This window comes from Mangifera indica, chromosome 1 (assembly GCF_011075055.1).
Source record: "Mangifera indica cultivar Alphonso chromosome 1, CATAS_Mindica_2.1, whole genome shotgun sequence".
NCBI lineage: Eukaryota > Viridiplantae > Streptophyta > Magnoliopsida > Sapindales > Anacardiaceae > Mangifera > Mangifera indica.
The window spans coordinates 10,624,964-10,697,052 of record NC_058137.1 but is presented as its reverse complement, the minus strand read 5'-3'; the positions used below and the strand labels follow the sequence as shown (position 1 = coordinate 10,697,052).

The window sequence follows — 72,089 nt, the reverse complement described above, 5'->3', positions numbered from 1 at the left end:
GTTATTTATTCACAATCTAAAATGATAAGATAGTTGTTCAAAGAAGGCACAAAAGAGACTATAATTACCTAAGAAACCCTAACCCTACTTAAATTTTAATAAAGATTTCCTAATAAACATGATTGTTTCATAATGATCAATTTTAGTTGTTGGGCTAACTATAAACATTTCCATTATGTAATTTCTTTTCTTTTTTTAAAGGTTTCATAAGATTATGGAGTATCATTAAAACAATCTACATTAACTAGCTTTGTAGCATGACAATTATTTATTGATAATAAAAAATAAAAGAACACTTTCAACAATAGAAGATTTATTCACATACGATAAATACATGTGCATTCTAAAAAATCCAAATTTAACATGATTTTTTATTATCAAGAGTTAGTTATTATTAACTTGATTGCCATTAAAACAGTTGACTGTCCCAAAATAATCATCCTTGTTAATTAATTGTCTTGGTTACATAAGACAGTTTTGTTATGATTAAAGCAATCTAGATTTAAGTAACATTTATGTATAAAAGTTACTTATTAATAATCCAAAATAAAAAGTAGAAGTTAACCAGAAGAGGACTTGCAGACAAACGATAAAGACATGTGCCTAATAAAGATTTTAATAAAACTATATATATTTATTTTAGATATATAATATATATATACTTATGTGTGTCATCATATGATTGTATAATTTTGAACTTAAGATAAAATAACACTAAATCACATAATGATACAAATAAGTGTGTATACATTTATATACCTAAAATAGATATATATATATATATATATAGTATTATTTTAAAAATTTTGTGTCTAACTTGATTGCCACGGTAACTGTCAACTGTCTTAATGATAAAATTCTTTATATTATATTGGTTAGTGAGATCATTCTACTATCTAAACTAAGTAAGTCTCATAGACTTGCCATAACATGAGTTATTTAGATATTTATTGTTGTGAGTATGTAAAGTAGGTTTCCATTTTGAATTTTTTATTGTTGCTTCTTTATCTTTGTCCCCCCTTAAATGAGTTATCTTCTACATGATAGGGGGTGTGAGTTATATTCCACATGTTGAAGGTCAATACTACCCAAACATGAGTCATGTCGCACAAATTGTGAGGTGTATCCATTTGACTTGAGTTATCATCTATAAATCTTCAGTTGACACCTCACCTAATTGTTGTGATTATATTCTATAAGTCAAGAGTTGTCTATTTGAGGTGGGTTAATCTTTACACACCAAGAGTTGTCTACATGCAGAATGTCCATACCTTGAGGGGCAATATCAAGTCCATAAAGTGACGCATGCTAGGTAGGATTTGGTGTCTTATGCTTAAAAGCACCTTGTCGTTGTCCCCATTGTAGGACCCTTTAAAGGTAAATAATAGGTCCGTGGCATGATGCACAATAAAGACGGCTTTGTGTCCTTTGCTTGGAAACACCATGCAAGTTGTTGGCAAAGACAAGGAATGACTATGTGAAAGGTTTGAGACCTTATGACAACCAACAATTGAAAAGGGAATGAAGTCCTTAATGTTATTGTCAAGGCAGTGTTATATAATTTTTGGATCAACGTAATTATGGTGTTGGTTAGATCACCAATAGTATTCTTCAATTGCAATGTTGTGTCAGGTATTGATGATTGTACTTCAATTGCCAATGCATCTTGAGTTTCAATAGGAGGTTTATGTTGCTATTTGGGGAGAATGCTTTGATCATAGGCTTTGGTGATTCGACCTTTTGGGGTTATCTTTGATTTTCTTCCATGGAAATCTTAATAAGGTTGATTTGAGGGAGATTGATAGATGGACAAAAGACTTCTTTCTTCAATTTTACTTTTCTTTTGAGAAAGGACATCGAAGAATATTTTGTTCGAAAATTCAAGAAGAGCTTGCTAGACACCCTCCTTCTAGTTCCAAATTATTGATATGAAAATCTATATTAACAAGAAGTATGTAAATATCAAAAGTGTGATCTTATGCAAGAAGTAAAATTGAGTTAGATTGAAAATGTAATTTTGTAAGACATTATGAGAACACCAATATTTTAATGTGGTCTGGCCCTTTACTTAAAAGCTTATGTCCACAATTATACTATTTATGTCTACATGAATTGCAATAGAGTATTGATTATGACTACAAGAGAGTTGTCCTTAGAAGCCCCCATGTACCTATGTATAATCCTTTATTTAAATGACAATTAAGGTGGAGTTACTCTTCTATTATTACATTAAATGCATTAAATTTAAATTTAATTCCTATTCCACCTATTCCATTTCATAGGGAAATAAAATAATCATATGATCCAATATGGTTGGAAGTTATTGCTCTAGAAGAATAAACACATGATAAAGAAGGAATATTTCTTGGTAGGCCATTCTAAACTAGGGTTTTCTATCTGTTTGTTAGACTAATCCACGTGTTGATAATTTTTCTAATCGTTGTCTTTGTATTTTGCCATTTTATAATGGTTTATCAACTAATGAGTATAGATATATGAGTTTGATCAAGGAGTAATTTTATTAAGGCTAAATGACTGGATCTCACCCAAGGTATAGTTAAATCTGAAAGTGACCCTCTCTAACTTTTGAAAACCTAAACACCCATCTATGAACAAAATTTCATTAAAAAACTTATTAAAGTTAAAGGTAAAATCATTATTTAATAAAAAATTAAAAAAAATGAAATTCATTATATCTTCCCTCCTAAGTTTTAAAAACTAACAACTTCACCTTTGCCTAAAGTTTTTAAACTTTGAAAAATAGTATTCCCACACCCTAAAACTTAGGGTTTCTTCCTCCCAATTTCGGCCATCGGCGATGCTTTCAACCCTAGTCCTTAGAGAAAAGTTCTACCATCTCTTCCTAAGCCATGTTGCCTATAAATCCAGACGAAAATTGTTTGGAAATCTAGACAATTTTCATCTCTAAACGACGATGTTTGGACATCTTTAGAAGATTTTCATAAAAAATTTAACTTTCAGTGATCGGACAGTGAGAAGACTTCAATTGTAACTGTTTAGGGTAGATTCGATAGTCGTTAGAGCTAGAGGGGGCTTGGGGGGGGGGGGGGAGGAATGTGATTTTTAAAATTGAAAAATTTATGCAGAGGTGAAATGTTAGTTTTTAAAACTTAGAGGGAGAAATGAAATTAATTATATACTTTTTTTTAATAATATTATTAAAAAAAAGTTTTACCCTTAATTTTAACTGAGTTTTTAATGAAATTTTACTCATGAGTGGGTGTTTGAGTTTTTGAAAGTTAGAGGAGGTCACTTTGGAATTTCACTATACTTTATGTGGGAACAAGTTTTTTGGCCTTTTATTAAATATATCCTAGTATTGAAAATAATTAAACATGTCAAATCGAATTCTATAAATTATGGTAAATATAATTTAGTGTACCTAGCTTCAAATTTGTGATGAAGCCCATTCGAATATAACACAAGGTGTTGACATCAGTCATTTCCACAACCCCATTTGCCCCATGTACTGCATTCCTTTGAGAGACATAATCTTTCTGTTTTCTATGCCTTTGGGAGAAGAAGAGGAAATACTACTTTATTTGTGTTAATCAGTTGAGATGACAATTTTTTAGACATTTAAATAATAGCTTAAGTAATACCCCCAGGTACATTCCAAGGGCATTTATGTTTTTTAGCCCTGCTTTGATATATTTTTAGTCTTAAATATATATGTTCAAATATGTGTCTGTATATATACAAGCAGGACTTTTGGAGAGGGATGTTACAACCCAATTGCCATCCAATAACCTTTAACAATTGCCTTTTGGCAATTAAGTAAACTAGGTTGGATTGGCCCATCATAGATGAACCTAAATCCAATATCTCCCACTTATACATGATGGAAGACTCGAACCAAATACTTAGCCACATAATTTCATATGACAGTACTTTCATACTTGCAAATGTCATGTGACCTCGTGAGTAACCTGCACTTAGGAGCTAAATACTATGCATCTGTTAGTAATAACATAGTCACTTCAACCCGAATAAAACAAAATAAAACGTTAGGCTCGCAGCACTCTCGTTTTACTCGATAACACTAGCTCCCTTTAATTCTTCATTTGTCATTGTATTATTTTCCTATGTATCCATGATTAAGTCTATTCTCCTATATGAATGACATGATCGACTGACCAATCGAAATACATAATATATAAGTCTTCCTCTTATATTCGAAATTCTCAATTTAAATTTAGCTATTTTTCTATTCATGTTTTATAGACCAAATCGTGTGTGACCATAAGTGCCAAACTAAGAGTAAACATCAAACAATAGGAAAGAGTCAAAAAGTACTGACATGAGGTAATTGTCACAAAGTCTCATACAGTGAGGGAGCAGAGATTCATTCTCTCACTATTTTAACTGGTTGTCTTACTTATACACACATGGTATGAATCATATACTATAGTGTGTATTTTCTCAAATGTTATTCATAACATTGTACAGATCTTAGTTTAGTCATTACACCAATGTCTAACCTGAGTTTTTAATCATCTTTAAACTTTTAAGTATTTATCTATATTAAGAACTCATATCTGACATTCATAAGTTGTTTGGATGTAGGGATTCAAATCGATTATTTTCAAATGTATCTATCCATTGTCTCATTTTGATCAATCATTAAGGTGACATTTTAACTTCGATTAATTTTTTCTTGAGAAATTTGTCTCCTATTGGCATGCTTTCTCAACATAACTTTTTCGAAGAATAATGCCTTATCTTTGCACTCTTTTAGCATCAAAGGTGATTGCTTGTGTGAATGAGCCAACCTCTAATTTGTATAACATTATAATTTTGTTGAGTTAAAAACGATATGCATGCAGTGAAAACCTAAGAATTTCGAGATGCAAGTTCAAATATAACCTAAACTTGAATTCATGGTTTTCGTTGTTATGTCACCAATACAATAAATAAACTCAATAACTTATCAATTATAGTCTACACAATCCAAAAGATTTAACATGTGTAAAATATACTTTTCTTGAAGCAATCTCGCTCAAAGGATTAGTGATTATATAATGTGTAAAATTATATTGTACACTCATTTTCCTCTTGAAAATGAAGTCTTTTAAAACATTGTGTCTAGTGTCAATATATTTGGTTATCTTATAATACTTGGGATTATTTATTTCAATAGACAACTATTGTTCTGACAATATCATCTTGTTTACTCAAATTTACAAAGAATCTTCTTAATCAAACAGTTTCTTGCATAATCATTGAACAAACTCTAAACTCAATATACGTTATGGATAATACTATGTATATCTGTTTCTTACTGCTCTAAGATATGAACCCTTTTAGAGTAAAAAAACACAACAAGAATTTGATTTGCGTTGGTCTAAATTACTTTCCCAACTAGCATCTCAATAATTAATCAAACGCAAATTCGATCTTTAATCACATAACCAATAATCCATAGTGCCTTTTAAAAAATATATCAATATTCTATAGACAATGTTTTAGTGCTCTTTTTAGTATTGATTTATATCGACTAACTAGCTCAACAACAAAAACAAATGTCTGGGTATGTATGCATAATAACATATATAATACATCCGATGATATCTGAATAAGTAACTATTGACATTTCTTTACTTTTATCTTAAGTTTTGGGACATATCTTTTGGTTTAATAATTAATCATTTGACATAGGAATATCAATGAGTTCATAACTTAGCATATTAGATTGTTGTAAAAACTTTTGAATATTATGCTCTTGTGATAGAGTTAAAAGTTTTTTTAAATAATCTATTTGATTTTAATTCACAATATGTAATTTTCTTTCCTACATCCTGCAGGTTAAAAGTATGGGCAACTATTCTTTGATGATCATCACTTACTTTAAATAATTTTTAACTATCTACACATCATCATATGTATTAATAGAATTATAAATTTGTCATCTGACTTTGTCACATGGACATGGTGGTCTTGAGTAATCATTTTAAAGTCATAACATATTAACATTTATGAAATTTCAAGTACTAGCACCTGGATGACAGTTTTACGTCATTCAACGTTCTTGAAGTTTACACACTTTACACTTTAGACCTATAACAATGAGATCTATATCTTGTTTCACGCAATTTTCTTTGTCAAGTTCTCTATTAAGGAAAATTGTTTTGACATTCATCTAGTGTAATTCTAAATTCAAATGTGTTATTATAGCTAGAATTAAACATATTGAAATGATCATGTAAATGACGAAAACATTATTATTCACAATCTATACCTATTCATTGGGTATAGTTTTTCGCTATAAAACAATATTATATTTATTTATTAAGTCATCCACTTTACAATTTATTCAAGGAATCCATTTGTTCCTAATAGGTTTTTGACCTGATGGTGAGTCAACCAAAACCTAGAATTAGTTTGTTTTCTATGTATTGCATCTCTTCTTTCGATGCATCTTAACATTTTTGTTAGCAAAAGATGAGTTAACTTCCTTTATGATTTTAGGTTCTTCATCATCTTAGAGAGTGGATATGAAAATCTCGTTTTTAATTTAAAGCTTCACTAGAGTACTTTCGGACGTCCACTCCTATGTAGTTGAGGATTGACACTCCCACTATCTGAAATAGATTAAAGCTTAATCTCAATGGTCCCACTAGGTTGAGATGGATGAAATAAGCTATTAAGGATCATTGCTCCGACTATTCAAAATAGGATAGAGCTCAATTGCATTTGCTTGCATTGCCTAGAATAAGTATAAGTATTATCTCTTAGAACTCAAGTAATGGTCATTAAGATGTACCTATCTTTATTCTTCTCTCATCTCATTCAGATGAAAACTTTTATCAACATAATCTTTATTAAGAAAAATATCCTTTATGAATGTAGTATCTCTTAATATAATTTTAGTTAATCTTCCAACAGAATCCTCCCTAATGAACGCATACCCTTTGGGATGCTTAGCGTATCTGATAAAGATATATTTCTTTCTTCTCGGTCCCAGATTTTCAAACTCATAGAAAAAGCTATGGATAAACATTGTTAATCACTAAGATTGCAATTAATTAACTCAGGTTTCTATCTAACTATAACTTATAGGGAGTGAAAACAACTGATTTAATAGACACTTGGTTAAGTATATAAGCAGTAATTAACATCATATCATCAGAAAGTGATGTTGATGTTTTGCTTATGCCATCATTGACCTAACCGTTTCCAATAGACTTTAATTACTTTCTTCCGCTACACCAGTTTTTTGTCGAGTTCTTGGAATTACTAGTTGCCATACAATTTCTTTTTTATTACTCAGTCCCTCGAACTTTTTGGAAAAATAATCAAGACTTTGTTCAGTTATTAAAACTTTTATTCATTTTGTCTAATTGATTCTCAACCTTAATTATATATACAATGTCTAAAGCAGTTTACTGTTTTTGACTCATGAGAGATCAAGTAGACAAGACTAAATCAAACATTGCCATCAATACAAGTAATGAAATATGAGATACCTTCTTAAACTTTACATTCATAGGTAAACATATACCTAAGTATATAAATTTTGGCCGTCACCAATTGAATGCAATTTTGGTCGAATTTAATTCGCGCTCAAAACAAATTTTAATTAAAAATTTCAATCTAAAATAAAAAATTTAGGTTATAATTACACAAAATATATGATTTAATTCACAAAACACAAAACATATTCATAACCTACGCTCTGATTCCATCTTGGATGAGAATTTTACTAAATTTTACCAATTTCAGAATCTCTGTATTTAACATATAAAAAATATATGATACAACAAATGTATCATTTATAATGAATAGGACTATTTTATCAACCTGTATCATTCTAAGAGTCACTTTATCTATGATAAAGTCTCTATGAAACTTGCAGTGGGTCAAATATCTCGCATTTCGTTAATTTAATAATAACGTTAAAGCAGTGGATTTTCTCTCGTACATCACTAAGTATTGCTCTTTAGCAAGCTGTAATGTATCCGCTCAGTTCCAAAAGTTTTCTATTTTTTTCTCGAACAAAATCATTGATTATGGGGCTCATATTCATGCATAGATATTGTTAGACTATGTACTATATCTTTTCCAATTAAAAGAGTGCAACATATTATATATAGTCTTAACATGCACCATTAGATCATCATATAATTACATCATATACACAATATAATATGCCTTAGTCAATAAATTTATATGAATTAGAAACATATATTTCGAAATACTAATATATGTTTTTAGGAGTCGAAATAAAGGATTACATGTCTTTACACGCCGTAGGACCCATGTAACAGATTCCATATGCAAACACTTAGGAAAACATTGTTCATGCGCCATCATAAACCAAAATAAAGTCCTACGCACAAAGTTGACTTTGCACTTGCTTCCACGCGTCGAAATAGAGCCTACACGAGCGTTCACGCATTGAGATTGAGTTATACGTATTGGGAAAAGACTGTCATGTGCTCACACACGTTGATCAACTGACCCAAATGGGTGTTGATTGGTTCGGGCTAACCCGGTTGACTATATAGGTTGACCCATTGACCCACAAGTTTTGACCAATCCATTGACCAATGGGTTTGATAATTGGGTTTTCCCAACCCAATTGTGACCTAAATTTGCGTGAAAACCTTAAATATTTGGCTGTTAAATTGACTACCTTCCAACAACGTCACCATAAGGCTTTTGTAGCCCTCTAGTTGGTGGTCCTTCACGGAGAGAAGGTGGCCTCAAACATCGTTTGATTCCGATGATACGATTGCTTGAAGAACACATCATGTCTCATGATTTTCGGCTCAATTTTCATCGATTCTGTTATTAATTCAACTCGATTTTAATTTCAATGTATGCAATACAATTCCAATCAACCATACGACATGGTTCCTATCACCAATTTAATGCAATTTTGACCAAATTTAATTCATGCCCAAAACGAATTTCAAATAAAAATAAAAAATTTAGATTATAATTGCACAAAATATATGATTTAATTCATACAACACATGACATATTCATAATCTACACTCTAATTCTAATGTTGTAAATAATTAAACATGCTAAATCGAATTCCGTAAATTATAGTAATCATAATTTAGAGTACCAACTTTAATTTTGTGATGAAATCCATTCGAATGTGACGTGAGGTGTTGATATGAGTTTTTTCTATGAGCACATTTGCCCCACATACTGCATTCCTTTGGGGGACATCATCTCTCTGATTTCTATGCCTTTGGGAGAAGAAAAGGAGAGACTACTTTATCTGTGTTAATCTCTTGGGATGACAGTTTTTTGGATATTTAAATAATAGCTCAATTGCCATCTGGTAACTTTTAACAACTGCCCTTTTGTAGTTAAGTAAATTAGGTCAGGTCGACTCATCATATGTGACCCTAAACTCAATATCTAGTGTATAATATACTTTCTTGTGCAAAATTTGATATGCTAGCCATATATAATTGAAATAATATTGATGAATAAATCATGAATTTAATAATAAAAATAGATATTAACCAAAAATAAAAATCCAGTAGAAAATATATGATATTACAACTTTTTTCAAATTTACTGTTTCATTATGGTAATATGTGCTCAATATTATTAGATTTTGTTTTAAAAATATACAAGAAAAATTTGTAACCGAAGATTTTGTTTATAGGTGAGGGTAAAATGGTGATTCTTGAAGAATGTGTTCGGCCTCGATTTTTGAGTATGTTTTGTTGGACTTATCTACTATTAAGTGTCATAAATATTTTTAAAGTTATTTTAATAAATAAATTTGAGCCTTATTCTTTCCTTATTTTACATTTTCCTTAATCAAACAACTGACAATTTTTTCGTGAAAGATACATTTTTATAAACTCTAATCACCGGTCCGTATCAAATAGACACGTGCCTTTTAACATCATTATAAATGGCGGGAGTTTTGTCAATTTAAAAAAAGGATCTCGCTTTTCCGATTCTTTCATGTGTTTTCCATTTTAACGGTAACAAACATGCATTTTGCAAATTTTTAGGTAAAAAACGGCCAAGGGACTTCCCCCACACCCACAACACCATCAAGCCCTACACATTTTTTAAATTTTATTTATCTATTTATAAATAATTAAAATTAATTAAATTTATTAGTTATATTATTTCTTTTATTAAACTGTTAAAATTAATAATTTTCTTCTAACTCAAATTTTTAAAAATAGTATTTTTACCTTAAGGTTTTTAATTTTTTAGATTAATTTTTTTAGCAATGATCGACAACTCCAAACAACTTCTCTTCCTTTCTGGTACGTCCTTCTTCTAGTTGTGTTCTTTTTGACGTTGTGTGGAAACCCTTGAAAAAAAAATGCTATTTTTAAAAACTTAGATTAGAAAAAAATTATTAGTTTTTAAGATTTGAAAGAAAAATAAAATAAAATTTAAATTTATTTTTAATATTAAATATAAAATGATGATTTTATCTGTAAAATTAATAAATTTAATTATTTATAGATAAATTAATAAGATTTTTAAAATTAATTTAAAAAAAACTTGAAAAAACATTATACTATACTATAGGTGGGAATAATTCCTTTGGTCGGCTAAAAACTGAAAACCAATGCACCCTGGATTTTTTTTATTTAGAAAATAGCCTTTATCTGAGGGTAAAATTGTAATTCTAATCACCTTCCTTAATCAAATTTCACTCGACTGTTTATGTATAGTCTCCCTGTTTTTCAATGCTGTCTATCCGAGGCCTCCTTCTTAACCCTCGAATTAGACCTGGCCACGGGCCAGTTTGGCCCATGAATCGGACCGAAACCAACCCAGATAAAACCAGAACCGAAACCGGTAGACTCGGAATCGGACTGAACCAGAATCGAAATCGTGGTTCTACGGTTCGGTTCCAGTTCACATAAATTGGAATCGTAGAACCGCCGGTTCACACCGGTTTATGAACCGGCGGTTTACTGTGCTTAACTGAAAAAATTTGAATTTTTTTTGAATTTTTTTTAAAAAGCCAACGGTTCCTTGCAAGGCAAGGAACCGTTGGCTTTGAAGGAAAAAATGCAGAGGACCAACGATCCCCTGCAATTTTTAGAGCAGAGAAGTTGCAGGGGACCGTTGGTCCCCTGCAATTTTTAGAATTTCAATTCACCCCCCCATTTTTAATTTTTTTCAAAATTTTTTTTTCTATATATACCCCTTCAAATTCTATTCTCTCAAATCTCAATCTCTCTACTCTCTCACTCAATCCTTCAAACTCTCATTCTCATTCTTTAAACTCTTAATATTCTCTCAATCTTTCAATTCAATCAAATTTTCTTAAATTTAATTAAATTCTTTTTTAATTTTTTATTAATTTCAATTTCAATTTTTTTTATACAATTCATAATTAATTATAGAATTTATTTCTATAATTAATTTTATTTATTATTTATTATTATCTTTTATAATTAATCATATAATTTATTTATATAATTAATTTTATTTATTATCAAAAAATGACAAGTAGTGGAAATTCTTCCAGTAATAGAAGATTTGGTCAATATTCACATATATCAAATGTGAATGAAAATCAATTTATAGATGATTTTCATTCATAAGAAAATGAAAACCAATATGAAGAGGTAGAACAACAACAACAACAGATGGAGATGGAACAATAATCTCAAAAAATTCCTACATCCGATATTTTCAAAATTCATTTTAAGAAAATACAAAAAGAAGATGGTAATTTTGATGTTGTTTGCAATTATTGTAGGCAAATTTACAAATTCAAACAAAGAGGTGGATACGGGATATTCAAAAGGCACTTAGAGTCAAAACATCCAGAAAAAATGGGACAAAGCCGAGGCCAAACACAAATAACTAGGTATGGTTCTACACACAAATCTTTATTTATGTATAGTGATAATAAAAGTAAAGAAGAATTTATAAAAATGGTAGCAATAGATCATTTAACATTTAGTTTTGGTGAAAATTTAGGTTTTAATAATTATTGTAAAACTGCATTAAATCCTGCACATAAAACTATTCCAAGAAATACATTAAAAAGAACATTATTTAGTTTATATAAAAAACAAAAAAAAGAGTTAATTCAATTTTTTACAAATTTTAATGGACGTGTATCCTTATGTAGTGATATTTGGAGTGACCATTGACAAGTTCACTTTTATATGGGTATAACTTATCATTGGATAGATGGCGATTTTCTATTACAAAAAAGAATTTTATCATTTAGGGTGTTTGATGAACGACATACGACTCATAATATTTATAGAATAATTAAAAGAATATTAGAAGAATATAAATTACTTTATAAAATTTTTTCAATTTCATTTGATAATGCACATTCAAATACTGCCTCAATAAATGATTTAATTGATATTTGTAAACCTAATTTAAGTGGTAGATTTTTTCATATTAGATGTGCATGTCATGTATTAAATTTATGTGTACAAGATGATTTACATTATCTTAATAATTTTATTAGTCCAATAAAAATAGCAATTTCATATTTATGGACAAATCCCCAAATTATGAAAGAATGAGATAAATTTTGTAAACAACATAATAAAAGACCAAAAAGATTTTCTAAAGACATGCCGACTTGTTGGAATTTAACATATGAATTACTCAACGAGTCATTTGATTATAGAGATTTATTATGCTCATTTATTTCACAAAATGTGCCACAAGTTATATTATATCCCCAACATTAGAATATTTGTAAAAAAATTTTAAATGTATTAAGAAATTTTAATAATGCAACATATACTTTTAGTGGGGTTTATTATCCCACCTCTCATTTGTTTTTAAATGAAGCTGTTAATATTATTGGAGCTTTACAAGAAGCCGAATAAGATATTATTCTACAAGAAGCTATTTCTTTAATGAAAACAAAATGGTTAAATTACTATAAAATAATTTCAGAACTTTTTCTTATTGCATGTTTTTTTGATCCTAGATTTAAATTAGATGGTGTCACATATTATTTAACATTATATTATGAATGTTTGCAATTAGATGAAGTTAATATTCCATTAACTATAACTAATATTATAAATTTAATTAAAGAAATTTATGCTAAATATGCATTAATTTATGATGGTTCTTCTTCCTCTCTACCACCTATTGCCCCATCATCAACCCAAAATATGAGTTATGGTGATCGTATTATGATGTAAAGGGGCAAAAGACCAAGAGGAACATTAGGCGCCACCTCGAAGCTTGATATTTATTTAACTACTATTTTTGAGTTTGGTGACAGCAACATAGGTAAAGACTTTCCAGTTTTAGAATGGTGGAGTCGACACGTATAAACTTTTCCAATATTAGCAGCTATTGCTAAACAAGTTCTAGCAGCACCAGTATCAACTGTCGCAGTAGAACAAGCTTTTAGCCAAGGGGGTAATATATTGGATGAGAGACGATCAAGTTTGGCTCCCGAATCTATTGAAGCTCAAGTATGCATGGAAGATTGGACAAGAGCTGAATTACGCCAACAAGAAATGAAAGTGGACTTCAATGAAGAATCGCTTGATTTAACTACGGATAGTTCGATGACGACGAGAAATAATACTCAAGATAGTAGAGGTGAATGATAAGGTAAGAGGGTACTACCAGCTATTAGATATGCAATGGTAAGAGAACTACGTAGGTTTTGATTCTTCTAAACCCCAAGAAGATACGTAGGAAGCTTAATTGAAAAATTAAGTCCAAGCCTTTCTTTTTATTTTCAATTATTGTAATTAATAATTTAAAAATTAAATCAAGATCATGTATTCGAATTGACGGTTCAATATCGGTTTCGAACCGAAACCATCGGTTCCAAACCGAAACCGTGGACGAACCATCCTGTTACGGTTTCGATTCAGAGTCCTTATATTTTCGATCCGTAAACTGATAGTTTCGAATCGAAACCGACGGTTCATGAACCGTGGCCAGGTCTACCTTGAATTCATAACGCCATTTTATTTGTCTCCTCTCTCTTCTTTCGTGCGTAACCGCCATTGCTTTTTCTTTCATTTCCCCTTCTCTCCACGTGAATCTTTCCTCTTAACTGTTCATTTTCTTTCAATTCCCCCCTATATATTGCCTCACATCTATTGCACTTCTTCAACAAGCACCACTGTCATTTTCCCTTCTCTTTTATCCTCTACAATGGAGTCTTCACAGCATTACAATGCTCATAAAGCCTGGTGTCTCTTCAGTTTCTTCGCCACCGCTAATCTTTTCGATTCCCATGATTTCTTCTCTTTCTTTCTTGCATTTTTCTTTCTTGCTCTCCTCACGTGGGCATTTGCCCCCGCCGGCATCGCTTGGAAAAACGGAAGAAACTCTCGAGGTCGAATCCCCATTCCTGGGCTCAGAGGTCTTCCTTTTTTTGGAAGCTTATTCTTTTTAAGTCGCTGCTTGCCTCACCGTTATTTAGCTTCCATGGCGAAACAACGGGGTAACACCGAACTCATGGCTTTCAGTCTTGGAGAAACTCCTGTCGTTGTGTCGTCTCATCCAGTTATTTCGCGGGAGATTTTGACTTCTCCTCACTTTGCCGACCGCCCCGTGAAACAGTCTGCTCGCAGCCTCATGTTCAGCCGCGCCATCGGGTTCGCCCCTAACGGGACTTACTGGCGACTTCTTAGAAGAATTGCCTCTTCTCGTCTTTTCTCTCCTCGCCGCATTTCCACCCACGAGGCAGGCCGTCAAACCGACTGTGACGTCATGCTTCGAAACATCGCGCGCGAACAGAAGCAAAACGGCTACGTTTTGTTGCGCAAACACCTCCAGTTCGCTGCTTTGAACAATATCATGGGCAGCGTCTTCGGGAAAAGATACGATTTTGAACGTGACCAAGATGAGCTCGAAGAGCTTCGACAAATGGTGAGAGAAGGATTTGATCTCTTGGGCGCTTTCAACATGTGTGATTATTTGCCATGGATAAGTTTCTTTTATGACCCTTGTCGTATAGTTGAGCGTTGCTCAACACTCGTCCCCAGAGTTAAACAATTCGTTAAACGGATGATCGATCAACATAGACACAATGAGTCGAGGAAAACATGTGATAATGGTGATTTCGTTGACGTTTTGCTCTCTTTAGACGGTGACGAAAAACTACAAGAAGATGACATGATCGCTATCTTATGGGTACGTCATGTGAAATTTTTTTAATGAAGTGGCAGATAACTGGGCTGACACAGTGATTTAATTTTGGTTTTTTCATGCAGGAGATGATCTTTAGAGGAACTGACACTACCGCTCTGTTAACTGAGTGGGTTATGGCCGAGTTGGTTTTGAACTCGGAAATACAATCCAAGCTTCAAGCGGAGATGGAAAGAGTGGTGGGTGACAGGGCCATTACGGATGCTGACGTGGCAAGACTACCGTACTTACAGGCGGTGGTGAAGGAGGCTTTGAGGGTCCACCCACCGGGCCCACTTCTCTCATGGGCGAGACTGTCAACATCGGACGTCCAGCTCAGCAATGGCATGCTGGTCCCAGCCAACACGACTGCCATGGTGAACATGTGGGCCATCACGCACGATGCCAGCGTGTGGGAGGACGCAGAGGTGTTTAAACCAGAGAGATTCTTGGATGCTGATGTGGACATCCGAGGCAGCGATCTGAGGCTGGCCCCTTTCGGGGCTGGTCGTCGGGTGTGCCCTGGGAAGAACCTGGGGCTAGCCATGGTAACCCTTTGGGTGGCTAAATTGGTGAACCGGTTCAATTGGGTTCAAGACATGGCGAACCCAGTTGACCTAACGGAGGTTATGAAGCTCTCTTGTGAAATGAAGAAGCCGTTGTGTGCTGTTGTGGAGGAAAGGAAGAATTAAGGTTTTAAAATTAGGGTTTTCTTATTGTTAATTATGAGTTAAGGTTCTGATTTTATGGGTTGGTGGGTTTGTTATTATTGAGTTCAATAAAACTATGTGCACCCATTTTTGGTACATAATTTATGTACACAGATGAGGTATTATCATGTAATTGGATGTTTCTTTATCATATGATAATACATGTTTTAAAATCACCTAATTACATTATGACACATTACTATATACATGAATTGTATATAAAAAATAGATACACATAATATTACTCTATTGAGTTAACATAATATTTCGATTTGGGTGAACACTAAACGGCCTATAAGAAATCACGTTTTGTATATTCCATATATGAATCCTTATCATCTTCAATCACGCTTAATTTGTTACTGATTTTACCAAATACTTGTTCGTGAAATTTAAATGAATTACCATATAAAAAATTTCTATTAAGTTTATTATTATTAGCACTAATATTCTATAACAAGGATCAATCTTCTTCACCATTATTTTAAGAGAATTAAAGACGCAGATTAATCATGAATACTTTTTGTTTTAAAGAAGAATCCAAATCAGACTGGTTTGTTTGATGTGATTAATTCTCAAGTTTGGTTTAGTTATCGATTCTACAACTACATAAATCAAGAGTTTGATATTTAAATATAGTTAAAAGAGATTTAAATTCGAACTTGTTTACACAAATCAGAATCGAAATATATATTGAACATATAAAGATAGAGATCGAAGTACATATTACACAAATCTAATCAATTGATTTGTATTAAGATTCATTCTATCACTTATATTATTAAAAATCATTTTAGACTGTTAGACCAATCCATTTTTGGTATTAAACTTATAAATGTGAAGATCAAAACTCATATTATACAAAATTAATTGATTTATCTTAAAGTCTAATTTATATTTATATATCACTTACTTATATTATTTTGATTAGATGCGAGACTTTTAGTCTCCATCATAAAGCCTCTTGTTTGCCATTCAAACCATTCTTTGGGTTAATCATGAATGCTTATCCATTCACACGCAAATGTGTCAATAAAATATAAATACGTTAAAACATATGAAGCGCAGTTCCTGTATTGCAGCCAGTGCCATGCATGGCGATTGTGGAGAGGTGGCCAATCAAAGAGCAACAAAACCACGTGAAAATGGCAATAATTTGATGTAGCCTTATTAAATTAGGGTGAACAGTTACGTCTGTTCTCGGTTATTTTCCCACTAACCAAACAAAAAAATGCGTGCACGCACAGGCGAAGACAAAAAGATTTCAGAAACAGAGATTAAATTTAATAACTTTTGCATGGATGCAGTTTCTGTTTTCTGTCTGTTGTCTTTTCTGTCGCTACCTGTGCTTTGGCTGTTTGAATACATCTTGTGTTATCTGTGCTTTTTCGTCTTGCCTTTAACTGATCTTTAGCAGTTCAAAACATCTTACCCTGAATAATGAGAAATAAAATTCTGATATGAAATCGATACCACGACAAGTATTATATTTTTATCATCTGAACGTTCATACAAATTCATGATCATTGATTCATTGAAATCAAATGACTTAGAAATTTTCATTCGATGGATGAAAAGATGAAACGTACATCTACATATAACGCTTTTTGTATGCTTATTTATTCGATAGATATAGAGAGGATCATAATAATAAGAAGCTTAAGAAGAGAATAAAAGGGAAAATAAACAAATTTTTCTCCAAATCACAACACTTCCACTGGTGTGGAGGTCACATGCACGCAGCCACCATAAAGTCAGCTCATCAGATGGCATGTTTTACATGAAGTGTGTGCCAAAATAATTAAGCTTTGTTGAGTTGATGTGTTGGATTGGGCGAGGATGTTGGCAGGAATTGTTTTTTTCAGCGGCACGTCAAACTCTTGTCTCTTGGATAATCTTATACTCACCATACAAAACCGTCAACTCTATCATCTATACCTTTTTATTTTAAAAAAAAAAAATCACAAGCATTATTATTTATTATATTAAAAGATTAATATAGCCAAAAATAAAAAGCTAGCCCATAAGATTTGTTTTCGACTATCATCAATAAAACAATCTTCCGCCGTGAAATTATTGGTATTCATCCACATCGCACTTATTAAATGTATTTATAAACTTTATCTGTTAGTAATGTGAGGCGTTACAAACTCTTTATTTTATGAAACTAAATAACAACTCTGTCTTATGAACTTTCCTCGTGAGGTTATTTATTTATTTATTTTTATGACAAGAAATTCTTTTTAAATTGAATTATTCTTTCAAGATTAAATTAATTACATTGAATAGCTAAAACCGTGGATATAGTTAAGAGAGGATTTGAGCCTTTATGAGGTTAGACATATACTCATCTTTAAATTAGAAAAAATTGAGAAAATATTATTTAGGTTAAATCTTAAATTAAAAAAAAAATTAAACAATAAATAAACAATGACAGAGCTGTGGAGGTAAGGTTGGATGCAAACTAAGTTAGCTTGGTCTCTCCAACTAAAATATTTGATTTTTTTTTTAAACTGAACCAAATTCAAGCTAGAAAGTGTTTAATTCGATTAAGCTTGAATTTAATTTGAATTCATAACTCAAATTAGCGGTTCAAATTTGTGACTTGGTTTAATTCAAATTTATAACATGAATTGGTGGTTTAAATATATGGCTCGCTTTGACTTGAATATTTAGTTTTGTATATTGTTTAGTTAAAACGATATTGTTTTGTTAATGAAACATAAATTCAAATTACTGATTCAAGTAGAATCGAATCATGAATTCAAATTATAGAGTCAAACCATAAATTTGAATTGAATTGGCCTGAATTATTTTTTATTTGAGCGAACTTGAGCCATTATTAATATTGACTTAATGAACTTGAGTTAAACTATTTTTAATTTAAATCGAACTTAAATCAAAGAGTGTTTGGACTCGATTCGATTTGTATTGATCTCTACGTGGAGACCCTCTTAACAAAAATCTAAATTCGTCATTAGATAGAGTGATTAACTTCACAACCATTGCACCAAGTATCTCAAAAGTTTGTTTTTGATATAACATTGCTCAGTCTCAAACCCAAGTCTTCCTCTAAGAGATTTCACATGTTTTACCACTCAAGCTATCCATTAGGGGTTTTCTCATGAGGTTGTTGCATAAGCCTATTTCTTACTGCTATGGGATATTATAATTTCTTTAGTGAGATTGTCAATGAGCCAATTTGATACCAATTGTATAACCCTATCTATTTATGATAACCGTAGCCCATTAAATTAAAAGCCACAATGTATATGGGATGTAGCATGTGGTACAAAAAGAACACTGTTTTAAAATTGAAAAAATACCATGTTTTAACCGTTAAAGATAAATGACTTATATTGTTCATGTATGTTATCTTTAAGTGCTAACGTCTATTAAGTGATCCATTTTATTATTTTAGAACTCTTAGTTTATTTTTTTGAAATGGCCAAAAGACTATTTCCCACCCAAGGTATAGTGAAATTCTAAAGTGTCACCCTCTAACTTTTAAAAGCTCAAATATTTATTTATAAGTCAGTTTATGTTAAATATCTCAGTTAGAATTAGAGGTAAAATCGTTATTTAATAAAAATATATAAAAAACTAAAAATTTATCACATTTGCCCCTAGATATTAAAAACTAACAATTTTCCTCTCACCCAAAGTTTGAAAACTATCCTTTTCACCCATAGGGTTTTTTTTTTTCTCTTCTGATGACATCTTTGCTGTCGTCGTCGACAGCTTTGCACCATCTTCAAGGTCGATCAATCGTTTCTCTTCAGTAGCCGTTTTCAATCTTCGTCTCTTTGGCTTGACGAAGACGATTTGTCTTCGTCCGACATTAGATGAATCGTCTCATGGTTGGAGACTCATTATCTGGATGATGATCAAGGGTAGGAAAACACACAACTGGTGTTAATGATGGTTTAAAGTTGAAAGAGGACGTCGTTGGTGTTAGAGATGACGATCGTAGGTGAAGAAAACAAAACCTATGTTTTGGTGGGGGTGAATGTGATTTTTAAACATGGAAAAGTTGTTGGGAGAGGTGAATTTGTGAGTTTTTAAAACTGGGGAAAAGAAATTAATAAATTTTAATAATATTATTAAAATAACAATTTTACTCTTAATCCTAATTGAGATTTTTAATAGAATTTAGTTCATAGGTGGGTATTTGAATTTTTGAAAATTGGAAGATGATATTTTGGGATTTCAGTATATCTTAGGTGGAAACAAGTCTTTCGGCCTCTTGAAAATAATAGTTTTGTTGAATGTCTATTTTCATATATTTTATTATGAAAGTGCTATATTAATATCTTTGTTATATAAGGTGGATTTTCCACTATGTGAAAGAGACTTTGGCTAAAAGATAATGTGAAAATATTTAATAGCCTTGGAAATTTGCTTTGGGAAATGGCCATCTCTTTGAATGGAGGGGCAGCAAGAGTGTCTATAAATACACCATCATTTCTTCATTTGTAATATATACATCTAATAACAATTCTCCAAAGTTCTCCCTCCGTTCTCTTACTTTCATTTTCTTTTGCTTATATCTACTTTATTAATCTTCTTCCCTTGCATAAAGTTTACTTTAATTATAAATCTTTTACTTGTAATTCTTTATCATATTTATAATACATTATTAACACGATTAACTCAAATATATTATAATATTAGTTATCTTTTAATTATGTTATTATTTTATTTGTATATTAAAAATACATATATCCTAGTTATGATATCTCAGTTATTTTTTAATTTTTATTGCTCTTTTATTTAATTTTTCATTTATAATTGTATCTTATTTGTAATTTGAAGTTTGTAAAATTATAAATTTGGACCTGGAATCTTGAATATCATGAATCTCAGCCTAAAATCCTGAATATCATCTGTAACCCAAAGTTTACAAAATCATGAATCTAGATCTGAAGTCCTGAATATTATAAATCTAGACCTGAAGTCCTGAATATTATAAATCTAGACCCGAAGTCCTGAATATTATTTCAATATTTATTTTTATTATAATAATTTATCTGATTTGCAACCTGAAGTCTGTAAAATCATGAGAATATATATATATGTGTGTGTGTGTGTGTGTGTGTGTGCCCGAAGTCCCAAGTTTCATCAAAATATTTATTTTATGATAACTATATCACATTTACAACCTAAAGTTTGTATAAATTGTGAAAAATGTGGACTTAAAGTCCAAACTATAATCAAAATACATATTATAATATTTTGAATACTAATTACAAAACCAAAAGTTTTGTAAATATGAGATAATATATGAACTTGAAGTTTCCAAAAAAAATTAATCCCAATATTTCTTTTACAAAATAAGTTATTTTGTAAATATGGGATAATATTTGAACCGAAGTTTCAAATATTAATTTATATATATTGTCTACAAAACCAGAAGTTTTATAAATATGACAATATTTGAATCAGAAGTTCCTAAAATTGGATAGATAATATTAAATGGGCTTTATACACGACTCTCCACCTATAATTTATGAGCTTCGAAAAATTGATTAAATAAAATATCCCAAAAAGACAAATCTAAGATCACTATTTTATCCGCATCATATCTTCAAAGGATTGTCAGTTGAATATGTGGATATAATGATAAATCCACTAGATTTATGGAGAAATTTAGAAGATAAATTTAAACATTAGATTTGATAATACTCTCAATAGTTCTATAATTTAGTATAGCTCTATGATGTTTAGAATTTTTCCCTAATTGACATAATGTGGAAAAGAAAATATTTTTCACCTTTTATTTTTTTAATAACACGCTCATGTAGTAGCATTATCAGGAAAAGAAATTTTGAAATAATAGTTTCTCGTTAATTAAAAACTATTAAACTTGCCCCATAAGTATTGCATCGTTTCTTAAAGTGAACGCAACTGTCAGAAGTAGTTATCATAGGTGTGAACAAGATCATGGATGAAATAATTTTTGATCCGAAATGGTTATAATAGAAAATCTCAGTCATACCATTAGAAGTGGACTAAAACTGAAATGAAATAAATAATAATGCAAAGTAAACCATAAAACAATAGGTGTGGTTGTAAATGTTATTGGTTGTGTACCTGTAGTACACACAAATATTGGGTGGATCTATATTAAGTATCCATAAGAATTAAAATGATTTAGATCCTATCAATCTAATGAATCTTGATGTTTCAAAACTTCTTTCAAGAATAAAATATGAGTCACTTAAATAGTGACATAAATGCCCAAGATTTTTATAATTAAAATCCATCATATATAATTATATTAGAGTCATGAATATTATTTTGTGTTTTATTATCATGTTCTCCTTCCTTTCAATATTTTGTATACGTTATGACTAACTTAATTTTTAAATGAAAGAAAATAGACTCCAAAATTGAAGCGTTGACTTCAAAAGCTAATGATGAAGATATGTGTTTGGTGGATAGTGCAATAACACACACAATTCTCAAGGAAAAGATTTTTTTTTTTAACTTTAGTACCGATTGAAGTTAAAGTAAATATTATATCAGGATTAATAATTCTAAATGAAGGCTTCAAAAAAGTCACAATTTTATTGAAAAATGGTATCAAATTAAGTATTAATGATACATTATATTCAAGTAGATCTAGAAAAAATCTACTTAGTTTTAAAGACATAAGAAATAATGGTTATTACATTGAAACCATGAGTAAAAATCATCCAAAATTTATTTGTAGAACTGGTAATATCTTCGGAAGGAGGCTTATACTGTAAAAATTACCCATTTTATCATCTAAATTGTATTACACAATCATAAAATCAGTTGAAACTTATGCAGTATCAAACTATAAGTTCTTTATTCAAAAGTATTTATATTTTGGCATAACCATTTAGGTCACCTAGGATCTACAATGATGTGTAGGATTATTGAAAATTTACATAGACATGCATTAAAATAATCATAAGATTGTATTATCTAGTGAAAAATTTTGCACTGCCTATTCTCAAGGCAAATTAGTAATAAGACCATCTCACTCTAAAATTGGAGTTAAATCCTCATCATTCCTACAAAGGATTCAAGGGAACATATATGGGCCCATTCATCCACCAAGTGGGTTATTTCGTTATTTTGTCGTCTTAATTGATGCATCTGCACAATGATCCCATGTTTATTTATTGCTAATTCGAAATATTTCATTTTTTAAACTGTTAATACAAATTATCAAATTAAAGACATATTTTACAGATTATTCGATTAAGTCAATATGGCTAGATAGTACTCGTAAATTTGCATCCAAAACATTTGATGATTATTATATGTTTATAGGGATTGATATCGAACATCTAGTCCCGTATGTCCATACTCAGAATGGATTAGTCGAATCTCTTATTAAACGACTCCAAGTAATTGTACATACTTTATTACTAAGAACTTAATTGCCAACTTCTATATGGGGACATGCTATATTACATGTTGCAGTGTTAATTCATTTGTGACCTTCTTTTTATCATCAATATTCTCCCCTACAATTGATTCTTGGTCACCAACTTGATAGATCTCATTTGAGAATATTTGATTGTATTATATATGTCTCTATTGTGTTTTCTCAATGCAAAAAAATGAGACCCTAATGTTGTTTGAGAATTTATATTAGATATAATTTATCATCTATTATCATGTATCTGAAACCACTAATAGTTGATTTTTTTACTACACAATTTACAAATTGTCACTTTGATGAGACAACATTTCTACCTTTAAGGGAAAAAAAACTGTCTCCTAAAGTTAAACATAAACTTACTTAGTATGTACTTACCATGTCTCATCTAGATCCTCATATATCCTAAAGTGAAACTGAAGTATATAGGATATGCATTGATAAATTATTGTCAACCAAATGTTTGATACATTTGTAGATACAACAAAAGTGACAAAATCATATGTACCAGCTGCTAATGCACCAGTAAGAATTAATATGACTACTGAATAGTTTATTCGAGTCGTGATTGATCAATCTACTAGACATCAGAAACGTGGTAAACTTATTGGATCGAAAACACTGTTCCTAAAAAAGAAAGACAAATAATCAAACAGATATCAATCATGATGATCCTAAAATGAATGAAAAATCCATACTCTTTAATATTTCTCTAGAAGAGATTATAGTCCCTAAAGAGACTCAAGCCCTTGAAATAGCACAAATCCCTAAAGTGAAACAAAATCTTGAAGAATAGGAAAATAAGAATACTGAAATATTTTAAATTATGCTTATACATGAGAGATGTAGAACTGTGAAATAGTTACAATTGATGATATATTCTTATTTGTAGAAGCTACTGAAATTATGAATAATGATGATTTTGAACCATGTACTATGGTTGAGTGCAGACAAAGACATAATTGACCTAAATGAAAAGAAGCAGTTTGAGCAAAATTAACTTCTTTAGCAAAATGTCAAGTGTTTGGGCTTGTAGTTCCAACATCTAAGGACATACAACCCATTGGATATAAATAAGTATTTGTGAAAAAAAGAAATAAGAAAAATAAGATTGCTAGTTATAAAACCAAACTTGTAGCCCAAGGCTTTTCCCAAAGGCCAGATATAGATTTTGATGAAACATATACACCTGTGATAGATATAATCACATTCAAATATTTAATTAGTTTAATAGTCTTTGAATGACTGGATATGCATTTAATAGACGTAGTTACTACTTATTTGTATGGAAACTTGGATAGTAAAATTTATATGAAACTCTGTGAAAGATATAAATTGTCTGAAGCAAAAAGGGTCAACTAAGGAGGTATATACTCAACTAAATTACAAAGATCATTGTACAAATTAAAACAATCTGGACGAATATGCTAGAATCGCCTCAGTGAATATTAAAAAAAGAGGGCTATGTGAATAACTCTGTATGCCCATATATCTTTATTAAAAGGTCAAAATCAAGATTTGCTATTATAACAGTTTATGTTGATAACATAAATTTAATTGAGACTATTGAAAAGCTCTAAAAAACTGCTGAATATCTAAAACAAATTTGAGATGAAGGATTTCGAAAAAACAAAATATTATCTTGGCCTATAGGTGAAACACAATTCAAATGAAATACTTATCTATCAATTAGCGTATATTGAAAAATTATTAAAACGCTTTACTATGGATAAGACTCATTCTTTGAGCATCTCAATGGTTATTTGGTCTCTCGATAAAAAAAAGACCCATTTCATCCTAAAGAAGAAGATGAAAAGATATTCGGTCCTAAAGTACTGTTCCTTAATACCATTGGAGTCTTATTATATTTGACCCAATGTACTAGATTGGATATATCCTTTACAGTCAATTTATTGGCCCGATTTAGCTTTGCGCCAACCCATTTCCATTGGAATGAAATCAAACATATACTTCATTACCTATGTGGGACTAGAGATTTGAGATTATTCTATTCTATCAAATTCCCTAAAAATCTTAGTTTGGTTGGATATAAAGATGTTGGTTATCTTTTTGACCCCTATAAGACTTGTTCACAGACATGATATGTTTTTACTTATAATGACACAACAATATCCTGACATTCTACCAGACAGACTTTAGTTGTAACGTCTTCAAATGGTTTAGAGATTCTAGCTCTCCATGAAGCCAATCGAGAATGCATATGGTAATAGTCTGTCATCCATCATATCCAAAATACATGTAGTCTTTCTTCTACAATAGACAATCCTTCCATATTATATAAAAACAATACAACATATATTGCTCAAATTAGAGATGCATACATTAAGGGAGACAAAACCAAACATATATTATCAAAGTTTTTTTACACTCATGAGTTCCAACAAAGTAGAAAGATTGATATCAAGCAAATAAGATCTAGTGAGAATCTTATAGATTTATTCACCAAGATATTACCAACATCAACATTTAAAAAGTTAGTGTATAACATCGATATGCAGTAACTTAACAAACAACCAAATTAATCCCACTATAAAGAGGGGAAGTATTCGTTAGGAGGAGCATTTATCAAAGGGAGCAAATTTTTTAAGTTTATCATATTTTGGACAAAATGTGCACTACACTCTTTTTTCCCACTGGGTTTTCCAAATAAGGTTTTTAGTAAGACAATTTAAACATGTCCAACCCCCATTTACAAGACATTATATAATTATGTCCCTTTGCTTTAGTTTTTATCCCATTGGGTTTTTTCTTAGCAAAGTTAATATAATTATTTGTAAGTAGTGGAAATCCAAAAGAGAGTGTTGTATAAGATGGATTTTTCCACCATATGAAAGAGACTTTGGCCAAAAGATAATGTGAAAACATTTAAGAGCCTTAGAACTTTGCTTTGGAAAATGGCTATCTCTTTGATTGAGGAGCCAGCAAAAGTATCTATAAATACACCATCTTTTGTTCATTTGTAATATGTACATCTAATGACAATTCTCCCAAGTTCTCCCTCTATTCTTTTACTTTCATTTTCTTCTGCTTACATCTACTTTATTAATCTTCTTCCCTTGCATAAAGTTTACTTTAATTATGAATCTTTTACTTGTAATTCTTTATCATATTTATAACAACCGTGCTATTTTATATTTGTTGCATCGAATTTTAAGTTGAGCCTACCTGAATATCAGACACACGAATCTTCATCGAACTGATTAGATTGAACCTACATTTGTAAGTTTTTAATAAAAGTGAAGTTGAGATAGACGAGTTGGTCTAAAATGCAAGATTTTTGAAAAGGCGTCGGTTCAAATCCCATTGTTAGCACAATTAAATTATTTAATTTTATTTCAGTCTCTAGGTTTTATGTGAAGAATATCAGTCCCTTTAATGTTTATAAATACTTAGAAACTCCACTACAATTGTCATTTTCTGTCTCCACATAACCCAATATTTTCCATCTTATTAATAAATTACAGATTAACCCATAGCTTCTACAAAGTTACATACTCGTCTAATCATATAAAAATTATTTAAGTTTGAGATGGAAAATTTTCCCCCTTAAAATTTAATGGGAAATTAAAGTAATTGGCCAAAATAACAGGGGCCTAAGCAAAATTTTCCCAAAAGTTAAAAATTAAGCAAAAATGCCCTATTTAGCTACAATGACCAAAATACCCTTATATATAAACAAAAAATAATTCATATTCCTACCAAAATTTCCACGGAATCACTGTTGAAATTCAAAGATTTTCACAAGTCTCCCATGTCTCAACGTCTGTTCATCTTCTTCAAATTTTTGTTTACTTTTTTGTGTTTTCCAATGACAAAAAAAGACAAAGAAGGTTAGTACATCATTCCTACTCTTGTTTGAATTAATTTATTGTTAGGATTATTGCGATTTGATAAAGATTTTGAGTGTTGAATGTTAGGGTTTCGATTTTAAATAATATATAAAATATCTAGATTCTTGGTTGTTTTGGTTGAACGTTTTGAGGTTTATTGTGTTATAAGATAGGTAGATTTGATTTGTATTGAAATTTGAGGCTAAAATGAAGGTATTTTGTTAGAAAATATATTAGTTTGTCTGGAGATCCAACCTATGGGACCATTGAGGTGTATTAAATCTCCCTCAAGTTTGAATGATGACTTGTAGGATGGGGGAAATTTTACTTTTTGAAACAATTAGGACCTAGGGGAGGTGGGGGAAACCCCGGGGGGAGACGATAATTGTACAGTAACCCAGGGAGTGATCCGTGTAACATGAGGAATATAGGGGGTGGGGGAATTTACTCTTTTGAAACTATAGAACCTATGAGAGATTAGAAAATTGATAAGGGAGCAAAGGAAAACTATAAGACTTGTGTGAGGGTAGAATGAGGCAAATTGATATTTTTTACTCTTATGTTTTTCGATGTGTAGTTTTCAGATTTCATATCTATTTTTCCTATTTTAGGGTTTTTTTTCAATATGTAGTTTTTGAATTCAAGGCTTTTTTTCTTGATTTTTATGATTTTTTATGCCCATTTTATGATATAATTATTGAATTTCAAAATGATTTTTTGGTTTTTGTCATACAAAGCTATTTTAACATTTAGTTTTCGAATTTCACATCTGTTTTTCCTGTTTTAGGGTTCTTGTACATGTAGTTTTCAAATTTCAAGTTCGTTTTTTTATTTTTATGCTTTCTAGGCCCGTTTTCTTATGTAATTTTTGAATTTCAGATCGATATTTCGATTTTTTTCATTTATAAGCTATTTAAATCCTTTTTTTTTGTCATTTTAGGATATTTTGATTCGTACTTTTTGGATTTGCAAGTGATTTTTTAGTTTTTGATATTTTAGGATATTTCAACGTGTAATTTTCGAATTTTAGTTATGTTTTTTTCTATGTTTGTCATTTTAAGGTTTTTGAACATGTAGTTTTCAAATTTTAGTCCAATTTTTTTATTGCTGTCATTTTAGGGTATTTTCATATATACTTTTTGAATTTTAGATTGATTTTTTAGTTTTTTGTCATTCTGGGATATTTCAATGTTTAGTTTTCGAAATTCAGGGCCTTTTTTATTTTTTTTATTCTAGGGTATTTCGACTTGTAATTTTCCAATTTTTGAGTTATTTTTTGGTTTTTGACATTCTAGGATATTTTAACGTGTAGTTTTTGAATTTTAGTTTTGTTTTTCGATATTTTTTATTGTAAGTTTTTAGATGCGTAGTTTTCAAAATTTTGTCCAATTTTTCAATTGTTATTATTCTAAGATATTTCGACATGTACTTTTTGAATTTCAACTTGATTTTTGAATTTTTGTCATTGCAAGTTATTTCAATGTTTAGTTTTCGAAATTTAGCTCGGTTTTTTAATTTTTGTCATTCTAAGGTATTTTGATTTGTAATTTTTGAATTTTTGAGCGATTTTTTAGTTTTTGATATTTTAGGATATTTTAAAGTGTAGTTTTTGAATTTCAGTTTTATTTTTTAATATTTATCATTTTAAAGTTTTTGGATATGTAATTTTCAAATTTTAGTCCAGTTTTTTATTGTTATCATTCTAAGCTATTTGAACATGTACTTTTTGAAATTCATATTTATTTTTTGGTTTTTGTCATTTTAGAGTATTTTAATGTTTAGTTTTCAAAATTTAGGTTTAATTTTTTATTTTTGTCATTCTAGAGTAATTTGACTTGTAATTTTGGAATTTTCGAGTGATTTTTCAATTTTGGACATTTTAGGATATTTTAACATGTAGTTTTTGAATTTCAGTTTTATTTTTTGATATTCATCATTTTAAGGTTTTTGGACATGTAGTTTTCAAATTTTAATCTAGTTTTTCAATTATTGTTATTCTAGAGTATTTTGACATATACTTTTTAAATTTCAAATCAATTCTTTAGTTTTTATCATTTTAGGGTATTTCAATGTTTAGATTTTGAAATTCAGATCGGTTTTTTTATTTTTTTCATTCTATGATAATTCAACTTGTAATTTTCGAATTTTCGAGTGATTTTTTGATTTTAGACATTCTAAGGTATTTTACTGTATAGTTTTCAAATTTCAATTCTCTTTTCTAATATTTGTCATTTAAAAGTTTTTGGACGTGTAATTTTCACATTTAAGTATAGTTTTTTCTTTGTTTCAAATCTAGGATAACTTCACATGTAAATTTTGAACTTCCATTCAATTTTTCAGTTTTTGTCTTTCTAAGGTATTCTAACATATAGTTTTTGAATTTTAGGTCTTGTTTTTTTTGTATTTGTCATTTCCATCTCTGTTTTTATATCTTTTTTTTTTAATGAAATTCTTATAAATTTTAAATTTTTTTACAGGATATTTCTCATAAAAGAAAATGTGATGATGATGAATTAAGAATCCTGAATGAATCATGACACTTTTAAGTAGAGGTTATATGTCATGTCCAATGTATCGCCATATCGAATATTAGGTCTACACTGACATTGGAGCAGTTGTTATTGCTAGAATATGCTCTAAAAACCAATCGTTTTGTTGGTTTCAAAGAATGTATATCTTGCATAGACATTATTAATAAAAGAAGAGTTTTGTCAAACTTCACATGTTTTCTGTGTCACTTTTATATCTATGTTGTAGTTGTATATTATATCTATATTAGCTACATACATATGACATGTGAAATGTCCCGATGAGTTTTAATAAACGTCATCAAATTGTTCCCTACATAGACAATCTGTTTGGGCAATAGTATTGCATAGTAAGTGTGTGCTATATCACCACAATATATGAGTGGATGATATTAGACATGATGGATATACACATGGGTAAACAATAGAACCATTTGATGGTTAGAGAACTGATCAAAGGTTAGTATATTATATTGTTTATCGAACATGACCGCTGAACGATGATCACATGGGCATTAATATGTAGTCAATGATACATCGTAAATCACACTAGCGTATAGATCCTTTGACTTAAGATATCACGGTTGTGCTTCATTCTGGAATGTATGGTTCATATGGTGTATACCAAAAGACTAATCATGTCTCATTCAAAAGCCATTTTGGTCATATGTTACTTGAGTGAGGAGATAAGTGATAATTATACAAAGATTTGTTAGCTCGACTACTCCCGAGTTCCCATACGAATATTGAGAAACATGAAAATCTAAGACACTGGTCAGTGTAGATAAAAATCCACATGAAAAGAGTTTCGATGTGGCACATTATGAGATATGACTTGATATCCAAAAAGATTAAATATTAGATTTTGACATTCTATGAATCTAAGTTTAATCAGGATATAACGATGGAGGGATTTGACATTATGTGAAACTTGTATTTCATTGTGATGTAGGGGTCATAGGACATTACTAGATGACACCACATGATCAGTGGAAGCTTCGTTTTGTAGTGGAAAACAAAGTATATCGGTTAACGACAGTTTTGGGTTATATGCTGATATAATGAAACATATCGTCTAATATAAGGCCCACGACTACGTCATTATGAACCATGAAGGTCACACCTATATTTCAAGGAAGAAAATGGTGTTATGAAGCTGGAAATATTTATCCATGGTTAGCTAACACTTTCCGAGGATAAAAATAGTGCTTTCGAATAAGATTCAGAAAATAGGTGAAATTGTCATTTTATACTTTTTAAATTGTTTAGAAAGTTGAATGAATAATTTTGGGTACAAATTATTCAACATGTGTCAAATTATAATTTACTCTTAATTATCAACAAATGGGAAATAGACACATAATTTAACTTGATAAATATCAAGTTTAATTTTAATAAATGGGAGAAAAACATAGAAAATATATAGATTTTTCTTCTTCTTCTTTCTTTTGCAGAGAAAAGCTTCCATTTTTCTTCCTTGAAAGGTGCATGTCAAGAGATCACTTATTTTAGTGATTCAAGCTTCCTAACTTCAAACCAAATTACAAGGTACAAGGTAGTTTACATGTTTCTATATTTTATTTCTTGAAACAACATGTAAATTTTATAATACCATTGTTACATATGATGTGAACATGATGTAAAAATTTTAATTCTCTTGCCAAAATCCTACAGTGGCTATTCGAGAAGATGTGCTTTAGGCATCTCCTATGATTACTAGATATCAAGTTTAGTGGAGCGTTAGTGTACTCATTTCTACTACGACAGTTATATCAAGGTTTAGACATAGATGAGTTTTGGTTTAGAGTAAATAGGGTTGACGTGAGATTCAGCCCATTGAAGTTTGTACTAATAATGAGGTTATCATTCAGCTGAATCACTATATTTTCATCATATATTCTATGTAGATCCAGACATAGGATTAGAAATACTATTTTTGAGGATGTTAGAATGTGCAGTATCATGATATAGAAAATGTTTTGTTGGTTAGGCCATGGGGGGATGACGATATCGACGTTGTCAAAATAGCCTTGTTGTATTGTCTGTATATAGTGTTATTGGGAAATGATCGACTAGAAAGGTATTTACAGAGTACCTCCAGTTGGTTGATCATTTAAATAAATTTAATTCCTATCCCTGGTGTGTTCCGGTGTGGTAGATGATGTTCAAGTCGATGTCTTAGGTGAGTAAAAGTGTTTGCTCCCACTAAGTGCTTGACATGCATAAATATGACATCTACGGATTTCCCATTGTATTCTAAGTAAGTTTATATTTGTTGATTATTTATATTGATTGACAAGAACAAAAATCAATTAAATTAAACAATTAATGTTTATATTACAGTATTGGATATATGAGACACTCAACACTCTATATAATTGGGTGGATTGATGTTCATGCATCTCCACTGATGTTCAGGTGGCATACGTAAGATGTTCCTGATTGGAGTCATATGGGAACTGTTTCACTAGTGATAAGGTAAGTAATTGTTAATTGGTTAGTTAATTGTTATCTTGATAATTGCAAATAGGTTGAATTATATATTTGAATGAAAATGATGATGTTACTTTCCCACTCCAATTGCCATTGACGGTGGACGTTAGACCATGGTATGTGGACATTGTTTTGCACACAAGTATGTTGGATTTGTATTCCTCCTCATTCTCTTCAGTGACCCCTTGACAGGAAATGAAGCATCTCTCCTGATTCCACATGTTGATATACAAGTCGATAGTCCAAAGACATCAGTACCCTGTTATGGAGCATACCACATGTCCCATTTTTGTTAAGACCTCAGCCATCAAGATCATACACCTTCCTAGGGTTCAGGACCATGCTACTGATCACCCCTCATAGGAGTGTCTATTAATTGTATCACCCATTCTATCCCTAGTAGATGCTACTTTGGCCTACTAAGGCAATATAATATTGCATGAGATTTTCTGTTTATGGGACAAAGTGTCTTTTCAGATGTCTCAATTAGAAGATTGTTTGACTTGCTTGAAAGACATCATTAGCATACATACCTAACTCCAGTCGATTAGGTGACAAAGCCACATATCATTTATTTCTTATAAAAATTGTATTTACTTATTTCTTTAACATGTATATTAACTTTATGCAAGGTACTTACGATGGTGTTGAGACGACCTCACCCATTGACCTTTCAAGTCCATCACGTCTCCTACATTAGGTCTGTAATTAATTGTTTTTATGATATTTAATATCAAATGTTGTTATTATATTTTATATGAAATGTCACTAATCAAGTTGTTATTATTATTCACATAGGGTACTGGGCATGAGGGGGTCTCGGTTGGCCCTTTGGTTACGTCACCTCCCTCATTTGAGGCTTGTCATTTATTATTGTTACATTTTTTTTTAATTGTTATTGATTTATTTGTTTTATATATTCATACAGGGTATTGATCATGAGAGTATTTCGGTTGGCCCTTCGGTTGCATCACCTCCCCTACCTGAGGTTTGAAAATTATTATTGTTATTATATTTTATATAAGATGTTATTTATCAATTTGATGCTAATATTTGTATAAGGTACTGGCTGTGAGGGGGTATCAATCGAGAGTTCTTCTGTACACTTTTTTCCGATTGTAGAGGTAGCGTATTTTTTAATAAAATGTCATTGATTAATTTGTTATTAATATTATTATGTATTTTTAAAATGTTTTTTTTCCTTTAAGGATGAGTGGTTGTAGTTAATTGCTAATATCCCTAGCTCCAGTAAAAATGTAATTGAAATTAGTTCACAAAGGGACGAGCTATTAGAAGATATTTTACATGGAGAGCAAGATGAGATATATTTATTATAATTTGTATATTTTCATATATATTGATAACTGATAATATAAAATTATTTTTGTAGTCCATCGAAGGGGTATAGATGGTTGACTTGACAACAATAGAGGATTCCCCCACCAAACCTCCTTCACATACATCAATAAGATAACATTAATCGATTTAATCATATTTTTTAATTAAGATTAAATATTGAATTAACAGTTTTACGTTATTATTCAGCTAGTATGGATTGCTCATGGTAAGGTCATCTAGAAGGGTTCGCTCATTCGATCCCTATATACAAATCCAATCAAACCGAGGGCAAAACGATAAATTCAGACTATTCCATCCTCTGCTATAGAGTGTGAGGAATTTTTCCTCATGTGGTACATCGGAGCTGCAACATTTGACGACCACGAGGTTTATTTCATTGGAGCTTAGTCTAGAGACATTTTTTTGGAAGATTGTTGTAAAGCTACGTGAGTAGCTAATCAACAATAAAAGTTACTATCTCCATTAAATTTGGTTAAATGTTTTATATATTTATCAAAAACTAATACAATTCAAGTTTTATATATCCATTTCAGCATGTAGATTTTTTTGACATTATTACATCAGCACCAGCATGAGTAGTAGGTTGTTGTTCCATAGAATTGGATGATGACCAACGACCCACCCCTTCTTTGTGGGGCATATTAGGATGGCATTGGACAATTAGAGTATCATACCACTAGAGGAGTACAAGTGACTCGAGCTATTCATGAATATGGTTGAGGTAGATTATATCCCCGATTTGTTTTACAAACCATGGGGGAAGGTTGATATGGTATAGTATAATAGTATTTTCATTATAATTTACTTTGAATTAACTTATATATAACACGTATACCCATTATAATTTCTCAATGTTTATAAGTTTTTATTCCTAAAAACTTTAACTGTACCTATTGGGTAGTTAGAGTTATAGGTTTCCGTGATTGATTAATCACAATATACAACTTTGAGGTATCATATATAGGGAGTTATGAGGGGCTCGCATGGTAGATGCGGCCTCACACGACATTCATACCAACATTATTAGAGGCAACAAGTTTTTGGATCACTTTTGGGTGTACACTACGAGTAAATCGCTTGATATTACGTAGAGCGGAGGGTGTCCCTCAACAGAGCGAGGGTTCTAGTGCTACGGTATTTATATATTATCCTTTATAGAGTGTATGATGCTGTCATGAAGCTTGAATTTTCCTTGAGAGTCATCCACCTCTATGCACCGATGTTTGGTCTCATAGTTGTATTTTCACTACATCAAGTAAATCATAGATGTATATTTGTATTTATCATTGTTTATTTTACCAATTTTTGAGTTGTTATATATATATTTATTGTATATTGATATGGGTTTGATTTCATTTTATTTTCCATCTTTTCCATTGTTTATTTTGTCCATTTTATCAATTATTTTATATATATATATATATATATATACACATTTTATAACCCCTATAATTATCTAACATTTCATTCAACACCCTTTTATGTTGTCTTGTATCAAAATACATCGATCTATTCCTAATATTTCATTTAAAACCATCTTATAATGTTTAATATCAAAATGCCCTCATATTTTTCTAACATTTCATTACCCCTATAAATTATCTAACATCTCATTCAAACCCTCATATATTGTTTTGTATCAAAATACATCTATCTATTCTTAATATTTCATTTAAAACCTTTATACTTTGTTCAATATCAAAATGTCCCTATATTTTTCTAATTTGAATCGTAAAGCATTTTTCTAATTTGAATCGTAAAGCTGTTGAAATTACTTCTCAACATGACTAATCTTCCACTTCAAAAACCTTTCGAATAACAAATTTCAATGAGGTAAGCTATGTTGTGGCTATACTACATTAGTTTTCAGAGTGGGGACCTAGCCGATATATTAGATCATAATTTAAATGTATTAAACATTTTTTTATTGATCACTCAAATTTATCTATAAAATGTTATTAGAGTATTTAATTACTCTGTTTTATTAACCAAAATCATACTTGAATGTCTTCTAACATCTTCCTTTTTTCTGCACCTGTGTTGATCTCAACACCCTTCAATCTGCAATCGCCAAGGTTTATAATATCTTCTCTCGTATTTTTCTACGCTATAGTGCGCTGAATGTCAGCCTCGAGGTGACCTTTAAATGGTTACTTAACATGACATTGGAGTAGAGATTGTGAAACCGAGTTTCCCCGTGTGCTGTGCATTTGCATTTTGGTGCAGAAAGATAATATTGCAGCTAAGGAGGCGATTGATAGGCTGAATGAAGAGAAATGAGCCAACAGATATAGTTCTCAGCCGTATTTCTCGTTCCGTAGGGTAGTTAAAAGGAGTATGAAGTTATGGGAAACTGCCAATGAAACATTAGCAATTTCTGCAAACCTTTTGCAAACATGTACATCAATAATGTTTGCACACCACTGCTTTGAACATATATCGTAGTTCTGTGTCGAAATGTTTAACAAATAGGTTGTTTGACTCATTAATTTCTCATTAACCATACATCTCTTGGAATGATAAATGCAGAAAATCTCGACTATTCCTAGCGTCAGAAATGATGCATGTACAATAAATTCGCATAAATTTATGCGGCACTTTCTTCGTTTTGATTGAAATATACCTCTGAACTATCAGAGGGCTGTTCATATGTTTGATGGCTTTCGGTAATACAGGCAGCTTATCTCTTCACAGTGGTGGGAACAACAGGATTTTGGGTCTTCTTGCTGGTCAACTTCCAGGGGTAGCTTCCATTTTTTTTTCTCTTCTTCAGAAAACCTGATAATTCCTCCTCAGAAAACTAGTGAGGTAACATATATTAGAAATTTGGGAAGATTTCTCATCTTTATTCACCTGTTCAACTGTCTGTATAGGACTGGGGGCTCTTCGTACCGAAGCTACGCAGTAGCATTTCGTTAATAGTGTCCTAGACTCTTATATTTGATGTTGGAATTTCTGAGTTCTGTCAATTTTCTGGCAGCCTTCTACAAGCTGCAATTCAAGGGTTTTCGTCGTTTTTTGGGGGACTATCTGGAGAGGGTAGCCAAACATGTGGCGGCACATTTCTTAAGTACTCATTACTTTGACAATGCATCAAAATATGATGATATGTATCATTTGGTTGCTTCCTAACTAGATGATGTTCTCTTTCAATGGTAGTTGCCTATTTCTTTGGCCTTCTTATTTTGGGTTATTCAGTGGATGGTGAAAGAGAATGTCAATCTCATTGATGAAAGGCTGGAGAAACTGATATATAGCGGGCATCTTGATGCTAAGAACTTGACAGGTACCCATTTGATTGCTTTTGCTACTTCAATGCTATTCTAAAAATGATCTTTGAACTATGATTTTGTTCAATTCATACCTCAATCAATGTGAGCAACTTAAGTTTTCGGGTCAATTCCTTGGGGTCTGTTGGTTATCTGTTTTGATCCACCCTACTTATATAAGCGTTGGATCCTTACCTTATAGCTGTTGAACTGTTGTGACTTCTTCCAGGTTGGCAGATGTAGCAATGGCTGGACTTGCTGCAGGAGGCCTGCAATATGAATAAGCCGTCGGTCAATCTGCCAATCTTCTCACTCTTCAGGTTCACTACCCTTTACTTAAGACCGAGCTTTCATCAGATAAGAATCAGGATCTCCTCATAAACCTTGAATTTTCTATTTCCCCCTTTCTTCAGAGATTTATCAACAGAGGCAAACAACAGCTTAGCAAAGACCAGCAACAGAATCTTATCAGATGGGCTGCGTGTTCCAGTTCCTCAAAACTCATGGCTCTGTGAATTTGATGAATGTTAAAATAATCAGAATTTATGCAGGTTTTGTTTGCTGGATGACTCATAAAAAAGAACAAGGCAATTCATGAAGCTCTATTAGAAGCAATGACAATGAAGGCAAGTGTAGAGTGCAATGAAGCTATTGAAAATGCTGTTTAGTTACAATTAGATTGCCTACCGTTTTTCAGAATGTTAGATTAATTCAAATGTTACATTTGTCCAACCAGGCCACACTGAATTTATTATTAAGAGTTTCATAAAGCTATCTTGTGTGTTAGAGCTTGGTATCCTCCAACCCCAATTTCCAAACAGTATCATACAAAAGAGGCAGAGCATTAAGCTTCAGTGACATATACTGAGAAGAAATGCATACCTGAGAGATTATTAGTCAAGCACATGAACTGTATTCTCTTGAAGCCCTTGCATTAAGAGATTATTAGTCAGGCACTCAAACACTATTAAGCCATGCTTAAATTCTTAACTGGACCAGGAAAATTTCAAGTGGATTTTTTCTCCCAATCTAATCAAAACAGATCTGCACAGAAACAAGCAATTTTAGTCGTTTGGCACAATGGATCATCATCTCGTTTGTATCAATGTATCTTTTACCAGAGTTGCCGGAATGTTCATCTGCACAACATTCCCAAACCGAAGTATATCTTGTATGGGTATGACTGCAGTTTGGGCCACGGAAGATACATCAGCTTGGATGAGTGCCCAAGGGATATCATCTTTTTTAAATTAAAAAAAGAGATTTCAGCACCTGCAACAATAATTATATTTGTAATAAACTGCCAGCAGAGACTTCACATGATAATTAAAGAGATGAAATAATGAAAAGAAAAGATGACATTCACATTGTTCTTCTCTTCTTGCTTCAGGTTGTCCCACCAGCCTATGATCTATGATATTAAATGATAACTATTACTGGTCCAAGTTTCATAATCCGTGAAAGAGAGATTGCTTTCAGTCAAGTTCAGAAGATCAGCGCAAGCCACTATTCTTTTCTCGTAAACTATAATATTTGATCTGTCATGCATGACCAGAATTAAGCTATAGATCATCATGGAACAAAGCTATGGTTTGTCATTCAATGATATCAATTGGTCAACAGCCAATGATCCATTTAGGTTGGTATTTTATATTATCCTTCCTATGGTGAAGAAATATGGGAAACAAGTCCATAAAGGACTTCTATAATGTCGTTGTGTGTTAGAATAAACAACTTTATTTCAGTCAAGATTGTGAGGCAACATGTGCAATTTTCCTATTATTTTTCCGATAAGAACCAGAAAAAATTATCTGATGATTGAGGAAAAAGGACCCTTAACGTGTCATTATCATGAGTTGCAGTGTACACTACTTGATTGCACTCATGATTTTGAGGCAGATGAGGGTTTTTAGCATCACTTCCGAAGCCTGGACAAAGAAAATACTAGACCGAGTGACTAAATCAAACCAAGCAAACTTCAAATAATCACTTAAAATCATAAATTGAAATGACAGTAGTACAATTAATTAACAACTAACTGTTACTAAACTGAAGAGCAGCCATTCCAGGTGCCCCAATAGATTTCCTGAGCGGAACTACATCCTCAGTGATAACTCCTTTTCACATGATGATTGGATAATATCATCAAAAGACAGTACATGAAGACACAAACATATCAAGTGATGAACATATCACTGATAACTAAACGGTTTAGTAGCTTCCCGCAAGGAATATGATTCCACCACAGGAAATACCCTACATAGCAAGAAAGAGGAGAAGCAACACATCAATCCTATAAGATAAAACATAACAAATCTTCTGCTATATGTTGGTATTTCCAACAGCTCTGCAGATGGCCTCAAACAATGATTTTCCAGGTCTGACCTACTGTCATCAAAACACTATCTAAAATCGAAAATTCAATTTTTTCAAAAGATTATAACCTAATTTGATTTACAGAATTTAACCTTCTACCTTCCAACCATCGCAACTTGTGATTCTAATATATCAGTTTAAGCAGAATGTCATTGCAAAAACTTCAAGTCACCCGTTAAAATACTATGGACATTGTAAGCGCCCACTCCACCATGAAAATCCATCTTTCTCCCATGGAGGTCCAATCATAAAGAGGGTCTTGAAGTCAAACACGAAGTTAATAAATGAGCTGGTTAATATTGTATACTTAATACTACAAGAAGAGTTTTACATACGAGCAACAACAGAGAAAATTATGGACCAATTTTAGGCAAAGCATAATAGTACAGTTCAATGCACTTGACCACCGATTTTGGGTGTACTCCAGTCAAAGTAAATTTTGTAACTATTATTACTAAAATATCCACCCCTTTTGAATGCTTAATGGGTTACTGTACAGTAATTACCAGAAAAGAATTAGAGAGAGGCGAATGAACATAAATGCAGAACAGATAAATAGCAATAACAAGACATGCAAAAGTGTTAATATTCAGAGTTACCGATTTTGAATATTATTCAAGTTCTCAGTTAAAGCTATCCAAAAATCATCAGTAATCAAGAAAGCATCATAAATCAAGAAACAATATAGCAATGTACTTGGTTCGGGTTTCAAACTCAAAACCTAACATCTAAAGCAGAGAAATCCCCTAACAAAATTCACTAATTAGTAAGAATAGAGTACAACTTATAGAACCAGAAGCCAATCTAGTATTACATATGCAAATCCTCTCTAAATCCAAAGCACCATAGCCACTACAAACACTTATTCAAGGACTTAGACTGCTGGATTAAGAGAAAACAGCAGATTGAAGCATTTACTAAAAACCCTAACAGTGAGAATTAGAGCTGACAATTTTTAATATGATCCGTTAATCTGATACGAAAAAAATCAAGTTAGAGTAAGTTTTTCTTACACGATATTTATTTCAGATCAATTTGATATAACTCAAAATTAAATTGGATAGTGCTAAGGTTTATACAAAAATAATACGATACGACCCAAATTGACTTGAATATTTTGTAGAAATGTTATTTTAATAAAATTTGTTAGAGAAAAATTATAGAAATGTTGAACAACATCAATAACAATTGAAATTTTTATCAATTGTATATAGTTGTATTTACTCTTTTTATATTTTTATTTAAATATTTTATATTACCATTAAATAGTAAGAATATGATTTAGTTACTCAGATTATTTATATATTTTAAAAGTCTTAGTATATAATTTTTATACCATTTGTAAATAAAACAAAATGTTATATTGTGTGTTTTATTAACAGTAGATTAGGGTAATTTGGTGAAGATATTAAAATGGTAAAAACAATTTAAAAAGTGAAAACAGTAGATAATTTCAAGTAAATTTGGGTCGAATTGAGTTAACTCAAATATTTAAAGGTTGAGTTAGGGTTAAAAAATTTTGACATAATTTTAATTCAGATTAAATTAAAGTTAAAGATCTCTGATATAAAATTTAAACTGATACGATATAAATATGACATGATGATAAGAATTGCTAAATCTAGAGAGAATCAAGAGGAAGACGAAAGAAAACGCTGTGGAATGCGTTTAGCAAAACTAACCCAGGTTTTAATAACCTGGAATTATAAAATCTGGCCCTTAAAAGACGTTAATGCCCTTCATGTATATAATGACTAAAACCTCCCTCAAGACTGCTAAATTACCAAACTACCTAAGGTAGTTCACAAAACTCCGCCTTGGACTTCAACTTACTTGATTCACTAGAGATTTCTCTGCAGGCTACAACACAATTAAACTGGATAGACTGAGTAAATCCAAGGCATCCTTAAACGTACTCACATGCACAGATCTTGTTAAGATGTTAATTGAGTTAACATTACTTAAAATTTTATCCACACTAATTCGACCGACAACCAACACATCCTGGATGAAATATAACCTTATATCAATGTGTTTAGCTTTCTCATGAAATATAAAATTTTTGAAAAGATAGATAGCACTTTATGAGTCAATGAAGATCTTTGGAAGACCAGAATTTAGAAAGGATGTTCAAAACCAGATAACTGAACTGGTTTGAAGGATTTGTGAGCTGAACCAAATTTTTTGTTCGAAGAAAATTCTGAACCGAAACCAAACCAATTTTATATGAAAACCGGTTGCTAACCAAACCGATTTTAGCAAATAATTGAATCAAATTTTTAGTTAACCATCTTTTGAATGTATGATAAAAACCTAACATGTATAATACAAAAAAGTAATAGAAAATACTGGGAAGACTAATGAAAATGGAGAATGTCACCGCCATCGACTGAAATTTCAACTAAAAAAGACAATTGATGGTCATCGAACATAGACCGAAGAACAAAAGAGAAAAAAAATGGAATCGAAATAGTTGAAGAAGACAAGATCAAAATGCTAAAATCATCATCGACAAACTTGGAATCATTGAAAACAGAATAGCTTCTTGCCCTTAACAAGAAACAAAAAAGAGAAAAAATTTAGAAAAGAAAATTAAATCGTTTTGTTTTGGTTTTTATAATTGACTTTTAGATTTAAAAACAGGTAACTGACAATATATTAGTGATGAGGAGGGAAAAAGTGGAGCTGAGAAGGATAGAAAACAAGATAAACCGGCAGGTGACTTTTGCAAAGAAAAGAAATGGATTGTTAAGGCTTATGAGCTCTCAGTTTTGTGTGAAGGTGAGGTTGCTCTTATCATCTTCTTTAGCTGTGGTAAACTCTATGAGTTCTCAAGCATTTCCCAGTAATTAAAAAAAAGAAAAAACTTGAAATCGTTGGATAATTAAAATGAATTAAAGGTTGGGAAATTAATTAAAATAGGCACGAAATTAGCGGCGTGAACCTTTTTCGGCAAAATTTCAGTAGTGTTATCTTTTTAAGCAAATTGTATATTTTATTTAAAAAATACTATTCATCCAATATCCTCATATTCAAAGTAATTTTTATTGGAAAATCTTATTTTTTAGAGTATGCAAATTAATTTTTCAGTAATGGTTAGGATTTATAGATTAAAAATAGATTAATTTATGATGTAATAGTTGATATTTACATATCTTTACAAAATGATGAACATAATTATACAAGATTCGTGTGGGTTGTGCACTGGTGTGAAAGGGTGAAAGTTTTTCTGAAAGGATACAAAAATGAGCAAAAAAATGCACTTTTTCTTCAAAAGGGTGCGAAAATAAGTGAAAGGGTGCATGTTTTTATGAAAATGGTGCGAAAATGAGTGAAAGGGTGCACGTTTTTTTTTTGAAAGGGTGCAAAAATATGCGAAAGGGTATGCGTTTTTTTGAAAGGGTGTGCATTTTTCTGAAATGGTGCGAAAATGAGTGAAAAGGTGCCCATTTTTTCAAAAGAGTGCGAAAATGAGTAAAAGGGTACATATTTTTTCAAAAAGATGCGCGTTTTTTCGAAAGGGTGTGAAATGTGTTTCCTTATACATTGTTAACATTGAATAGAGTTAGGAATATTTGAAATGGGTTTTAAGGCTTTGATTTTCGTTGGACGTTTGGACGTTGATAGGTTCTGATTAGAGTATTATTAGTTTGGATTATAATGTGATTGATTTTGCCAGATTGATTGTGTTGCTTTGTCGTTGCTAGAGAAGGAAAGGTTATTTTGGTCGCACTAATGCACTTTTGTGCACCCCTTCACACTTACATGCACCTCTTCGCACTCAAACGCACCCTTTCACACTTATTCACACCTCTTTGCACCTAGACGCACCTTTTCACACTTAAAGGGTGTGAAAAGGTTTACATGACTAATGTCGTGCCTAATTTAATTAATTTCCCTTAAAGGTTACTGAGCAAGTGCAGTAGAAAAAGTATAGAAAATGAGGTTGTCAGGCTACTACAACTTGCAAGAGAAATAAGGAATAGAAAAAGTTGTGTGCTTTAATGCAAAGAAATAGGGAAGAGAGAAAGCAAGATTTAATGTTAGGGAAACAGTGCCACATTGACAAAAACGTTAATGCAATTCGAATATCAGTTTGGTTTGGTATTCAAATTATTTTGAACACCTCTAGAATTCAGTCTCAACTCGAAAACAATTCTCTTTAATCATTGTCCCCCCTTGACAACTTCAATCAATGCAATGTATTTAGCTTCAGTTGTTGAAAGTGCTGCAATGTGTTACAAATTACATGTCTAGCTTACAATATTTTCACCAAAGGTAAAAACATAACCAATAAGAGATCTCCTTTTATCAAGATGAACTACAAAATCTAAATCACAATAATTTTTCACAAAAATTTGACTAATAGCATCAACAACATAAAACAAGCCACAATCATATGTACTTTTGAAATATCTTAATAACCATTTAGTTGCATTTCAAAGTTGTTATCATAGATAACTCATAAACATGCTCATAAGACTAATTGCATATGCTATGTTTGGTCTAGTACTTATCATTGCTTACATTAGACTTCTTATCATATTGGAATATGGTATATTATTCATAAAATTAGATTCTTTAGAAGATAACAAACCAACAGACTTCAATCTAAAATGAACACCCATAAGAACATTCACACACTCAACATTGATCATATGATATAGTTCAGGTACTTTTATAATATATGCATATTTGACAAAGTTAAACAATGTTTTATTCTATTTCTTCTTTTATCCATACCCAATATTCTCTTGGCAAGACCCAAGTCTTTCATTTCAAATTCAAAACTCAACATATATTTCAAATCAAGTAAAGCATCCATATCCTTAAAAGTTATAAGAATGTCATCTACATAAATCAATAAGTACACAAAACTTTCAAATTTTCAATTTTCTTCAAATAAACACAATGATCATAAGTGCATTTGGAAAGGCCAATAGAAATAACAAAATCATCAAATCTTTTGTGCGATTATCTAAGAGATTGTTTAAGACGATATAAAGATTTTATGAAGTAAACAAACTTTATTTTCATTACCAGGTTTCACAAAGTGCTCAGGTTGTTCCACATATATTTGTTCTTCTAATTTTCAATGCAAGAAGGCAATAATAACATCCATTTGTTCTAACTCTAAATTAAAAAGAATAACAACAAATAACATTAGTCTAATAGAAGCATACTTTACAATAGAAAAGAATACGTCATGATAATGAATGTATTCTCTTTGTGAAAAGCCTATTGCAACCACTCTTACTTTGAATCTTGCTTTCTCCAATCTAGGTATACCACGTTTTCTTTGTGCTTATGATTTTGAGGCAAATAAGAGTTTTTAGAATCAGTTTTGAAGCCTAGACAAAGAAAATACAAAACAGAGTGAAAAATAAAACCAAACAAACTTCAAGTCAGTAGTAATTATAAAACACCAATAAAAAAAATAAATTACAAATATTTTTTATAAGTCGTTCCAAAAGGGTTATTAAATTAAAATGAATGTCTTTGGGTGATATAATGTCGATTTATTTGTTGATTTGAATAAGAGAATATAGATTTTATGAATTGAAACTCTTTTTGTCAAATTAAAAAAATAAAAGATATTAAAGATTTTTATTGTTATAATGTTGTTGCTAGGAGCATACATAACCAGAGAGTTGAATTGCTTAGTGTAGTCTAGGGCTGGATTCGAGCCGAGTTGAGCTCGAGCTCGGCTCGGTTCATATATGGGTGGCTCGAGTTCAAGCTCGGCTAAAGCCGCTCATTTCGGGCTAGAATTCTGATCGGCTCAGCTTGGCTCGTTTTTCGTTATCAAAACGATATCGTTTTTAATATATATTGGTTAAAACGATGTCGTTTTGTATCAAAAATTTTAATTAGAAAATCTGACAAGTAGCTCGAACTCAGCTAAGCCCGACTCGTTTCAGGCTCGACCGAGCCAAGCTCTAGCTCGAGCTGGCTTGACTCGAGTCTAGCCCTAGTGTAGTCCTTCATAGAACTCAACCAATGCTAGAGATGAAGAAACTCTTAATCTCTTGTAAAAGTTGTGCCAACAACCTTATATTAAGCGTCGAAAATCTTCTTGAATTTTGTCCAAGTTAATTGGGAGACGTCTTTCAATTATAAGGTCATCCACCAAAACTCATCTTTCATGATCCATTATGGTGAATATGGACATGACACTCTCGAGGCCTCTGTCTATTCCTTGATTGTTGCAGGATAGTTCATGTTAGTAAATTTTTATGGCTGGTGGGGTTGTAGTAGTTTGTAAATCTGATGCAACTGTGTCTTTCTCACGGCTAATGCCTCTTCTCTTAGATTGGGCCCTTCGGTCTTACTAAGCACCAAAACTGCTTGAACCGAACCACTTTCATCTTTAGGAATATTCTAATGCTCCCTTAACACTTCATGGATGATGTTTCAAATGTCCTAAACACTCAATACGGTGTAGTAGTCCTTGAGTTTTGGGACTTAAGTGGGTTATCCTCATGAGGATTTTTAGCAAATCTACATGCCCTTCTCATTCTTAATCTACTCACAAACCCACAGTCTATGAAGATATGATTAATCTAAATGGCAAGAATTTAAATTCTACTTACAATGACAAACATACATGAGCGATCAATGTGACATGCCAGAGTCATTTTCAAGCACACATAATTTGTTCTACATGCTCGGGTTTCCAAAATTTAGGGTATGATACCAACTGTAACACCCCAACCCAAAAATTTTATCTTTTGGGATAAAGTGCTACTAAAATCTAATATGTATGAATGGTAATCTCAATTTAAATTGATAAATCTAAAGTCAAACATGCATACATTTAATTTGTATAGTTCATCAGCACTATTTATTAATAAAAAATAAAAACCAGTGTCTTATAAATCATCCCTAAACATAATAATATCAAATCTTAAACTCAATGTATCCTACATTTTTTATTCAAATCTTAAAGTCATGACTATCTACGTCTATAAGTCTATCATTCGCATGTCATTTCATCACTGATTTGTCTCCTCATTGACATCAGTTCAATCTTGTCACCTACAAAATGCAGAAGAAGAGAATGAGTAGAAAATACTCAATAAGCATAAATGTTCTATCCTACATTTTTTATTCAAATCTTTCCCCTTTTTTTGGTAACTGAGGTTATCTTTATCTCAATTCAAAGTTATCATAATCTTAAGAGAATTAATATACCCACTTTAATGACCACTCTTTAGGCTTCCCTTCTAATCCTAGTTGTCCTATATCATTACCAATTGATAGACTTGTGGTACTGGCTTATATATCTATGGACCACAATTATCAGACTCTTTATATTCTAGTAAGTTCTAGCCAATCGATAGACACGCGTGTTAGGATAGTGTTCTATAGCCAATCATTACAATTAATGTTTAATGTAATTATTGATATTTAATTAACAAAAATGACATTTATATTATTTATTTATTATATTAAATAGATAATTGTCCTAAGATTAGTTGAACTATGATAAAAGTATCAGTGTTCTATACTTAATCATGAGAACCCTATGAACATATTAGATAGTTTGTGAGAAATCTGTTCATCATCGACGCCGGAGACCACAGTCGTCTATTGGTCTTTTTGAGAAACTTTAATTCTCTTTCATGTAACTTCTCATATGCGAGCTACCATTTCGAAGAACAAACCCTAAACCAATTCATCAGCGGCTCCGGGGACCGGCATCCGTTGTTCCCATTGTCTTCCACTTTTTTGGACTAACCTTTTCATCATGCTAGCAGCGCCGGAAATGGGTAGATCTTCCACTCTCTTCAGTAGTTTTTTTTGGGGTTTATGTTTATTTTGTTTCGACTTTTTCTGACTCCCCTGTTCGTCATGCTATCAGCCGGAGACCAATTTCCGTTATTCCATTTTTTGTGTTATAAATTGGTATAGACGGTAAGTTCTTCCACTTTCTTCCCTATTCAGTGTATATACGTTGTGAATCTGCCTTGCTATAAACTTCAATGTATGTAATTTGATACTTTCTTGTTTGTTTGTTTTTTTACTACTATAAACTTCAGTGAATAATTCCTTGTTTGTTTGTTTTTTTTTAAATTAAAAATAATTAAAAATTATATATTAATAGAAATGTGAAGTTATATATTTTAAAAAAATTAAAATTTAGGAAGAAATTATAAAACTAAAATATATATTAAAAATGACGGCTGCCTGTTTCTCTTACCTGCCATGTCTCAAGGGGAATGAGGCAGTATGGTCCGAAATGCTGTATTTTTTTGTTGTTTATAATTTATATTTTTTTGTACATTCCTCATTGGGACAAAGTAACTGAATGTATACACGTTTTTTGCTTATGAAAATTATTTTGCAACATTTTCTTTTAATCTTCTGTGAACAAAATGGTTATTAAAATTACCATTACTGATTACTAATTTTGAATTGTCAAACGCCCCAACATTAGGCAACGCATCAATATATAGGCTGGGTACGCTAAATCAGTGGTTCAAAGTTTCTTTTAACCTGAAAGTTTATTCAAAACGGTATATTAAATTCAAAGTTTCAATCACAAGCAAACCTGCTGCTTTCATTCAACTACTTGTATATAAATGAATATTGCAAACCAGTATACAAATGAATAAATGTTTTTCAGGGCATATTAAATTTGATAACTACTGGTCTGGAAAATGTCAAGTTGTTGCAGATGATTAGTCGCTGGATTCTGGATTTGTTTATTTGTAGATAGTGCAGGTTTGTGCTGCTTGGCTGCTGGGTTGAGGGCTTCTGTTTTGCCTTCTGTTGTGATTCTGCTGCTGCTGCAGTTGTGAGGCCTTCTGTTTTGCCTTCCGGAAAATATCAGCATTTCCCTTTTCTCTTTTTGTATATTTATTGGTGCAGCCTCCTCAATCTTGTTTATTTGTTTGTAAAAGAAAAGGGTTCAATTGCAATGATTGTACTCAATGTTTTGGATTTCCCCTGCTATGCTCTCCTTTTGATCATGATTGTGTCGTTTGTCTATGGTGTTTCATTTTCTGGGACAGCAGATGGGTGACTTTTCTGTTGCAGTAATTGTTGGATTGAGCTGTGCTCGATGGTTAAATTATGCTGTGTGAGCGACTGTGTTGATTGGCTGCCAGTTTCTGGTTCTGCTTGACTGCTTCTGCCAGTACTCATTGTCTCAAGTCAAGACTTTCCTATTTCTTTATTTTGATTAAACCAGTGACGTTCCTTGTAATTATTGATTAATTTTATTAGCTTCCATTTCCAACTAGGATACTGCTTTGTTACAATCAAAATGCTTTCACTTTGTAAATGAATGAATGATATTATACGGTCTTTCTAATATTTGTATACTGCTGGGTGTGCTTTCTGGATCCTTTGTTGTGTGACCTATTGTGTTGATTGTCTGCCAGTTTTAGTAGCCTTTTCGTTGTTCACAAAGAAGCTAAACTATACAGTTCATTCAAGCACTGAAGCAGAGTATGTAACTGCAACAACTTAACAACCACATCATGTCAAGTTGTTGTAGCTACATATTCTGCTCCAGTGCTTGAAAGAGTTGCGTTGTTTTGCTTAGTTGAGGACTATGAATATGCAATTGCAACAACCATAACATGTCAAGTTGTTTGGATTAGGAGACTCTTGGAAGACTTGAAGCTAAAACAAAATGAAGCAAGTGTGATTTTTTGCAATACCAAATCGGCAATTGCATTCTCCAAAAATCTGGTTCCACAAGGAAGAACAAAACATGTTGAGACAAAGTATCACTTCATTCGAGAAATGGTTGCAAATAATATTGTGGAGCTGCAAATTATCAACAATGAAGAGCAACCGACATATATTCTCACAAAAGCTGTAATTGAAGCTAAATTAATCAAGTTTCGTTCAATGATGGGTGTTGAAACCCTCCTTTGAATTAAAGGGGGGAAATGTTAGAAATAATTCAAGTGTGGATTTTTCTTTTCACCGTTGTAATTTTTCGGTTTCGTGTTTCTTGGATATTAGTTTTATAATTAAGGTATAATAGGTCACAGTAGTGAGTTGTCCACCAAGTGTAAGAAAAATTAGGAAATCATGTGTACGTGCGATAACAACCAGGTGGAGAGTGTCTATTTAAAGTCTTGGTTATTTGTTCGGTTTTATTTATCTTCAACTGAAAAATTATTGAAGTCAGTCCTTCCTTCCAAGTCTTATTCAGTTTTTTGGTTACCGTGCAATTGTCAGTAGGTTCCACATTTACCTGCAAAAAGGTGAGGGCCGATTTAAAAGAGTTTGATTCATGACAGAGTCCACTCGTAATCTGACATAATTAATCTCTATTACCAAGCATTAAGAGCTGATCACAAAGTGTATATATATAGTAATTAAAGCGTACAATACTATCTCATATCGATAAATCTTTTTCTCCCCTAGTCCCTAACCCAATTTCGCAAATACAAACTCGAAATCTCCACAATCTTGATGAAACCATCATCTTACTCCAACCCAAAACCTTCTCAATCTACTCAAAATCTTCTTCTACATTACAAGAGATCATACTTGTTAACTAGATCGACGACACCAGTAATAGGGGTACATGTATGTTATCAATACCATACATTGCACATAACCTTCAAAAAGGGGAACCCATATCTTCCTCTCTCTCTCTCTCTATATATATATATATTTGTATATATATACACACACATAGTTGATCGAATAGATACAATGTTTATGTTAATATATAAGGGTTTCAAATGTCATCCGACCAGTCGTTGATCTCACTCTCGTAGAAAAGGCCATCAACAATCTGGTCTATCAGTGAATCAATTAAAGTGTTGCAGCTTAGAGTAAACATCCGACCTACTCGATTTCGAGCGCTTGAGAACCAGGCAAAAATGGCAGCAAATATTACAGCTCCCAAACACACTCCTCCTGCTTCTGCAATCCCTTCAACGTCTATCTTTCTGAATAACGAATTTCCGGTCACCGCCTCCTCTATCACTGTTGCTGCAAACACAATCTGAACAACAGAGTAATTAATCCATAACGCCCCATAAAATGTCGAACTTCTGTTGATGATAGAAAGAATAGAAATAAATAATTCTAACTGGTAATTAATTGAATAATGTCTAACCATGGCGAGGCGGCCGGAGATGATCTCGAAGTCCTGACTCTTCTTCGAGCTTTCAATATAATCCGACAGCGTTTCAAAAAACGTTGAGACTTCATCTTCACCTTCCTTTCTCAACTTCATCACTCCCGGTTTATCCGAACCGTACAATCTCAACGTGCACACACGTGGCTGCAAAACGATCTTATTATTCCCGTTCTCACCCTCGCCCATGTTCAGTCTCTGGATCTGGACGGGACTCACCGCAGGTTGTTCTTGACTGACGACCGCCGGCTTCTGGGAACCCAGTTGGCAGTGGATTGCACGCGCCACCAAGGCCATGGAGAGGAGAGAGGAGGGAGTTCAGGAGATTTGTCTTTTATTACAGAGAGATTCAGAGAATCTCGGCTTTTTTAAATGCTTTTGTTGGATTCTTCGCCGTGATTTTGAAGACACGTTGATGTAAAAAATATAATATTTTTTAAATATAAATAATATTTTATATTGAAGCAAGGAATTTGATGTGACACGTCTTTATTTTTGTGGGGCTTAAAAGGGTGATCGATTTTGTTGGATTGTTCCTGGTAGTTGAAGAATACACGTCGTCGGCTAGCGCTGGTGAGATGATGGATCGACGGTCGTGGCGGGGCTGGTGGATATGTGGCGAGCTTAGGGTCGTTGACATTGCTGTGAAGGGAAAGTGTTATTGACGATTTATGGAGGTAGCTTTGAAGATTGAAGTGATGGATGGAAAATTATTTGAACGTGACGATATTAAAGAGGTGAAAGAGATGTGTGTGGACTCTAAATAGATACGCTTTCTTTAATAAAAATAAAAATAAAATAAGAGTATTTTTTTAATTTGTCACCTCATCGCAAGAAACGTTTTAATACTTGTGTAAAGAGTTGTTTCATATTTTCTCAAATACTTTCGATATAAAAGATAAAAATTCATTGGTTGTTGAAATTTATTGTCACATGACATACACAGTTCAAACCCTTTTACAAATTAGGTTATGTATCGGTGAAGAGGATCTAACAAAAGATATTTATGTCTACTTTAAGGATACATGTTAAATGTAGAGAAAGAGTTTGAAGCATGGGTTTAATTATTTGAGAGTCTATATTTGCGATTATAATATTAATAACTTTAATAAAATACTCATATATAATGAATACAAAAATTATTAAAGAATACCCAAAAGAAATTAAAAAGTGGAGAAAAACCTTCACAAAAGTTGTTGTTAGGTCTAGGTACTTTTGCTATTAAACTTGAAAAAACACAACTAGTTCTAGGTGCATAAGAGATACTAGGTGTCTCTTTGTGTATGTCATATGTTTTCTCTTTTCCTTTGGTGATCCTTTATATATGTAGGATTTAGTTAAGAGGTTGTAGTGCTATTAGTTAAAAATTCTAAAATCAAATTTAAATATCAATTTTCTAATTGGTTACATTAATGATAGAATTAAGATCAAAACTAATTATATAGACTTGACAAAACAGGTGAATTGTCCACGGGTATTCACTCAAAAAATAGGTATAAGTTTCAAATTTTTGGATTCATATATATTTAAATCCGTATTTATATAAAACTCATTTTTATAGGAGGGTTAGATATACTCGCAAGTTACCTATAATATAAAATCATCTATAAATAACATTTATATTATACAAATTTCCTTCTTAAATGAGATGTTTATAGCTATAATATAAAGGCTTTGAGAGCTTACAACACGATTTCCTATATTTGGACCCATTAAAGCATCTATTTAGGTGTTAATTAAACAAATTATGTTGACATTTGGCCATCTTTCTGTGATTTTTCCTCAGTTCAGATAGTTATTCATTTGCATTTCATCATCCATTCTATAATTATATTGACATTTTAATGGAAATGCAGGAGCTTTGTGGTGGTATTTTTGTTGTCCGTTAAGTTTTAGTAAACATTTGATTAATGTTCTCTTTGAATTTTATTGGATAACTAAAACATGAAATATTAAACCTAATAAGTCAATAATTACACGTAAACCGTACTTGCCGGGTATGGGTGGTGTCCAAAATATTATCTGTACCTCTTTTGACCCAGCTTGCACATGGCTTGGCCCCCCTGTTTGTCAGGTTTAATTAGGCATAAAGTTATTATTTTTTTATCTTGGGCATATGACATAGAGTGGGTGTTTACTGACGAGACACATTATTTGATTGGAGGATGTATGTCTGCTAATCGACGCATGATTATTGCTTCTTCCGATTGGTTGCTTCTTGAGTAGACATTCTATAGGTAGGGAATTATCATATAATAATTGTCTCCAATTTTTGGTGTGAATGAGACCATTGAAAACTTTTTTCTCTGCTTGCTTAGATTGATGTCATGTGGAGATTATGAGATCATCGTACTTTCTTACTTGGCAAAATTATTTCTTCGTGCGCTTTAGGTCATACTATAATCATTTTTTTTTTCTCTATGAAAATTGATGTTAACGTGTGTCTTGGAATTGCATCAATTCTTTATTTACCCTAATATGGCTATAAAACGAGATCAATTGGCCTAAGTCTCTCATGCTTCAAATGTTTCTAAGTTTTTCGGTATTCTAAAAGCTTCATTTGACACCGGTTCGTAAAATGGTGAGTCACTTAACTTTGAGAATTTTTCATCACTAGCTAACTGACTAGTTTTGCTTCTGTAGGTTGAAACATACTGTTTCTTGTGACATGTTTGTCTATGATAGAAGAAAAGAGTTTTGGTGTTGACTTTTCTTTGAAGAAAGATAATATGGTAGATGAGTGTCTGTTTATCTTTTTAGGACAGTCAATAAAGAACGTATATTTCCCTTTCATTGTAGTAGATAAGATTATGCAATTCGTGTGGGTACATGTAGGCATATTGCACCTTAATGGTTTTCCTAATGTGTTTCAAAACACTTGAATGACTAGTATAATCTTGGGTGGGAACGGGGGGAAGGTTAGTTAATAGGATTATTTACAAATTAATACAAATTAAAACTTTTACTCAAACAATTAACTAAAACCACACAACATAAACATTATGAACAAAGTAAATAGAGATGGAAAGAAATGGTCAAAATTTATAGTGGTTTGAATTTTTGTGGTTCAAGGTTTTTTCTTCCAAACTTCGAACATTTAGTTCTTAAAGCAATTGACTTGAAGTTTCACTCATAAAGAATCTCCTCCTTATAATAGTTCTCTAGGAATTTACTTAAATACACTAGTTAATTCAAAATTACATCTAATACATTAGTTTTTCTAAGATTTCACCCAACAAAGATTTAATATAGAAAATCTTAACTAAGAATGTCTCTACAAAGGTTGATATAAAGAGTAAGCACACAACTTTCTCTCAAATATGAGTTATAAGCTAAGGAAAGAATTTTTGGAGGAGAATAAGAGTATATGATTTCACATGTATAATCTCTAACTTTTTCCAACTCAAAGGAGCTTTAATTTATAGTTTCAGATAGTCGGAATGGTCGATATGACTGTTGAATAGAGATTTCTATCTATTTGCATTTGAAAGATATGTTTCCCTTGTGAAAAACACTGGTGCACAAGTGTGCATGCTTGATGCACAATCGTCCTAGACAAGAGAATCACCTTGTTAGACAAATTCAACATTGGTTAGATTAACAATCAATTTTTCTTTTCGCACCACACATCTAAATAGGTGTCTTTTTCCAATGCATGTTCATTACTCCCTTTATACCTCAAGGCCTTCCAGAATTCCAAAGTCATAAACATTGAGTATGAATGAAGACTTGAACAATTGAAATTTTGCTAACGCATGGGTATCCTTGGCCTTGTCACGAGCGTTCATGGGATTTTTCTTTCACTTCTTTATGATGCATAACGACTTACGTACGAGGAAAACTTCTTGTGACTTTTTTTTGATGATGCATGAGAATCCTTCATTCTAAAGCACAAGTGTTCTTTTCTGTTTGACTTTTGCCCACGTTGACTTAGCTTGATTTTGAACGACTAAAGATGCACGATGACATTTTTTTCATGACTGTCTTGAAAATGTAAATGGATTGGTGTCTTTCCTTTAATGCATGGTTGTGCATTGAGTTTGTATTTGCATTTTTCAAGTTTTGAATCAAATTTTAACATGTGAAAAATGCAATTTAAAAACTCTCCTTAACTTTAACAATTTTGTGCAAAAGTTACCAAGTTTTTAAGACTACAGTTTGCATAACATGTTTAAAAGAAATTGCATGGTCTTGACAAATTATGTTCCACTTTTGTCCTTTTCTCTTATAGTCACATGTTCATAATCTTATTAATAATTTAACATGTAGTTATTAATCATGGTTTCATGTATTCAACATATCTCTACCCCTTTTTAGCATTAATCAAAATAAAGCTAATGAAGGCTAACAACAATAAATCAAGATACAGTTTGCATAACATGTTTAAAAGAAATTGCATGGTCTTCACAAATTATGTTCCCCTTTTGTCGTTTTTTCTTTTAGTCACATGTTCATAATCTTATTAATAATTTAACACATCGGTATTAATCATGGTTTCATGCATTTAACATATCTCTACCCCTTTTTAGCATTAATCAAAATAAAGCTAATGAAGGCTAACAACGATAAATCCAGATACAATAATTTACCAAACCAAATTAGGTGCATATACTAACTTCATGAGACATTAAAAAAAGAAAACAAAATTCATCAACATCCATCATTCATGTTAATATCCATATCACACATTCAACTAAAATAGTATCAATTCAACATTCAACCGTTTAACCATTATCGATTAAACATTCAACATTTATCCAAAATATCATCAATATACCTCGGTATCAACCATTCAAATAATAATCAACATGTCCAAGCAAAAAAATAATATCCAACTTAACCATTTCAACAAGAAGTGGTTTCATCATCAATATACCATTATTTAAACAAAGTTACTATTAATAAGGTATTTGCACAATGTTCCAAAATTAATACCAAGTTAACCATATCATCAAAGGCATTAAAACAAATATTAACAAGAATAATGGAACAAGGTTAAATAACAACATATAGATGTTTCTAAAGATGATATTAGATGCAAAATGAGTTCAAAAAATGTAAAGTGCATGGAAAATAGTCATCATGGTTGAAGAGGGGAAATATCATCTCAATGCCCGGTGAACCGATTACTATACTTATAAAAGTCTTTGCTGAGGTAGGTGACTTTTTCTTTGACACAAGTAGGTCATCCATCCATTTCTCTTAACACTACACCCATAGTATCATATCTCAACTCCAAAGCATCAAATTGCCCTTCCATATATTAGATGATACAGTCCACACCACTCGAGGACCAATCCTTAACCCTTATATCGATTCTCACTCGTTTCATTTGTCTTGAACTTGATTCGAGCATAGAGAGATTAGTAGGCTCAGCTGGCTCCTCCCAAGCTTCTGTTTTTCTTGTTTTTTCCCTTTCTTTTCCCCCAACATCCACCAAGCACCACTTATTTATCAACTTTTTTTTTATCATCCTTATCTTAAATAAAGTATCCGTATTTAACCAGTGAGTTGCCTTAAATTTCTTCAGTTACTCTTTATCATCATCATCAAAGGTAAGTCCCAACTTGAAAGTAATAAAATTTATCAAGATGACAAACACTATCTCACATCAATCATCTCTAATTTCTAGCAGCTTGCAAATTAACCATTTAGTAGTGACTACTTTTTTACAATGGATAATCACCTCCATTAACACCATATCCCAAACTGTAACATGCCCATTAGTATTTTTTTTCTTGCATTTAGAGTGTAAGAATCACACAGTGCAATATCCTTAACACCAGACTATCTGGCATTATTGATTTAGATGTGTGAGTCATAAACTTTTCTACCTCCTAGTTCATGCCAAACTGAATTTGAAATAAAGTTTTTTAGGGTGTTTGATATACCATCACACACATAATCCAACCACTTAGCTAACTTTTCTAGTTCAACTTGTATTCAATACTCATAAGTCTAAATCTCATGATATAACTGATTACATTTTTCATGAATCTACATGTTTATGAAGACATAGTGTATGAATGTTTTAGCTCCTTAATTATACCTACCAATGCTAAGGAATCATACAATACAATATCCTTAACACCGAACTATTTGACATGATTGATTTGGATGTGTGTGAGTCATAAACTTTTCTACCTCTAATTCATGCCAAACTGAATTTGAAATAAAGTCTTTTAGGATATGCGATATACCATCACAATCATAATCCAACCACTCAGCTAAATTTTCTAGTTCAACTTATACTCATTACTCTTAATTATAAATCTCATGGTATAACTGATTACATTTTCCTTAGCATCAGTAAGTATAATTAAGGAGCTAAAACATTCATACACTATGTCTTTATAAATATATGCATCCATGAAAAAAAATGTTTCCTATCTTCGTTGCCTAATCATCCTAGCTAACTCTTACCAATACTGAGTTGATGCATAATTTTCATTCCCAAAAAACGACCATGGAGAATACCTTTATGCTAGATTTCATCGAGCTTGTTTCCTTAAACTAGATTTCTGAACATAATGTTAAAGTTATTCTTTGAACAATTTGCAAGTATTTTCTTCATTGCAGCTATTTGGAATTTATGGATTGTCTTGAAAAGAAAAGGACAAAATCGCATGAATGGAGCTGCTTATAAGTGATTTTGGTGAAGATAAGTTTTCTTGAATGCAAGATTTTGTGAAAAATAATAAGTAGTTTGAAAAAAATAGAGGTTATAGTGACGAGAAATCGTAAGACTAGGCTTAGGGTTCATGAGAAAATGCAAATAAAAGCCGAAGTTTTCTTACATAGTGTTGTGAGGATGACCATACATTCACAAAAATTTAAAATATAAGCCCTAAATATATGCATAGGCATGTACTGCTTGTACATGGTCATGCATGCACCTTTTTAAAAAATTTCAAAATAGATGCGCATGGGCATTTATACCACATGGACAACCGTGCTTGAGTGTAAAACGAATGACATGTAGCTCAAATTGGTTGATCGAGTTTCATGAATTGGCATGCATAAAGATGCATGATCGCTTGTTAACTGAATTTCAAAAAATTTTAAAAATTAAAATTACGCTGTGAAAATAGTGATTTTTACATCAAATCAAAATACCATAAGATACGAACCTTGGATATTTTGATCCCTTTTGAGAAAGATTTTTGCAAATTAAGTTGAGATTGATTTCGAGCAAAAGTTTGAATCAATATGATTTGAATTTGCATTAAGCATTATAAATACAATTATGCATGCAAACACATACCAAAAAATATATGTTCAATCAATTTGCATACAATAAATACATACTAATCAAACAGAAACATATTCGTGTTTAAAACATACCAATAATATATAAATTAAGACATATTTATACAACTTTCTTTGATAACACATATCAACAAATATCAAATGAGTAAATTAAATTGTATACTTATGAACAAGAACTATTGAAGCATTTGATTACCTTAACTTGTGTATCTCATCAAAACCACTCAAACATACTTATATACTCATATTCACACAATCAACCAATTTAATATTTCGATTAAGAGCACATGATTCTTAAATTGAAAACATTAGGTACTTATTTGAGATAGGTTGATAATCCAAGATATCTTTTGAATGAAGAAGTAATATTTGATTTTGCTTGATGCTTAACATTCTTCACTTTGGAGTTGTCACCTTCATTGATTTTCCTTTCAACTTTGAGTTAGGTGTACAATCTCTAAAACCTAGTTATGTGCCTTCTACAACCACTCATTTGATAATTCTTTGATTCTAATACTATAGGACATACTTATAAAGAAATTCAAGTTATCTTTGGTACCCAAATGGTTTTGGGTCTACTTAGGTTAGTCTTCACTATCTCTTTAAGAACCCAAACATTCTTATTTTGAATGGTTTGTCATTCTTAATTGGATATTTCTCAATAGTATGTCCAATAAAAACACAAAATTTGCATTTTAAATGCAATGAATAAGAATTCTTTAATGACCTATATGATTTTGTGAAAGGATTAATTCCATTATAACCTCTACCTTTTATATTTAACCACTTTTTTAAGATTCAAGCATCTTATCTAAGATTTTAGTGCCACTTTTGATTTTTTCAAGAATTTCATTTGAACTAGACATCTTCCATTATCAAGAATTTCATTGAGCTAGTAGTGTATGAATTTGTATCGAATCTATTATATATTAGTTATTCATACACAAACCAAGACTAACCTTTAGCTAGACATAATGACAACTCAACCAATAAAGTTTTAGTGATTTGACTTTTAACCTATCAACATGGTGGATACCATACAATCTATTCATTTCAATACACAATATCTTTTTTAGGTAGAGGCATAAAATTCTGTCTATCTTAGGGCATTCTTGATATACACATTTGTATTAATGATTGAATGATATTGGATTAAGTAACGACTTAATCCTACCATACCTATATATTATATTTAAGTGGCCATTGATGTCTGTGAGTAAGTGTGACACCCATATATATGTCTGAAGGAAAAGATAGTTTTTTTGCATGAGTTAACATGATTTTAAAAGTCAAAATATGGGTTTTGGGTAACACATGACTGTGTATAGTGAGGTCATATCTGTGTGTCATGCCATGTCAACTGGATAAGATGAATTTGTGTGAAATTCAAATTTTAGGACACATGTTTGTGTATGTGTTGAATGCGGTTTCAATTTATAAAAGACACATTGCTATATTTTAGAGATTATTATCCCAATCCCTAAATGCATGTAACTAAGAGAGGAATAGAGGGATTTCTAGACTAATCATCTAGCTTCCATGCAGTAGCTCTGATAACTTATTTTTGATGATGTGGTAATAAGAAAAAAAGAGAAAATAAAGTTTGTTTGAGTAATTGGTTTTCTGTGAATCGAGGTAAGTAAGGCTTGCTATATTAGGGTTTAATTCAAACCTTGCTATTTTTTTGTGAACCCTAATGATGAGAATTTCCATGATATTAATTAAGTTACATAATCAGGATGTTGTTCATTATCATATTGCACATTGAGGGTAAATTGATACATAGTGATAATTGTGGTTATATGGTGAGTCTTTTGGCATGTTTAAGGCTGCTAGATGAGATTATGCAATGCATATAAACCTTCAAATGATGGTTGGTATGCTGATTCTCGCTAGGTTAATCTCCATAGATAAGAGAAGTGTTTGATTTCCAATCATATGCTTACTTATAGTTTAGGCATATGTATCAAAAACTTTGAGTTATGATGAAATAGATGTTATTTGACAATCTTAGCAAACAAAGAAACAATATGATTGTGGTTTTAGTGATAAAACTAATGATAGATTGGTAAAATGCTTAGAAATCAAAATGAGAAATAAAACTAAGTCATCGTTTTGAATTCTAGGTTGACACATGGTCTCATAGTATAGGACACACACCTATGTGCACAAATTCTAGGTTTCAGATCAATTTTCCCATTGTTCTAGTGAGCATAGAATGTTGTTGACTAATTAGCGGTCAACTAGGATATGTGGTCTTCCCATGTATAACCTTAACACGATTGTATGTAGGAGAGAAATAACTATAATAACCTTATAAAATGGTACCATTGAGATAAGTTTAGAAAGGAAAGTGAAATAGTATCTTACGAGGGCATACGCCTCGTGTGTGTAAAAAATTAACACATGGGGAAGTTCCATGAGGAGTAGTTGTGTGTTTGGGAATAATGGGACACACTTGTGTGTCCATAGACACACATTTGTGTGTGTAAAACAACATAAAGGAAAGTGAAAAGGAATTAGGCTAAGAATATAAAGGTCGTCCTGAGTAACTAACAGTACATAGATTCTAGGTGCATAGTAATACCCCATGTGTTTAAAAGTCAAGTTATAATATGACATTAGATATATTGTCAAGTGGAAGTGATAACAAGCTAGGCTAAGTCAAAGATCGAGATGTATGCATGCTAGACATCATAACATTATTGCAAGGGGGTATCGTAAGTATATAATCATTACACTATCTGTAATAGGACATCAGACCCGCAGTAGGGTATATACTCATAGTAGAGCCCAATTAAGATACAGTGGGTAGAGTGAAACAGAATGATAGCTCACTTAGTCAAAGTGTCAAATCCCTATATTCAATTTAGATCATCGGCCTAATATACAACTTCAGTTACAATATTCAAATTTAGATGCTTACACTAAGTTTAGTACAATTACACTGGATAGGAATCTAGGAGAATGGCTCCTTAATAACTGAGATGGATATGGTTCGATTTGAGAGTTATGACAGATAACCTAGACAGTCTTTAAATTATAGTATGAGTACATAAACATTATATAGGACTCGTTATCATCCATAGAAGAGTTTAATGTCAGCTTTAGATAATAGAGTTAGTATGGATCGAGTTTAAAGGCATTTTAGGGGTTTCAATAGAAGTTATCAGTTTAGTCTGAGTATTTTGCCATTCACTTCCCTACTTTCATGTGCGTAGGTATAAGTGATCGTGATAGTAGGGAGACGAGTAGCGGTCTAAGAGCGAAGAGTATCAATGGTAATTCAATTTTTTTAGCTTTTTATTTTATTTAAATTTTCATAGATATATCAAACTACACATGCTATATTTTTACACATACTATATTTTTAGTTTATGCTTTCATGTTGTGACATTTTTGAATGCTTTTGATTTAATTTTAAGAAAGGTATTTCAGTAATTTAATAGTTTTAATAAATAAGGTTTTATTCAATTGTTTGGAGTTAGTATTAATTTTTTTATTTAATACATGCTCAAAATGGTCAATTTAATGACGTTTTCCTTTAGAGGTTTGTACTTCTAGAAGAGGGTGTTATAAGTTGGAATCAAAATGTGATTTTGGTATCTAAAAGATATTTTAAAGTATTTGTACTATCAAATTAAACAGGAATGTAAGTCACACCTCACTAACCACACTTGCAGTTGGTTACTATAAGTTCAATTTTATTTATACTTGTTATGTTATTTTTGGAGACTTATAGTTATGGGTTTTTTGGGAAAAGTGAGCACTAGAGCAAATACTGGGAATATTTAGACAAATAACCTATTGAAAAGTTAGAGTGAAGGGTAGCACCCCAAGTTCCCTAGTCAGGTTTGAATGCTTAAGATGTTAGAAATTTTTTTTAGAGATGTTTTAAGAGCAGAGAGGTGTTTCAACTTAGGGTAGTAAGTTGGGATAGGTATTGTCGACACAGACTCAAGGATCAATAGAGGTAACTTCAGCACCAACTGTAGCACCAATAACAACACCAACCAAGACTTAGCTACATCCCACTTTAACTTGCCTAGCATATACTAACCTAAAAAATTTGATGGTACTAAGAATTTGATTGTAGCTAATAAGTAGTTGGAGTCGATAGAAAGTGCTATAAGTCTATTTGATATGATCGACTAAGAGATTATCAAATATGCCACCTAGTTTTTTAAGTCTAATGCGAGAACATTATAGAACCAGGTTCGAGAGACTACTAAGATTTCAAAGATGTCATTGTCTAAGTTTAGGGGGAGATTTGAGGCTAAATATATGGGTACAGACATGACATGCATTCAAGCACAAAAGTTTCTCACCTTGGCATAGGTTATAGATTTGGTGAAAAAATACTCCACTAAGTTTAATCACTTAGTGAGGTATGCCATTAAGATAACCAATAAAGAGAGAGGACAGATGAAGAAATTTGGGTATAGGTTTAATCCAATCATAACCTGAGATGTGATGAAAAGACAATAGTTACCCCAAACTTATAGTGAGGCCTTAAGAAAGGCATTAAAGATAGAGGTTTTTGTAAGAAGGATCTATAGTTAGACCTTCACCTAAATAACACCTTTACCATTACTAATCCCAATATCAATACTAGTACAATAGTCTAATAGTAGTAGTGCCCCAATTCAGAGAGGTCCTCATTTAAAGAGGAAAGGAAAGAAACTATGCCAATTCAAGGGTAACAAGAAAGGTGAAAAGAGTAATAAGAATCAGAAAGGACCAGAGATTCCAGCATGCCAAAGATGTGATAGATATCATAAAAAAGAGTATTTAATAGGTTAAGTAGTCTATTATAGGTGTTATCATCTGAGGCATATGACAAAGTCCTATCTTGAGGTTTTAGCTCGACCTAAATAGCTAGTAGGAAGAGTTACTACCAGAGTGTACATTATAACTTAAAGGCCAGTTGAGTCTAATTTGGTATAAGTAATTGGTTAGATTTCTTTCCTTAGCACTCATATTTACATTTAGATTGATTGTGATATTATGCATTATTTTGTAGCCAAGAGTTTAATAGAAAGATTATGAGTATAACTAGCCAAGATGACCTAAAGGGTTAAGATAAAGTTACTAGATGGTAAGTCAATGATTAGTGATGAGATGATGATAGGACAAGTTATTGATATATAAGACATATAACTTCTTGTGGACCTGCTAGTGTTCAAGATGCCAGATTTTAATATGATTTTTAGGACATATTTCTCAGGGAGGAATAGAGCAAGATTGATTGTTGAGGTAAGAAAGTTTGGTTCAACCTTGAGAATAGGGACTAATTTTAGTTTGAAGAGAGGCATATTAGAAGTTTGATGATTGGTGCCTTGAAGGCAAGAAAAGTACTAAGTAAGGGGTGTACAAGTTTCTTGGCTAATGTAGTAAGCACAGTAAAGTCATACCCGAACATTGAAAAGACGATAGTGATTTGAGAGTTTCTAGATATCTTTTTGAAAAAGTTACAAAGATTAGCTCATAAACGAGAGGTAGATTTTAGTATAGAACTGACACCAGACACATCACCTATATCCAAGATACCCTATAGAATGATCTTAATCGAGTTACACGAGTTAAAAAAGCAATTTCGAGAATTGGTAGAAAATGGCTTTATTAGACGAAGTCATTCTTTTTGGGGAGCTCTCATCCTATTTATCAAGAAAAAATATGAGTCCATGAGGATACGAATAGATTAGAAAAAGTTGAACAAAATAATAGTGAAGAACATGTACCCATCACCCATAATGGATGTTTTATTTGATAGGTTAAAAGGATCGATTATGTTCTCCAAGATCGATTTGATGTTAGGATACACCTAAGACAACTTTCCAAATAAGTATGACCATTTCAAGTTTATAGTGATATTGTTAAGACTAACTAATACCCTTGTAGTATTTATAGATTTGATGAATAGGGTATTCCATAACTACCTAGATAAGTTTATAGTGGTCTTCATTGATGATATATTGGTGTATTCTAGGAGTTATAAGGAACATAAATGGTATTTGGGACTTACTTTATATAGGTTGAATGAAAAATAATTGTATGCAAAGTTCTCAAAGTATGAGTTTTAGTTGGATAGAGTGACCTTTTTAGGGCATGTGGTTTCAGTAGAAAGTATATTAGTATACCCAAGTAAGGTCAAGACAGTTCTAGATTAGTAGAGGTCGAAGATAATCAAGAAGGTCTATAGCTTTCTAAGTTGGGTTGGGTATAATCGAAGGTTCATTGAGGGGTTCACCAAGCTAGGAAGACCTCTTATAACTCTTATTAACTTCGTTTTAATAGTCATATTCTTGTGAAGAAAGTGTTCAAAAGTTTAAAAGAAAATTGACTTTTACTCTAGTATTAGCACTACCAAAGGAAAAGGTCAACTATGATTTGTATACTAATATAATTCATGGTAGTTTAAAGGTAATATTGATACGACAATAGAAGGTTATAACGTATTCTTCAAGACAGTTGAAAGATTTGGAGACTAGATACCCCAATCATTACCTGAAGTTAGCAGTTATAGTGTTTGCTCTTAAGATTTGAAAGTCTTACTTATATGATGTAAGATGTAATATTTATTCTAATCATAAGAACCTTATATACTTTTTCATTTAGAATGAGCGTAACATGAGACAAAATAGATGACTTAAACTAGTGAAGGATTATAGCTACGATATCAAGTATCATTTGAGCAAGGCCAATATAGTTATAGATGCCCTCAGTAGAAAAATGTTCTTGTCATAGTTAATGGTTTAAAAGGAGATTCAATTAGATTAGGACAAAGAGTAGATTAAGTCAGTAAGTGGAGCTCTAGCCAGATGATAAATTAAATCAACATTAGAGGAAGAGATCAAGACAACTCAACTTTAAGATGATTAGTATAAGTAGGGGATTTGTGATGATCTCAACTTAGATTTTCAAGAGATAGATGGTAGCTCAAGTTTAGAGACAAAATGTATGTTTTTCTGGTGAATGAGTTAAAATAGAGAATTCTTTCAAAAAGTCACAGTTTTCTTTATGTAGACTAACCCAAATGTGCAAAGATGCATCATGATTTGAGGAGAAGTTTCTAATGGTTTGACATGTAAAAAGATATAAGTAAGTACATGGTCAAATGTCTCATCTGTCAACATATTAAGGTTAAATACTAGATTTCACCTGTCAGTAGATTAAAGGATTGCCTCAGTCTTTAAGTGTACTTGAATAAAAGTGTAAGCATATTTCCATAGATTTCATTGTTAGGCTCTTGAAGGATAAAATGACTTTCTTGGGACATATGGTTTTAGCAGAAGGTATATCATTAAACCTAAGTAAGGTAAAAACAGTTATAGATTTGTCGAGGCCAAAGATAGACAAAGAGGTTCGTATCTTTCTAGGTTTGGTTAGGTATTACTAAAGGTTTGTTGAGGGTTCTCCAAGCTAGTAAGACCATTCATAACTTTCGTTAAAAAGGAAACTCAGTTTCAATGGTCAAATTCTTGTGAGGAGAGTTTCTAAAAGTTAAAAAGAATTTTGACTTCTGCTCCAGTATTGGTCTTACCAAAGGAAAAGGTCGATTATGATTTGTACACCAATATATCTCATGATGGTTTAGAGGTAGTATTGATATAATAAAGCAAGGTTATAATATATGCCTCGAGATAGCTAAAAGATTTCAAGATTAGATACCTCACTCATGTACTAGAGTTAGCAACTATAATGTTTGCCCTTAAGATTTGGAGACACCAATTATATGGGGTAAGATGCAATATCTACATTGATCACAAGAGCCTTAGATACTTTTTCACTTAGAAAGAGATTAACATGAGATAGAGAAGATAACTCAAACTAGTAAAGGATATGATTGTAATATCAAGTATCATCTGGACAAGGCCAATTTAGTTATAGATACCCTTAGTAAGAAAATGTTCTTGTCATGTTTAACAGTTCAAAGAAAGATTTAGTCAGATTAGGATCGAAAGTAAATTGAGTTAGTAATTGAGGCTTTAGCCAAATTAGAGATTAAATCTACGTTGGTAGAGAAAATCAAGATAGTTTAGCTTTAGGATGATTGATGTAAACAAAGGATTCATAATAGCCTCGAGTTAGATTTTTAAGAGATATATGGTGTCCTTAAGTTTAGAGACAGAATGTATGTTCCTCTAGTGAATAAGTTAAGATAGAGAATTCTTTCAAAAGCTTACAGTTTAGAGACAGAATGTATGTTCCTCTAGTGAATAAGGGTGTAAAAATGTATCAAGATTTGAGAAGGAGTTTATAGAGGTTCAGCATGAAAAAAGATATGGGTGAGTACGTGGTCAGGTGTTTTACCTATTAGTAGATTAAGGTCAAGCACCAAAAACTATTAAGATCACTCCAGCCAATGAGTGTCCCCAAATGGAAGTGAAACCATATTTCCATGGAATTTATTATTGGGCTCCAAAGGGTTCAAAGTGGATTTAATACGCTTTGGGTAATGGTTGATGGATTAAACAAGGTAATGTATTTCTTGCTTGCCAAGGACATTACCCTTACTGATCAGCTAGGAAAGTTGTACATCCAAGAAATCGTCAGATTACATAAAGTGCCCAAGAAGATTATATTAGATAGGGACAAAAGGTTTGTGTCAACCTTTTGGAGGAATTTGCATAGATCATTAGGCATTAATCTAGCATTCAATACAAACTTACTACTCATAAATAGATGGTTAAACTAGGAGGACCAACCAGGTGTTAGAGGACAAGTTAAGAGCTTATTTTTTGGATCATAGGATGACTTAGGTTAAGATGTTTCCCTTAGTAGAGTTCACTTATAATAATAATTATTAGGTAACGATTTAGATAGTGCCTTATGAGGCACTTTATGATAGAAGATGTCATTCTCCTTTACACTAGGATGAATTAGGTAAAAAAGAATGACACCTCATAGAGCCCAATAATAAAATGATTGAAGACGTTCAATTGATCAGATAGAGAATGAAGTAGACATAAGATCAATAGAAAAGCTATATTGATAAGAGATGTCAAGATTTGGAGTTTAATGTTGGTAACCATGTTTTCATCAGAGTAGCCCCATTTAAGCATATGATGAGGTTTGAGAGAAAGGGTAAGTTAGCTCCCAAGTATATCGTCCCATATAAGATAGTGGAGAGGGTCGTAAAAGTGGTTTATAGGCTTGCATTATCAACGAGCATACATCATATTCATGATGTATTTCAGGTTTCGTCGTTGCACAAGTATATTAGTGATCTTTCTCATGTGTTGAGGATTAGGGAGATTCAGTTATCAAAGGATTTAATTTATAATGAGAGATTGGTTCAAATTCTAAATAGGAGGGTCAAATATTTTAGAAACCGACAAATTCCACTGGTCAAAGTTCTTTGGAGAAATTGCAAGTTGAGAAGGCTACTTAGGAGATAGAACAAACCATGAGAGATAAACATCCTAAGCTATTTCTAGTAAATTTCAATGTCAAAATTCCATTAAAGAGGAAGGAATTGTGAGGAATTGTGACATCCATTGGTACATTCTAATGGTTAGATATGCTTTTTGCATGAGTTAGCATGATTTTGAAAGTCAAAATATGGGCTTTGGGTGACAAATGGCTATATCTAGTGAGGTCATGCTTGTTTATCATGCCATATTAGCTGAATAAGAAGAATCCATATGAAATTCAAATTTAAGTGACACATACCCTTATATGTGTTGAACATAATTTCAGTTTATAAAAGACATGTTGCTGCATTTTAGGGATTATTATCCAATCCTTGAAACACATGAAATTGAGAGAGGAAGAGAGGGATTTCTAGAACGATAATCTAGCTTCCATGCAATAGCTTTGGTGGTTTGTTTTCGATGACATGGTAATAAGGAAAGAAGAGAGAAGGAAATCTATTTGAGCGATTCATTTTCTGTGAATCGACGTAAGTACAATTTGCTATATTAAGGTTTAATTCAAATTATTGCTATTGTTTTATGAACCTTGATAATGATAATTTCCATGATATTAATCAAGTTTCATAATTAGGATATTGTTCATTATCATATTGCATGTTGAGGGTAAATTTATACATGGCGATAATTCTGGTCATATGGTGAGACTTTAGGCATGTTTAAGGCTGCTAGATGAGATTATGCAGTGTATATAAACCTTTGAATGATGGCTTGTATGTTGATACTTGTTAGGTTAATCTCCATAAATAAGAGTAGCGTTTGATTTCTAATTATATACTTACTTATAGTTTGGGCAACTGTGTAAAAAACATTGAGTTACAATGAAATAGATGTTATTTGACAATCCTAGCAAGCAAGAGAAATGGTATGAATGTGGTTTCAGTGATAAATCTAGTGATGAATTAGTAGAATGCCTAAAAATCAATTTGAGAAATAAAAACTAAGTCATCGTTCTAAATTATGGGTTCAACACATGGTCGTGTAGTATGGGACACATGCTTGTATGCATGAATTCTAGGTTTTAGGTCGATTTTCCCGTTGTTTGATAAGCATGAAATGTCATTGACTAGTTAGTGGTCAACTAGAACAGGTGGTCTTCCTGTGTATAACTTTAGCACAACCGTGTGTAAAAGGCAAATGACTATAACACAGTTGGGATAAGTTTAGAAATGAAAGTGAAATAGTATCTAAAGAGAGCACGTGCCTGTGTTAGTTAGGACACATGCCCATATGTGTTGGAAAATTAACACACAGGGAAGTGCCATAATGAGTAGCCATGTCCTTAGGAATAATGGGACACACTCTTGTGTGTCCATAGACATACACCTATGTGTGTAGAACAATATAAAGGAAACTAAAAGGGAATTACATTGAGAATTTAAGGGTTATCCCAAGCAATAGTAAAGAGATTCTGGGAATGTAGTGGTACCCCATATGCCTAAGAGTCAAGTTATAATGTGGCACTAAAGATATTATTCGGTGGAAATAAGAACGAGTTAGGTTAAGTAAAGGCTTGAGATTCATGCATGCTAGACATCATAAGATGGTTTTGAGGGGGCATCATGAGTGTATAATCACTACACTGCCCGTAATAGGATATCAGAGCCGTAACAAGGTATATGCTTGCAGTAGAGTCTAGTTAAGATATAGTGGGTGTAGTGAAACAAAAAGATAACTCACTTAGCCAATGTACCAAATCTCTATATTTGATCTAGACTAATCAACATAGTATACAACTTCAGTTACAGTTTTTAGATTTAGATGTTTTCACTGAGTTTAGTATGGTTACATCAAATAAGAATTCGAGGGAGTAGTTCTTCAGTGATCAAAAGGGCCATAGCTTAACCTAAGAGTTATGACATATGACTTAGACAGTCTCTAGAGTATAGTATGAGTACAGAGACAGTACATAAGACCTGTTATCATCCATAGAGGAGTTTAATGCCAACTCCAGATGACAAAGTTAGTATGGGTTAAGTTTAAGAGCATTTTAGGGATTTCAATAAAAATTATCAGTTTAGTCTCCTACTTACTATATGTTTCACCACTTGCTTCCCTACTTTCATGTGTGTAGGTACAAATGATTATGATAGTTGTAAGACGAGCAACGGTCTACAGGTATAGATCATCGAGGGTAATTCAATCATTTCAGCTTTTTATTTTATTCAGATTTTCATAAACGTATCAGACTACAAATACCATATTTTTAGTTTATGCTTTCATGTTATGATATCTTTTGAACGCATTCGATTTAGTTTTGATAATGGTATTTCAATAATTTATCAGTTTTAATAAATGAGGTTTTATTTAATTGTTTGGAGTTAGCATTAATTGTTTTTATTTAATGCATTCTCAAGATAGTCAATTTAGCAATGCTTTTCTTTGAAGGGCAGTATTTCTAGAGGAGGGTATTACAATAAGCTTATTAGAGATATCAAGTCTCATACTTGGAATTGATAAATCTTCTATTAATCCACTATAGCCTTCGTACATCTCTCAATATGGTCAATTACCACCACTTTAGCAATCTTTTTTCAAGGACTATGTTGGACTTGTGTCAAATTATATAAATTCTTATATAAGACAATCAGGTGATTTCAAGTCAAATGATCACATATACTACCATTTGTTTAGAAGACATGTTTCATAGTCATGGAGACATCCATCCATATGGAATCCTTTTGATGGATTAGTTTGGTGGACATGTAATACACCAAATTATCTTTAAACAACTTTGACACGTGAGATATATCACTGCCTTTTGGTATAATCGTTCAACATTGTGATACCCCTAACCATATTGCCTATGTGTCTGGTCAAGAAAATATCAAGACCATGAACATTTCTAGTAAATAGTCACCTCAATGAATATAGAATTGTCATGATCTGTTGACACACACTGATTCTCTCATTATGGTTTTACCATTCTAAGAGTATTTATTTTAACATATATATGTACTCACAGATAAAAAATGTTATAATCAATTGTGATTATGACTTAACTATGAATTCCTATTATCATGAAGATTTATTCTAAAGCATCATTGTTGACAATTTTGACAATAGATAGTATTGTTTGAAAGACAACAACATGAAATTAATCATTGTCTAGAAATGGCATAGGATTCCAAATTAATTACATTAAAATGCTTTGAAAGACAACATGAAAACACAATCACTGAGATATTTGTTAAATGTATGAGACCACAAAAAGAGAAGATAAGAATCAATTAAGGTTTTGTCCAACTTGCTACACATGGTGCATGAAGTTTCAATATAAAGATTCTTTCAATCAAAAGAATCATCTAACTATAAGGAACATATAATTGTCTAATTAAATATTCTTTATAATTTTTATTTTAAATTTATAAAAAATAAAAATTGACAAGAATATGAAGTACTATCTTAAAAAAATTAGCATTCATTATGTTATTATACTTCAATCTCCCATTTTTATTTTTATCCAAGTTTTATGTGGAATTTAATTATAAAACAAACAATTTTTTAAATACACTTGTTATTATAATAAAACTATATATATTTTTTACAAACATCAATTTATGTGTCAATAATGATGTGTCACATCTGATTGAGTTATTTTAAATTAAAGATAAAATAACAATCAATCGTATAATAAAACATCATCATTGATATCATTGTTATAACATTGTTGTTATTATCATCCAAAACCCTTGAGTGTATTTCTATATTTATCACACTTAAGCTGAAATTGTTATAAACTTCTTCTAAAAGTAAGAATTTTTTTTCCTTTTCATAATAATAATAATATATCAAATTAAAATTATTACCTTTTTTTTAATTTTTATTTTTAAAAAAAGTGACAGATTATAGTTGATTTTGACAAACAAAAATTAATGATAATTAGCGATTAACTGAACATCAATTTGTGTTTGCCCATCAAATTTTCCTGTTGCCTTCCCATCACCTGCACATCCACAAATTATAATCACTAAGTGATCTCCGGCAGTATGTCTCACGAACCGGTGAGCGAAACGTCTCACATGTAAAGTTCCATTCGATCGAATGATCGATAAACCGATTCATGTGTCAAATCCTGACAAAAAATATACTAAGCTCAGGCCCGTAATTCCCTTCTGGGCTTAGCATGTAAAACGTCTCCGAATCCTTTGAGCCCACAACCCGTTCGAAATAGGCTCGCATGTAGGTCAACTCACCTTCCGGGCATTCCAACTCGTAATTTCCAGGCAACACTCCAGCACCCATGGATACGGGCTTGAGGAACTCCAGGACTTGCAAATCATCCTCCGAGGCTTCTCTTTTGATTCCATAACCAGTCTTTTTCCCATTACAATACATGTTCCATAATGGCTCTTCTAATAGCTTAGTCTTATCCTTTTCGGATCTCTTATCGCACTCTAGGGCAATTCTAACCATACCCGAGCCAAGTTCTTTTTGTAAAACATTTGTTTGCATGGCTAGCTCAATAACCGATGAAGGAAGACACCTGGGGTTTTCTTGAACAGAAAAACTTACCCTACCTCTACGGTACCCAAACAAAGTCCCGGTAACTTTCTTGCTGTTGGTTGAGCTGATACGTTGACCATCGGAAAAGCTGCCAGGAGTGACCGACATATTGCACATGGTTGGCGAGACGATGGGGAATGATCGAAAAACAGAGCGAAAAGCCTGAAATACTTTAATAGATTTGTTTTTCTTTTTTATAGAGGGTTGTACAAGGGATACAGGTTGGCGTCGACAAGGAGACGGTGGTGGCGTTTGAAAGTCATCATCAGCGGCAGTGGGGCTTGGGGGCATCGAGAAATATGCGGTGGGGGAATTAGTATTTGGTGACCCCATAAATGAAGGTTGGTGATCTAAGAACAAGCTAGAAGGCTACATGAGAGAGGCAAAGCATACTCAACACACACGAAGGAGCTAGGAATATTGGTCGTTAAGTTCGGTATTTCAATTGTGGTTTGAGATTAATTTTTGGATCCTATTTTTTAGGTCAATAATCCTATATTTGTGCTTGACTTGTTCTTATGATGACTTATATAATTCATCACAATAAATTCTCCTGAGTATCAAGTAAGCTGTAATATTCATTGTTACATTTGGCAAAAGATGGTTAATTTTATAGTAAAATCACAAGAATTCATAATTTAAAATTCTTTAAA

The 72,089-nt window shown here is 31.8% G+C and overlaps 3 protein-coding genes and 2 long non-coding RNA genes across 6 annotated transcripts; 2 read left to right on the top strand and 3 right to left on the bottom strand.

Annotated features, from left to right (window-relative positions):
• Positions 1 to 14,013: 14,013 nt before the first annotated feature.
• Positions 14,014 to 15,954, top strand: LOC123217866 (cytochrome P450 78A7-like). The gene is made up of 2 exons (XM_044638946.1): positions 14,014 to 15,117; positions 15,198 to 15,954. Exons 1-2 carry the CDS (start codon positions 14,134 to 14,136, stop codon positions 15,801 to 15,803), a joined length of 1,590 nt encoding a protein of 529 aa, XP_044494881.1. The 5' UTR covers positions 14,014 to 14,133; the 3' UTR covers positions 15,804 to 15,954.
• Positions 15,955 to 35,893: 19,939 nt separating this feature from the next.
• Positions 35,894 to 38,197, bottom strand: LOC123218090. Its single transcript, XR_006502624.1, has 3 exons — positions 37,857 to 38,197; positions 37,621 to 37,782; positions 35,894 to 37,247 (listed from the first exon to the last, which is right to left on the bottom strand). It is a non-coding gene; the product is annotated as an uncharacterized LOC123218090 (long non-coding RNA).
• An 8,393-nt stretch (positions 38,198 to 46,590) lies between these two features.
• Positions 46,591 to 48,466, top strand: LOC123215573. Of its 2 annotated transcripts, none has more exons than XR_006502116.1 (3): positions 46,591 to 46,886; positions 46,979 to 47,031; positions 47,842 to 48,466. It is a non-coding gene; the product is annotated as an uncharacterized LOC123215573 (long non-coding RNA). The 2 variants fall into 2 exon arrangements; XR_006502117.1 differs by having other exon boundaries at positions 47,833 to 48,466.
• Positions 48,467 to 49,391: 925 nt separating this feature from the next.
• Positions 49,392 to 50,651, bottom strand: LOC123215754 (stress enhanced protein 2, chloroplastic-like). Its single transcript, XM_044635980.1, has 2 exons — positions 50,207 to 50,651; positions 49,392 to 50,092 (listed from the first exon to the last, which is right to left on the bottom strand). The coding sequence occupies exons 1-2, from the start codon at positions 50,522 to 50,524 to the stop codon at positions 49,823 to 49,825; spliced, it is 588 nt and encodes a 195-aa protein (XP_044491915.1). The 5' UTR covers positions 50,525 to 50,651; the 3' UTR covers positions 49,392 to 49,822.
• Positions 50,652 to 70,866: 20,215 nt separating this feature from the next.
• On the bottom strand, positions 70,867 to 71,769 carry LOC123214490 (protein MIZU-KUSSEI 1-like). Its single transcript, XM_044634325.1, has one exon. It carries the CDS (start codon positions 71,767 to 71,769, stop codon positions 70,999 to 71,001), a length of 771 nt encoding a protein of 256 aa, XP_044490260.1. The 3' UTR covers positions 70,867 to 70,998.
• Positions 71,770 to 72,089: the final 320 nt, after the last annotated feature.

Coding starts and splice junctions, on each gene's coding strand:
- LOC123217866 (XM_044638946.1), top strand. CDS start 14,134: ATGGAGTCTTCACAGCATTACAATGCTCATAAAGCCTGGTGTCTCTTC. Junction 15,118..15,197: donor ACATGATCGCTATCTTATGG/GTACGTCATGTG, acceptor TTTTTCATGCAG/GAGATGATCTTTAGAGGAAC.
- LOC123215754 (XM_044635980.1), bottom strand. CDS start 50,524: ATGGCCTTGGTGGCGCGTGCAATCCACTGCCAACTGGGTTCCCAGAAG. Junction 50,093..50,206: donor TCTCCGGCCGCCTCGCCATG/GTTAGACATTAT, acceptor TCTGTTGTTCAG/ATTGTGTTTGCAGCAACAGT.
- LOC123214490 (XM_044634325.1), bottom strand. CDS start 71,769: ATGGGGTCACCAAATACTAATTCCCCCACCGCATATTTCTCGATGCCC.